A 72,089-nucleotide genomic window follows, 5' to 3' on the forward strand; every position below is an offset into this window, starting at 1 on the left:
TCTCCCTTTTCTCTTAAGATATATAAACCTAAGCCTGTTTGCAATAAAATGAGTCTTCTCCCTGCAAAGGATCCCAGAGCGCGTGTCTTGTCTTTTCATACAGTTCCACATACTCACCTTCCCTCCAGGAGCTGTCTTCCTTCCTCACACAGTTCTCAATGGGAGGGGTTGGGTCAACTGCCACGGCCAGCTCTTCTGCCAGTCCCATGGACCCAATATGTCAGAATGATACTTACCTATATTGTTATTTCACAGATGGTCTTCACTTACCCAACTTTTCACATTTCAAAACAAAATTAAATTGATCTCTCTGTGAAAATATTTCCAAGCTCTCCCTGAAGAAATTTGTACTTTCCTTTACACCCTCATAGCCCTCTGCAAGAGCTTCATTTATAGCCTTCAAAATATTCAGTGATTGTTTTATATGCATTCCCTTATTTGTCCTGAAAGCTCCTATCAGCAGAGTTAAGCACCTATTAATCTCTGAAGCCACTGGAATACTAGCTTTATATTTGCAAAACTGATGAAATGCTGGCTTCGTATCTGCAAACTCTGATAGAACCCAGAATCCATAAAGATTGCGTTTTTTCCAAACTCAATAAAAATTAAGCAAGCATTTCAATATAAAATGCACAAAAGATTGTATACTCATCAAAGAAGATATAGAAATGGTAAGTAAGCAATAAAATATCCATAATATTGGGGCTAGAGAGCAAGAACAGCGCTGGTTAAGTGCTTGTTTTGCATGTGGTCAGCACAGGTTCATTCTTTGGGATCTCATAAAGTCCTCCAAGCACTGCAAGGAGTGATTTCTGACTCAGATCCAGGATAATTCCTGAGTTCTGCTAGGTGTGACCCAAAAACCAATGATGATCATGATGATGGTGATAATGTTTAATATCACTAGGCATTAAGAAAGTAGAACTTTGAATCAGGGACTGGGGGTGATGTGACTCAAGTAGTAGAATATATGCCTAACACGTGCATTTGTCTGCATAGCCTCTTGACCATCACTCAGGCACCAGTGGATCAGAGCAGTTTCTCTCTGCTCATACAGTCAGAAAGGTTGTTGAGTGAAAAGTATAATGTTCAAGAGTTTGAATTTCCTCCTTGCCCCTTTTTTTAGCTCTCTTTTTTAGCATGAATAAGAGGGACGTGTAATGAACGGTCCAACTTCTGGAAGTAGAGTATATAACATTGCTTAAATGATTAAAAAGCACATTTAGGGGAAAGAATAGACATAAAATTAACTTATTTGTTGATTATAGAAGCAGTGACCATAATATGTTATTTTCATAAACATTTGATCCTAAATTAAATGGTTCTAAGTTCTTGGGCTTTTGTAATTTTTGTGAATATTATTCCTGTTCCTTTCTTTGAAGCTGGCTGTCATTTATTATAGCCATTAAGATGTTTACTTATTTATTTTAAAATATAATATACATGCCTTCCATGTGTGAATTTTTCCCTTTCTTTACTCAAGTGTAAGAATAAGTGTGTATACATGTGCAATGCTTCTATGTGTATACATATTTAAGTATTTTTTATTTCCTAAAATTCACCATTATATCTATTAATTGGGCTATTAACTAAAATATAACTGTAGTGTGGAGGAAAGTAGGGAAATAATAGTTTTCAGAGTTTAAATTGAGGAAGAATACAGAGTTCTGATTAACTTGAAAAACCCAAGTGTGGTTTTCAACTTATATGCATTTGAGACAAAGGGCTATTCTCATTAAATAATTCTATTTCTTTTTATTTTAAAGTTACTATAGTTTAAGGTAATGTTTTTACAATGGTGTTGACACATTTGGTATATAGAGTTACCTCACCTCCTCCAGTACAGCTACTGTGGGTCTAGTCTCTTTAGATCGTCTATGCTAGGAGCTGGAAAGTACAGGTCTGTAGACTTAGGGTTTTCACAGTCTAAAAGAAATCTCTGCAAATGCAGAGTTTTGTTTCACAGATGCTAAAAAATAGTTGAATTAAGGTCAAATGAAACTCTATTGCCATTTCAATGAGACTTATTTGAGGGAATTTTGGCTTCAATGTGTGAATATTTTGTGACTAAGTAATAACTAATGTCTTATATTATTCTATACATTTATTTAGTTTGGGGACACACCCAGCAGTACTCAGGGCTTTCTTCTGGCTCTGTACTCATTTGGTGCCAGAAATTGAACTTGGGTCAGCTGTATATAAAGCAAGTGACTTAATCGCTATACTATCTTTAAATTTCAACTATTTCAGTCACATAAAAGTAAAGTAAGTAAAGGCCCTCCTGTTGATCATCGATTTGCTCGAGCGGGCCCAGTAACGTCTCCATTGGAGATTTTGTTGTTACTGTGTTTGGCATATTGAATACGTCACGGGGAGCTTGCCAGGCTCTGCCGTGCGGGCGAGATACTCTCGGTAGCTTGCCGGGCTCTCCGAGAGGGGCGGAGGAATCGAACTTGGGTCGGCCATGTTGGCTGCGTGCAAGGCAAACGCCCTACCGCTGTGCTATCGCTCCAGCCCAGTAGGCAGTGCGTCAGTCACATAAAAGTTATTAAAATTAGTTACAAAAAGAATTTATGCATCTTATTGAAACATCTTTGATCAAAATGTGTACCCTTTTCCAGCTAATTACAGTTCAGAACTTGGTAAATGTATTTGGTATTTGCTTATATATACCATTTTCCCTTCAGGGTTTGGAGAATATAGTGAATGGAGTGATTACCTTGCACAGGCAAGACTCAGATTTAATCCATCTTCTCTTTTATAGTCCAAAATACCAGAGATTCTATTGCTCAAACCATGCTCTCAACTGAAGTTCTCTCGGGGAAATCCCATAGTTCCATTCCCATTTTCACTTCCAGATATAACTTAGCCAATGAACTGGACATTGTTCTCTAGGTCCATCCAACCCATGTCTTAGTAGTGTCAGAATGACAGAAAAGTTCATCCTTCCAATGAAGCCAGTTAATAGTATTATAATTACAGAAGGGGCAATTTTCTGGGCCATGGAGCTGAAAGAAACATGTAAAAGTGCAAAGACAGACAATGATGGAGCTAGGATTCCAAGTAATTAGAAAACAAATTAAGACAAATGGATTATGGGGCCTGGCCACCTCATATTGGCCAGGAAGCACAACAGTGGTTATAATGAGTGTGCCATGAGCAACCATGGCCAGATTTAAATCCTAGGATGTATCACAGAAAATAGAGAAATGGGTGCTGGGAGCTTATAACAGTATTACTTGGTTAATGAGCATTCTCTTGAGTACACACAGACTAAGTCTAACTGCAACTCACATCCGAATTATTCTACCACAGAAATCTTCTCATGACAGGTGCTGTTACTTCCTAATTTGTGCCTGCACATGTGTGGCACAAAGCCAAAGTCAAATTCAGGTTCAAGGAATAAATGATTGAAAGCGTTCACCCAATTGGACTCAAGCTCCCTCTCCCAACAAGACCTCTACCCTACAAGGTGGAGATCCCTAGAGTCTTTGGAAATGCCTGGGGTGTTCCAGGAATTCTTCATTTGTCTTCCAGGATTGCAAAATGATACTCCCACACCCCAGATCATCCGCTTGCTACTTCATTATCCAAGAGAGGTTGACCTCTCAGTTGATACCACTCGGGTCTTTTTTGAATGTTAAGTGGCTCAAGATCCCAACCATTTCCACACCTGACCTCTGCCTTCTCTGTAGGCCCACATGCCAGCCCCAGACGGTGTAGCTGTCCATTTTTTCTCCGTCTATTCCATATATTTCAACCTCTTGCTGTATAAGGAAAGGGTCTCCCTGTAAACACAGCCTCCACCAACAAAATCCCACCAGGAGATTTTTCGGCCTGTCTCTACTCCCACCTCCTCTGCCAGAAATTCCTCACAAGCCAGCATCAAAAGTCAGAAATCATCAGAGGCATAAATAGTAGCCCTTTAGTGAGCAGTATATTAGATGACTACATAGACCATCTGAAATCTGAATTTCCATACCTAGCATTCACAAATTAGAAATAACAGAAAAACAAAAGAATACAGTGGCTTTAGCAGAAGGGGACAGCCGCCCAGCTAAGTCCTTCAGTTTATCAAAACACCTGACGCTGCCTAAAAATTAACTCGGAACAATAGGTTCCTTGGTGGTAACTTAAAGAAAGAAAGCATTAAATGATAGATTTTCTCAGCTCAAGAAAATTGATACAAACATTAAATAATTCATTCAATTAAAACTGAAAGAACTAAGGAACAGAGTAGTGAGTCACAGCAGTAGAACTGAGAAGCTAAAAACCAAATCAGTGGGATTGAAGACAACAGAATGTCAACAAAAAAGAAAATACAACAGAAATGAGAATTTTAGACATTCTACAAGCAAGAGGAACACTCTCATAATTACAGGGATACCTAAAGAAGAGGAAAAGAGAAAGGGAGAACTGCTAGGAAAGAAGATAATACAGCAAACTTCCTTAGTCACTGGAGGGAGACAAGTGCACAGATCTAGGATGTCCAAAAGAAAATAAACTCAAACATAAGAACACTAAGACACAATCTAATCAATATGACAGGAACAAGAGAGACAGATTTCTTAAAGTGGAAAGAGAGAAGCAAGCACAAATACAAGGGACAAAGCTACAGATTTCTTACAGATTTCTCACATGAAACCCTACAGGCAAAGCAAGAAAGGATGTGTGTGTGTGAGAGAGGGGAGAGAGAGAGAGAGAGAGAGAGAGAGAGAGAGAGAGAGACAGAGAGACAGAGAGACAGAGAGAGACAGAGAGAGACAAAGAGAGACAGAGAGAGAAACCTGGCAGTACTCAGGGATTACTCCTGGATCTTCTCAGATGTCATTTCTGGCAGTGCTTGGGGGACCATGTGCACTGGGGATCAAACGTCATTCAGTCATGTGCAAGGCAAGAACCCTACATACTTTCTCTCCAGTCCTTAAATGATATATTTTATTTACTAAATGAGCAAAACCTTCAACCTAGAGTCCTGTTAGATATCATTCAATTTTCAGGGATAAAAAACATTCTCAGACAAATAAGAATCGAAGATTATTTGCTTTATCAAAACCAACTAGGGGAATACTGAATGGCCACGTGAATAATTCTATCCTTTCATACCAAAGATATCCCAGGTATGAATGCACAGACTCTGCATGCAGGAGTCCAGGATTCAATTCCCCCCCCCCCCAAGAATCACTAGTACAGACACTTTACCATAGTAGTCCCTCACCATCAACAGGAGTGGTCCAAAAGCAGCAAAAATTTGCAGTTCTAGAGAAGGCTGTGTTCCAGGAATTGCTTCAGCCTTATCCCCTATATTATGATATTTGAGAAAATAGCAGTATTTTCTCAAATGATGGCTGCCATTTGGTTGTCTGGTGATGAATACTGAATATGAACATAACCTATTTCACCAACAGAATGACATTAACAGTCTGTTATAAATATTTATTTCATCTAAGCTAAAGAAATATTTTCTATCTAAAATTTTAAATAAAAATAACCATAATTTTGAAATTAATTACATATTAAATAACCTGCTCATACTTTTTTTGTACATTGTTAGTCTTCGAGTTTAGAATTACTTATGAATGGTGGCAATTTTCTACCTATGTTCCCTTTTTCATAAATTATTGCATTAAACATTATTTTTATTATAGTAGCTATGTTCATTCATAGCTTCTTTTTTATCATACTGAATATTATTAGCTCTTCCTAAATGTTATGTTTGCCATCTTAATTGGTTATCAATTTTGTATATAATCATGTGAACATATAATTGTTCTATAATTGATGGATTAAGTGGACACATACTTTACATTGCTATAAGAATCTTTGTCTTGATTTATATAGATGTATTTGAAATATAAGTTCAAAAGCAATATGATATAGTTTTCTTTCCTAGTATTATTCTATGATTCTTTAACTTATTTTTATACGGTATAAATTTGAGTTAAAATGTCAAAAAAAATCCCTGCTTGGGAATGTACCCTGTCAACACATTTCAGAATAAGGAAAAAAGTGATAGTCCCAGAGATTCAGGAAATTACACATAAAGAAATGGGATGAACTCAGGAGCCAGGGCTGTCACAGAGAATGAGATGTGTGACGAAAAGCTGTAAAAGATCAAAGGTGGGACAGTGGCAACTGATCAGAGCAGATTAATCATTGCACAAAGGGGAAGAGTCAGAGGACTGTTATCTGAGGGAAAAGGAAAAGAAAAAAGAGAGAAAAGCAGGAGATGAGATCAAGGAAAAGTTGCTCCTCTAATAGAGGAACACAGTGGAGAGAAAACAGGTGGGAAATTCTCTGGGTGAGGCACAGGTGCACTTCTAAGACTCACTCCTTCAGAGGTTGTGCTGAAGATTCAGAGATAAGAGGAAGAAAATCTTCACTCTCGGGGGATAGAGTAAACATAGTGACTGAGAACCTTCAGAAAATGCTGGCAATCTGACCAAGTCAACTAGTTACCCACAATCTCCGATTCTCCCATGAAGTAAAGGGAAAATAGGAAAGGGGGAAAGTAACTCATTGCCAATGGAGCTGTGAAAAGCTCTTTTTCTAGGGGTAGCCCCTGGCTGGCTTGCCACTTATATTGCCTGTGGAGATAGGGTGTCTCTCTAGATTTTAGTCACTGTCACTGTCCTCCCGTTGTTCATCTATTTGCTCGAGTGGGCCCAATAACGTCTCCATTGTGACACTTGTTACTGTGTTTGGCATATCGAATACATCATGGGTAGCTTCCCAGGCTTTGCCATGCGAGCGAGATACTCTCGGTAGCTTGCCAGGCTCTCCAAGAGGGACCGAGGAATTGAACGTGGGTCGGCCAGGTGGGCCACATGCAAAGCAAATGCCCTACCTCGTGTGCTATCGCTCCAGCCCCTAGATTTTAGTATCTCAGAGACTTGAATAAGACACAGGAGATGGCAGAAACTTATTAGGAAGTGACAGTGCACTCTGTAAAGCAGAGCAGGCTCCAAGGATGTATTTCAGGACCTTTTAAATATTGCCTGAGGGGGGTGTCCAGGGTGGTATAAGTTGGCATATTGAGAGACTGCTTATTAGATAATAAGCATAGGATGGTCATAGGTTCATATTTATAACGATGGCCACAAACTTATATCTATTACAGAAATTCCTTCCTGTCCTGTGTTTCCTGAAGTCAATTAGTCTTGGAAGGGGATCACTAATGGCATCTGGTTTTCTAGTAGCAGAAGGTCTCAAGTGGTAAGGAAAGTAAGACAGTGCCAGTTCAAAAGGCAAGATAGTCATGACAGGCCATGCTAGTTTGGGGGGCTCTACATAATTTATCCCTGCTTGGTGCTCTATCCATATCAGAAGTATGTATAAAGTAAGAGTAAGTAAGTGTTGAGGTTAGTCTGAGTAACTTTTCTATAAGCAAAAAGCAGAGGTCATTGGTGATTTGTTTACTGAGACATTTACTTAAAATTATTCTGGGTGGTTGGTTGTTCCTCACAGATGACAACCCAAACACTTAAATGTTTTCTTTTCTACCTTATGCCAGTAGATTCTTAACTTATTCTACAAAATGAGTATTAATATGGAAAATTACTGGTGACTTCTTTCCATCTCAATAAGAAAGGAATTATAAAAACTCAGAAACACATTATTAAATAAATATAAAATTTGTAAAAGAAGACAGACAAAGAGTTCAAAATAAATGCCTTTATATGAAATCCTTAAAAATACAAATACAAATTAATGGCTTAATGGAGGTAAAGAGTCACGAATAGATAAAATATGAGACTGGTTGGGGGCATAAAAAACTTTTTGGGATAATAGTATGTTTACAACCTTATTTGTGGCAATGGTATTATAGCTGTATACCCATACCAAAACAAATTTATACAATTTAAATACATTCAATATTTCTACTCTAATTTTTTACCAATACACTGAACATAGTATACAATTTAAACACATGCAGTTTGTTCAATTCCAATTATATACCAAGAGTTGTTAACAGGTTAAATGGTTCCATATAAAAATCTTGGCCTTCCATTTTTCTTGCAAAAGTAATCAAATTTATAGTGATTTCAGCTGCCTACTACTTCTCACATCTTGGTGGGGTCAATTCTCCTCAATGGAAGCAAAACTATAAACAATTAGGACTGTGTCTACTCTAACAAGGCAAAGTCATAAAAGACCCATTCAAAACTGCAGGATCTGTTTTTCTGCCCTGGGGCTCCTACCTTTTCCTGTACAAGGATGACCACAGCACAGAGAGGTACAGGAATCCAGGAAACCTTTAGATTATTTGTTCTGTTAATGAGTTCAGATAGGACCTTAAATACTAGAACCTGTGGGTCTTAAGAATCTTTGTACAACTTTATGCATGAACCAACAGATATGTGAACTTTGTATATGCCTTTCAGAATAGACCCATAGCCTCAAAATTGCTACTGCTTCTACCACCTTCTAATCTTCAATGTTTTTCCAATTCAAATGATAAACTTTATTAATTTAATTTTTTAAATATTAGTTTTTTTAATATAATAAAATATTTTAGGATTTCTAAGAAAACAGTTAACTTTTTCCCATTTAAAAAATCTTTGTATAATAAAAGCTAAGTAAATGTACTTAATTTATGATTTTACACTAAATAAAACTAGTAAGTTAAACTGTTACACTCAACATCTTAAACTTCTACTTTTACACATCACTTATATATAAAAGCTAAAAATAGGGGGAAAGCTTACATCTATTTTATAAAGTCATTCTTGCCTTTCCCCCTTTGATTTCCTGAGATGATTACTAAGTATTACTAAACTATTACAGTGTATTATTAAACAATAACAGTAAAAACATTAAACTTACACAATGACATTATATTTCAATAAAACTTAGAGAAAAAACTCAAACTTTCGGAAAGTTTTTACCTTGGTTTTACTGAGATGATGAACATACTGAAAAAAAGCATTCAACTATATATATATGAGATTATTATGCTAAAATATTAAACTTGTAAAATATATCTCTCAAATCATAAATAAGGGGTGAGAGATGTGATTTATTTGTAGGGCATATCCCTAGGTTCAATTCCAAACAATGTAAATAATTGGGGAAAAGGTTAAGGTTTTGGTAAGTAGAAAAATTAGAATTTGTATTATTACCTTTAGTCATTTGAATGTCTGGTAAAATGCCAATATCCTATGCTTTAGAAATTAATCTATCAATTATATTTTCCAGTGAGCCACTGTAGATCTGTCCCTGGCTACTAGGTTTTAGATTTTATAAGGAGCTATAACTTCCGGGTAGGTCTTGAGAGACCACTACATCTAAACAAGTGCTGGGAAATTTGAGATATCCTCTGTGGGGAAAAAATATGCTATTACTAGATGGTTTTATCAATTAATTATTTATGGCAATGAGCTTAGAGCTCATAATCAGTTCCAGAGATGAACTTTTTCTTTAGAGGGCTTAGTCAGCATTATCACTCAGGCAAAATTATACTGAGAGCTATTTTTTTGCCATCCAATTTTCTCTGACCCCTCAAAAGATATGCATGCCTGAAACTTATTGAATAGTTTAAGAGTGATATATATCACAGTAATTCGAATTTTTTTAAGGCATGCCTCCTTTCATTCTGACAAAGCCTTTCTTTTTTCCTCAATCACCCCACATAGTGCACAGAAGAGAATTAGCAATAAGACTTTCAATACACAAAGAGGATCAGTGTGGGGAAGGCAATTCCAAAGTTGGGTGATACGTAGGCTAGAGAAGCCCATTTCTGTTACCTCATGTAGAGTCAATACTGTCCATGGTAGATGTAAACCTGGGAAAATTGCAGCACAGTGCCGCTCAGATCTTTTCAACAGAAGTTGTAAAGTTATGCCAATACTGAAACCCTCAGGAATAAGGAAATAAGGATCACCAGTGAGTTCAAATCATTCAGTATTCCCTCCATGTAATAGGAGTGGAGGCCCTCCTTACCGGAATACACTGGAGTGGTTGACATACAATGTGGGACCCCCTACTGATGGTTGCTGTAGGATAGTATCTGCAACACAAACTGGCAGTGACATAACTAGGGCCAAGGCCCTAGAAAGATTAGAGACTGTAGAGTAGTTCCTGAAAGCTTCCCACAAACATGGCACATGGAGTTTTTGTCCCAGTGTAGAAATCTGTATTACAAAGTTCAACTTCTGGTTGTTTCCACTGAAAACAAGCTTTGAGTCTTACTAGGCTGAGCAAGGAGAAAGCACATTCACAGTACTCCTAAGTTCTGACTGTTTAGTATGATGGTTCTGCTGCAAAAAAAAAATGGCAAAAAACTGTCACATTTACAAGCCTTCCTTCAGTGTGAACTTTTATGTGCCAAGCTGTATGATAGTATCTTCTGCAGGTTCTTCCACATTCACAGGATCTTGCTCTACTGTTATTTATCTGGTATAGAATGAGGCTGGAGAAGCCCCTAAATAATTTTCCACATTTACATAGGCCTTGATGCTGTATGAAATTTCTTGTGAAGAAGACAGGAATTGCTGATATAAATTTCACACAAACATCACATATATAATTACTTGTTTCACAGAATTATCTTGTATATTTTCATGTAGAAACTGGATAGAGATTTCTAAGTGTTCCACATTCATAGAACACCTAAGGCCTTCTTCCAGTGTGCGTTTTCTGGCACTTAACAAGTACCTCCATATGGGCAAATGTTTTCCCACAACTACTGAAATTTTAAGGACTTATTTCTTTGTGGATCTTCAGGTGATGAATAAGCATGTCTTCATCACTGAAATTTTTCAGGTACTGTGTTTATCCTTGCTGGCTTTTGTGTGTTTCCTCTTGTGTGCTTTAAGCTGGGAACTGTGGTCAAAGACACTTCCACATTCATCACACACATATGACTTCTCTTCAGTGTGACTTTTCTGGTGCCTAGCAAGTGCATCTTTATTGGGAAATGTTTCCCAGCACATGGTACATGTATGGAGCTGCTGTTGTTGTTGTTGTTGTTGTGTGTGATTCTGCAGGTGCCGAGTAAGCAGGTCTTGGCGCCTAAAAGTTTTCTGACATTGTGTGCACTCGTAAAGGCCGGCTTCAGTGTGCTCTCTCTCGTGTGATTTTAGGAGGGACTTGTACGGAAAGCATTTTCCACATTTATCACATACATAAGACTTTTTTACAGTGTGACTTTCCTGGTGCCTAGTAAGTGCATCTTTACTGGAACAAGGCTCCTCGTAAGTGCTGTGTTTATCGGCCTCTTCTTTGTGAATCTTCTGGTGCTGCTTAAGCATGTTTTTACAGCTGAAAGCTTTCTGGCATTGCGTGCACTCATAAAGCTTAGCCTCAGCGTGACTCCTCTTGTGGTGTTTAAGTAGGGAATAGTCGTTAAAGAGTTTTCCACATTTCTTACAAATATAATCTTTTTTATCATGGCTTTTCTGGTGACGAATAAGTGCTTTTTTCCTGGAAAATCTTTTCCCACAATCGTGGCACCGGTGAGACTTGCCCTTTTTGTGAGTATCAGAGTGCTTATGATGCTTTTTTTTGTGGCTGGAAGCTCTTCTACACTTTTTACATTCATAAACTTTAGGTCTGTGCCCACTATGTTGGATAGCAAGGGGACTTTCACTATAGAGTTTTCCACATTTCTCACATGCATACCAGCTTTCTCCAGTGTGGATTTTCTGGTGAATACGAAGTGCATCTTTACAGAAATAGGTTTTCCCACAAGTGTCACATTCAAAAGGCTTTATTCCCCTGTGAATCTTCTGGTGCTGAATAAATGTGTCTCTGCTGTGGAATATTTTCCCACATACCCCACATTCAACAGGTGTAATATCAATGTGAGTGCTCAGGTGTCGAATAAGGACGGATTTTCTGTTAAAGTACTTCTCACAGTCAGTACATTTAAAAGGCCTTGATTTTAAGTGAATTATGCGATGTCGTATGAGGCTGTAATGGCTGTCAAAAAAATTCCCACACTCATTGCATTCATGAGGTCTCTCTCTGCTGAGAGCTCTCTGAGCTAATAGACCATAGTCACTTGGAGTAAGGAATGAGCTATATTCACTGTAGTCAGGAAGCTCTTCTCCTACATGTATTTTACAGTGCTGCACGAATTTGTTACTGTCATGGAAAATCTCCCCACATTCAGTGCATGTGTAATCTTTTTGTTCAGCCTGCGCAATCACCTTACATTCAGCACTACTGTCTGCCTGCTGCTGGCAAACTCCAGAGCTGGTCACGAATTCCTCTCTACCCTCCCTGGAAGTAGAGGCTCTCTCTGATATGTGGCATATTGCACGTGTCACAAAGGAGGCCCGGCCCTGTTCCATTCCAGAGAATGTCTCTTCATTTGGCTCTTTTGCAATTTGGTCACAGTTTTCAGGGGCTTGGGTGGCTCTCTCACATGACTGATTTGGATTCGGTTGCTGTTTTGGAGGTGATCTCTGATTCCACAGCGGACAAGAAATATCACTTAACATTCGGCTATAGCTGTCGCATGACTGGTTATCTTGGATGGTGGGACCACTTGTGGGATTTCTTGCCTCTGTAACTCCCGCAGAAACACCCTGCTCAGAAGATGCTGCTTCATCCATTGGTGTGTGAGAAGAACTGAGGTCACACTCTGTCCAGAGCAGTCGATTCTCAACTAGAGATCTGTTTATTTCATCAAGAAACCTGGATTCTATCTCAGGCCCTAGATGTGAAAAAGATCTGGAAACTGGCAGTCCAAGCGAGAGTGCTAGCTGAAAGCTCTGCAGCATAACATTCGAGTACAGACGTTTCTGAGAGTCATCAAGTAATTCCCACTCCTCTGCGGTGAAGTTAATGAACGCATCGTCAAAATTCAGAAATTCAGGGTTGGGGTCCAGCTCTGTTGTTGGCTGCATTCCCTCCATCACTCTGCAGTTAGCCAAATCCATAGCCATCGGAGCAATCTCAACCTCAGCCACAGGCCCAGTCGCAGGCCCAGGTCCTGCTGGCAAGTCAGATACTGCTGGCAAACAAAGGGCTGTAGGTGAACCATGCTCTAAGAGTGAGTGAGGCCTCATGGGCGAGTCAGACACAGCTGGTGAGCCAAGCACCACAGGCCAGTCAGATGCCACTGGCAAGTCAGGCACCACGAGCAAGTTTGGAACAGCTGGTGAGTCAGACACCACAGGCAAGCCAGGCACAGCTGGTGAGCCCAGCATCAGGGGCGAGGCAAGCACCCTGGGCAAGTCAGTCACAACTGAGGAGTCAGAAGATACTGGCGAGTCAGACACCACTGTCGAGTCAGACACCAAGGGCAAGCCACACACAGCTGGCAAAGCAGGTGCGAATGGGGAGTTAGACACTGCTGGTGGTTCAGATGCCATGGGAAAGTGAGGCACAGCTGGCAAGTCAGACTTCAAGGGTGAGATGAGCACCACAGGCAAGTTAGGCACAGCTGGTGAGTGTGGCAGCAAGGGTGAGACAAGTGCTATGGATGAGTTAGGCAGAGTTGGCAAGTCAGGCTTCACGGGCGAGTTAGGTACAGCTAGTGAGTCAGATGCCTTGTGCAACTCAGACACTACTGTCGAATCAGATGCCATAGGTGAACTAGACACCGCTGGTGAGTCAGACGCCATGGAAGAGTCGAACATAGGTGGTGAGTCCAGCAGCAAGGGCGAAACAAGCACCACAGGTGAGTTAGGCACAGCTGGCGAGTTAGGCTTCACAGGCGACTTAGGTGCAGCTAGCGAGTCAGGTTTCGCAGGTGAGGCAGGCACAGCTGATAAGTCAGACGTTGTGGGCAAGTTAGGTACAGCTGGCAAGTCAGAAGCTACAGGCAAGTCAGGTACCACTGTTGAGTCAGACACCAAGGGCAAGCCAGGCGCATCTGGTGAGGAAGGCTTCACAGGGTAGTTAGGCACAGCTGGTGAGTCAGATGCCACAGGAGATTCAGGCACAGATGGTGAGTCCAGCAGCAAGGGTGAGACAAGCACCATTGGTGGGTCATGCGCCTCAGGTGAGTCACGCACCCCTGGCAAATCAGACTCCATGGGCAAGTTAGGCCCCATGAGTGAGTTAGGCACAACTGGTGAGTCAGATGACACTACTGAGTCAGTCACAGTGGATGAGTCAGGAACCCTGGGTGAGTTAGGTGCCACGGAAGAGTTAGGCACAGTTTGTGAGTGAGATGCCTCTGCCAAGTCAGGTGCCCCAGGCAAGTCAGGCGCCATGGGTGAGTTGGAAACAACTGGTGCATCAGACACCATGGGCCAGTCAGATGGCTCAGATGAGTTAGATGACATGGACGAGTCCAGCAACTCTGGCGAATTAAGAAAAGCTTGCAAGTTAGATGCCACGGGTGAATCAGGCTCCATGGGCAAGTTAGATGCCACAGGGGAGCTAGATGCCTCAGGTGAGTCAGATATCAGAAGCCAGTCAGGTGAGCCATGCACTGCTGGCAAGTTAGGCATCATGGGCAAGTTAGAAGCCACAGGCAAGTTAGGCACCACAGGCAGGTTAGGTGCCATGGGAAAGTTAGGCACACCTGGCGAATCAGATGCCATGGGCGGCCCAGGTATGGCTGGTGAGTCAGACACCACCAGCGAGTCAGTCAAGTATGCTGCTGGGATGTCAGGAACCAAGGACGTTTCATGCACGGGTAGCAAATTAGGCGCCACTCTCCGGCTAAGCACCTTGGGCCAGATAGGCACAATGGATGATTCAGGCATCTCAGGTGACTCAGGCCCCATGGATGACTCAGGCACCTTGGGTAACTCAGGTACCATAGCCAACTCAGGCATCCCTGGCCGACTGGCAACTGCCGGCAAGTCAGGGGAGAGGGGCGAGTCAGTCACCAAAGGCGAACCCAGGTCCTCAGGTGCTATAGGAGCCAAGAACAAACCAGGAAAGGCAGGCAAATCTGGTGCCGCCACCATCGGCAAATCTGGTGCCGCCGCCACTGCCAGCAAATCTGGTGCTGCCACTACCACTGGCAAATCTGGTGCAGCCGGCAAATCTGGTGCCGCCGCCACCAGCAAATCTGGTGCCGCTGCCACCACCGCTGGCAAATCTGGTGCCGCCGCCGGCAAATCTGGTGCCGCCGCCACCACCGCTGGCAAATCTGGTGCCGCCGCCCGCAAATCTGGTGCCGCTGCCCTCAAATCTGGTGCCGCGGGCAAATCTGGTACTGCGGAAGAACCTAGTGCCTCGGGTGAATCTGGCACCGCCTGTAATTCACGCTCTGCCTGTGATTCACGCTCTGCCTGTGATTCACGCTCTGCCTGTGATTCACGCTCTACACGTGCAGATGCTGCCGCCGCCGCCGCCGCCGACACCGCCATAGTTACTACCACAGCCATAGTCGCAACCGAAGCCACAGTTTCAACATCAACCTCTAACACAGGCACTAAATCATTGTTGGCCTCAGCCGCCACAATAGCTCCAGTACCAGCCTCAGCTGCCACCACAGCCAGATTTTCGGCCTCATCCTCCAACTCCACCACAGCCCCGGCCTCACTCACAGGCTCACCCTCCTCCATCTTGCCAAGGCCCTGTGAGCGTCTTCTACCCTTTGAGGGTCGTCCCTGTGGCAGGGCCGCCCGAAGGCGGCCCGCACCCAACACTAGGGATTAAGTGGTCTTTACCAGTCAGGGATAATGTCACTTACAGGGCTGAAGCCTCAGTATCACAGCTCCCTGAAGGAACGTAGGGACGATCGAAAGGAAAAGCCTCCTGCTGGATGGAACGACTCGAGGGAAGGCGGCAAATCTCGGGAGACTATAGAAACCCCACGAGAAAAGGACGCAAATCCCCACGAGAGTACACAGAAACCACGCGAGAGGATGAAAAACCACGCGAGAATATGGGAGACCCACACGAGAAGATGAAAAAAATCACGTGAGAGGATATACTACAAGAGAAGATATAAGAAGATATAAGTCCATGCGAGAAGACGAAAAATCACGTGAGGAGATATAAAACCCGTGGTGCAATATGCTTTCTAGTAGGACGTACATTCTCATATCCAATGTGCAACTCTAAAATATATTTAAAAGGCAACAAAGTAATATAGCTAATGTTCAAATATATTATAGTATAAACTATAATTTAGCTAAAACATAATATTAATAGTATAAGCTTGGTTACTGGATTAGTTCACCTGTTATGGAAAAAACATTTCCCATATATGTTAGTACATTCTTCATTATTCTTATGTTTCCTTTTCTCCTTTCAAGAATATCTGTGCTTATACATTGACCCCAGTGCTCTTTTTTTTTTCTCATTTGTGAATCTCTGAGATATTTTATGAAACTCAGATCTTAAAGCAGCTGGAATGACTAGTTCACACTGACATAAAAAAGATTTTTTTGTTCTATATCATGCCAGGCCTAGTGGTGCTCCCTGGGTCTGTGTTCATAGTCATTCCCATTAATGCTCAGGGGACCATATGTGGTACACAGAATAGAACCTGGGCCTCTTGCTTGCAAAGCATGTACTAAGCCTATTCAGCTCACTCACTGCCTGACAATGATTTCTTGATATTTAGAAAGGAATTTGAATTCTTAAATTATAGTCTTGATAAGCTAATTGAAACTTTACCTTGAGAGTTTTGGGTACAATAACAAAAACAAAAAAAAAACATGTGGTTAATATTTTGTGATATATTTAATAAAGGGATAATAATTAGAACTCATTACTGCCTTGATAATAAATTTTGTAACCCTCTCCTAGTAATAGAGACTTAAAAAATTCTCTAGTTATAAGAAAATTTCATAACTTTATTTTTCCTAACAGATGCATAGTATTCCATTTTATATATGTACCATAGTTTCTTTAATTAGTCACCTGTTCTTGGACACTCAGGTTGTTTGCAGATTCTGGTCACTGTGAATAGTGCTGCAATGAACATAGAAGTGCAGATAGCATTTCTACTGTGTATTTTTGGGTCCCCAGGTATTATTCCCAGAATTGGTATTGCCAGGTCATATGGAAGCTCAATTTCTATGGAGCTAGAAGTTCTAGCTCTAGGAGGGTGTGATATGTGGTGCTATGAATTGCACAGTGTTGAGCACATGCACCCTAAGCCCCTGTACTGTCTTTTTGACCCCTTTCTAAATATATATATGTATATATATATATATACATATATATGTATATATATATTTTAGATATAACTCCAGAGCACTTTGGAGGAAATTTGCTTTGGGGGCCACTCCACCCTCTGTGTCAGGAGCTCCTTCTGGGGTGCTGGGGAATGATATACTATTAGGTCCAACCTGGATTGGCTTTACTAAAGACTTGTCCCTTAACCCCAGTACCGTTTCTCCTAACTTAGAAAAAATGTTCTGATGAAGTTTATGAGAAAAGATGATGTAGATCAGAAGATGCTAAAAAGAAAATACATTTAAAAATGTGTCCACTCATTCTGCCTCCACCAATAAATGAATTAATGTCCAAGGAAATGGAATAAACGAAGCAATCATAATCTACAAATCATAAGTGGATCATGCATCCTGAATCTTGAAATATAAAGCTTTAAAAGGAGATTTGCCTATGCTATAAAAATGAATAGTAGCATAAATGAATGTTATCTATAACCGCATTGAAAAAATAACCTTAAAGTTAAAAAATAGAATTAAGTTCTGTGTGGTCATAAACTATATTAAAATAATTGCAAATTATTTTATTTTAGTCAGTGAATATTTAATTCTTGGAGTAAATGTATGAAAGGAATATCTTATAGGAATATCTTGACATAATTGTTATGAAATCTAATTTGTGTCATTTAGTCATAGTCTAGTGATTTCTTACTTACTTTCTAGTTGGTATATGGATGACCAGCTCTTTGAAAATATGGTGGTTCGTGGATTGTGCTTTTCCTTATTTTTTCTAGTGGTCAGTGGTCTAAAAGAAATAGAAACTTTTTCCTGCTCACTGTGTAAAAATTCTTTTATCTGATCCTAGAATTCCTGTTGAAACTCCTTGCTATGCCACACTGATATATTTTGAACCATGCCAGTATTTCTCTCCCTCTGTCTTGTTCAGCTCAGTACCTTCTTTGCTCAAAATTAAATTGAAAGTGAATTTGGGTTTCTGCATCACTCAAGTCTTCTCTTAAGAAGAGAAGAGAATCAGCAAGAGATTAGAATTCTCCCAGCACCACATTTATTTTTAAAAGGATAAACTTTCATAAAGTGTTGTTCCCATCTTAAAACTGATAGTGGCAATTTGATGTTAAGAACAGCTTAGTCAGAGTTCTCCATTCACAAATAGAGTGCTTCATTTGATCATTTGTTTGTTCACAAAGATTGATTAAGCCTCTACTATATGCCAAGTACTAGATTCATTGCAAGAGTAAAAGAAGCAAACAAGATAGACAGTTTCACTTTTTTAGGAAGCTTAACACTGAGACAGAAAGTCAGACCTTGAAGGATAATTACAGGATTGAGGATGCTATAAAGTGGGATGTGCATGTGTTTTCAGAGTGTACTTAGTGAAGACCTTTGGAAAAATATGTCATTTAAGCAGAAACCAGAAGGATAAGAATTGAAAATGCTGAAAGTGGGGAGATATTCTGAAGAAAGAGCAGTTTATGTGAATGCTTTGAGATGAAAGAGAGCATGATTCATTTGGAGAAAACAGGTCTTCATCAGCACAAAACCTGAGGTCACGAGTGCTGTCAGTGAAATTTTAGAGCTGGGTGTAATTCATGCTGTGGGAATCCTTTTAGTGTTGCCAAAGAGTTCACCATTTTTCTTGGGACCATGAGAAATGTTTAGGTTTCAGAGTAACATTTGCATTTCAAAATTATCTCTCTAGCTGTGACTGTAAAAAAATATATCTGAGAGTTACTAGATTGAATGCAAAAAATTCAGTTTTGAAGTTTTTACAAACCTCTGCTTCCAACTTCATGATAACCTAAATCAAAAGATAAAGATTTCTTGCTCAAGTTATCTACACATTTTTTATTTTTTTTATCTACACATTTTGGACTGGGGATATGAGCTTAAACGTAGAGCACATACTTTGCCTCTGTCAGGCCTAAGTTTGATTCCCAGCATGGCATACTCACTCAGCGCAACACTTCTGGGTTCTACAACATTGCAACAGCAAAAAATAATCTCTACATGTTCTGAAAAGGAAATAATAATTTTAAACAAATATGGCAAGTCTTAAATAAAATAATTTTGTTCAATACTTCATTTTGACATTGATGAAACAAAGATTCCTGTGCAGGGGAGGCCAGTACTCTGTGGAATTTACATGTCTGCATGGATGTCCTCACGGTACTCCAGTTTGCTCCCACATTCCAAAGATGGGCATGTTAGGTTTCTGGAGGTGTCTATTGGCTCACTTCAAGTGTGGCTATAAATGTACCCCATGAAGAAAGGGTGCCTTATCCAAGGTTTTATCCCACCTTATTCCTTGAGTTGCTGGGTCAGGATTTAGCCATCCATGATCATAAATTGGAATAAGTGGATTAGAAAGAAATGAATGAATGCATTGATATACAACATTGTTGAAGATTATAAATGTCATGGTTCTTTGGGAATGCTATTTTTATGGCCAGAAATTTGCTATAGGAACTTACCTCTTGCTTATGTCAATTGGCCTTTGGCAAATTGGAATTTTATTCTACAGCATTTCACATAACGTTGTAGTTTCCAAGAACCTGTGTCTATGGCATTAAAGGAGAAATTACAGTATATATGAGCAGAAGAAATCCAAAGAAACAAAGAAGCTGAAATCCTAGAAGTGTGTAGGTAAGCTAGCAGTGTGACTGGTTGGGAGAATTTATATAGCTTTATCATTGACAGGCTTAGACTTTAATGCCTAGGAAAGAAAAAGACATTATCCAGCCCTTAACCTGAATGAATTTAAAAATTGAACTTAATCGTGGAGGGGTATAGCCTCAAAAAATGGGTGACACAGATGAATGTTTGTATAAGCCACACCTCAAGAAATATTCCTCTAAAGACAAAATAATACAAATGTCTGGTTAAAATAGGATTTCAAGAGCAAAATTTGAAGAAAATATTCTAGTATAGATGAGAATCACTGGGCATAACAATCCATGAAATTAAACTAGAGAGAATTCAGAGAAATGAAGTAACTGACTATAGGAAATAGACAGTAATGGAATCTGATAGAGGAAAGAACCGTGTAAGGGCTGGAGAGAAAGATCAGTGGTCTGGATTGTATGCTTGGCATGCAAGAGGCCCAGGGTTCATTTCCTGATATCACATTGTCTCCTGAGCAGTAAGCCAGGAGCAAATCCTGAGCTTGCTCTGGGGTGGCCAAACACTGGGCAAAAGCAGCCTTTAGAAATGAAAGACATAATCACTAAAATTTAGTTAGTATACATGTTAAAATTTTGTTAGCTGGGCCAGGGAGATGTCTCCAAGGCTGGAGCATGTGCTCTGCATGCAGGAACTCTGGGTTCAATCCCCAGCATCACATGTTCCTTTCAAGCACCACTGGGTTTACCACCTTCCCCTCAAAGACATTAGAAATACAATCAATTTTCAAGAAATATCAATAGTCGAAGAAAACTAACTAGAATTTTGAGCTGAAAATTTGTCCAGAATGTGTAATAAAAAGTCTAAAAATAAATAAGACTAATGTTAAGAAACATAGCAAATAGACAATATCAGCATAATCCATAGGAATTTTCCTCCCTTCCCCTCCCTCCCTCCCTTCTTCCCTCCCTCCCTCCCTCCCCCCTCCCTCCCCCCTCCCTCCCTTCTTCCTTACCTCTCTTCCTCCCTTTCTCCCTTCCTCCCTTCCTTCCTTCCATCCTTCCATGCTCGGGAATTGCTTCCAGTGCTGTTTGGGGACATGCAGAGTCATGGATTGAATCCAAACGTCCTGCATGTAAAGTCCTGCCCTTTGAGTTATTTGCTCTGTCCTCTATAGAAATTTATTAAATTATACATAGAAAATGAAGGGCAAATGCTATTAAAAATGAAAATTAAAGAAGGTATTTTATGCATTTCATGAGTACTCAGATTCAGTGCTGTATCTCTCTAGGTTCCTAGGTTCCAAGCAGGATAAGTAAAGTTAAAATTCATCAAGATATAATTTTGAAACTGTAGAAAATCAGATATTGGTAATATCTTGAAATCAAATAAAACATGAAATCAAAAGCAGTGATAATCTGTAGATATTCACCTGTACCAGTGAAAAGTTAGACAGCTGCTGAGAGAAATTTAAAAGACAGTTTATCTTTTCTGGGCTTTTACTAAGAGAAGGAAAACTTTTATTTTTTTAAAATTTTTATTTAATTTTTATTTTTCTTCTTATATTTATTTATTGAATCACCGTGGGAAAAGTTACAAAGCTTTCAGGTCCAAATCTCAGTCATACAATGATCAAACACCTTTCACTTCACCAGCACTCACCTTTCACCACCAAGAACCCCAATATACCCCCCACCCCTCCCAACTCCTGCGAGGCAGATGATTTCCACCCAACTCTTCTCTACATTGATTACATTCATTATTTCAACAAAAAATGCACCATCATTGTTCAGAATTTTCCCCACAACAATCAGAATTGCTGAAAAGGCATTGTGTAATACTCTGTTTTCCATAGCTGGCTATGAGAACCATGCAATGTCACACGGCCGCGTGACTTTGGACTTCTGCAAAGAGCCAGATAATTATGAGATTGGTTTCTGTACATCTGGTGTTATGGCCGTGCCGGAGAGCCGCTCGTGGGGGGGGGGGGGGGGACAACTCGTGATGTTGGTAGGGCGTTTAGGACGAGCCGGTACCGCCCCCCTTCCCATGAAACTGCAGTTGCCCCATCACCGCCGGCTCATACCTGGCCTTCCTATAAGCTCTGAGGCGGCAGCCACCTTGCTGCGGGGGGGGGGGGGGCGTGTAGGTGGGGGGGAGGCGGAAGAGAGCAACACCCTTTCCCTCCCAGGGAGGCATCGTGCCATAGTTTAACGCATGGTCCATTCACTTTTCTGCCGCAAGCTGCTGGGCTCTGGATTAAGTCCTTTTGCCTCTAGAGCCATGACCGTGCCAGAGAGCTGCTCGTGGGGGGGCAAGTCGTGACCTTGGTAGGGCGTGAAGAATGAGCTGGTACTGTCCCCCTTCCCATGGGACTGCGGTTGTCCCGTCACCACCGGCTCATACCCGGCTTTCCAGTAAGCTCTGAGGTGGCGGCCACCTTGCTGCCCGTTGCGGGAAAAGGCGGAAGGGAGCAACACCCTTTCCCTCCCAGAGAGACATGGTGCTGTAGTTTAATGCATGGTCCATTCACTTTTCTGCTGCAAGTTGCCGGGCTCTGGATTAAGTTCTTTTGCCTCTGGAGCCATGGCCGTGCCGGAGAGCCGCTCGTGGGGGCAACTCATGATCTTGGTAGGGCATGAAGGATGAGCCGGTACCACCCCCACCTTCCCATGAGAGTGCAGTTGTCCCATCACCACCAGAACATAACTGGCTTTCCAATAAGCTCTGAGGCGGTGGTCACCTTGTATGTGGTCCAGATTCATTTCTGCCAAAAGCCGCTGGGTTTTGAGATTTGTTTCTGAGTCTCTGGGATCATGGCCGTTAATCAGCTTGATTAGGAGCCAGAGAGGCTATTTATAGGCAGCGACTCGGGATCTTGTTGGTATGGAGAGGAAAGGGCCAGTTCCACCCCCATCTGTTGAGGCCCCGCGTGCCTTGTCACTGCAGGCCCAAACCTGACTGTCCAGTGGCCTCTGGAGGATGGTGGTTACTGGGCCACCAGGGGGAACAGGCCAAGGCACGAAACCTATTCTCACCTGGAGTGGTCCATCGCCAGTAACCTACTGCAGGAACAGGACGCATTTCTGCCAAAAGCCTTTGGGTTCCAAGATTCGTTTCCGAGTCTCTGGGATCATGGCCATTAAGCAGTTCGAACAGGAACCAGAGAGGCCATGCCTCTAATTATATAGCTGAGCCGGAGGTGTGTCTCCTACATACCTAACTTTTGGCCATTTACTTTCTTGGTAAACTTTGCCCCAAGTTTTTGGGGTCTGGGCAAAGGCACCGCAGCAATTTTGGAGTATCTGAAAGTCTGACGGTGCCATCAGGCTGCTGATGCACTCACCTCACAGGTACAGATTGACTTTCTGGCGGCACTATACCCCCAAGAAAAGGAAAACTTTTAAATATGAGTTTCTGCTATGGATGGAGAGATAGCGCCAGGGTTAAAGTGCAAACCTTACACGTGGTCAGCCCCAATTGTTTCCTAGCATATCTCCTAATACATCATGTCCTCTGAGCACCACTGGCTACAACCCTTGAGGCCCCCACATACCACTGGTTGACTAGGTTATCCCTGGCACTGCAGGGAAGAGCAGCACGATGCCCTCTCATGGAAAACATCATTTTTTTGGGGGGGGGGCACACCCAGTGATGCACAGGGGTTACTCCTGGCTCATGCACTCAGAAATTACTCCTGGTGGTGCTCGGGGGACCATATGGGATGCTGGTAATTGAACCTTGGTCGGCAGTGTTCAAGGCAAACACCCTACCTGCTGTGCTGTCACTCGAGCCCCGGTAATTTTTTTTGAAGAAGGAAAAAGTGAGCTACAAAAATCCATGTGATAGCAAAAGACATTTTTACTAAAATATAAAGATTGATTAACAAGCTAATAATCCCAATTGAATAATTTGGGAAATAATAAAAGCAATTAATATTTTAAAGCCTTGGACTTGATGTGAAAAATGATATATAAAATGGAAATTTGGGAATGAAGCTAAATATGATTTAAGCACTCTTAATACCATGCCTTATTTAGTGGGAAGATAAAAGTACTAAGTAAAATAATATCAGTTTAATATATACATGTTAAAATTTATAAAGATAACAACTGTTAGAGAGTGGAGATACTTTCAAAATAATAGGAGATAATTTATATAATAATAATAAAGAGGAGGTAGTAAGGGGGAAAAGTTATTTGCCTTGCTTGTAGCAAACCCCAGTTTGATTCCAGACACTCCTTATAGTCTCCTGAGGACAACTGGGAATGAACTCTGACAAAGGCCAGGAGTAAGCCCTGAGCACTGCCAGATGTGGTCCAAAACAGTAAAAAAAGGAAGGGAGGGGGGAGGGGGGACAGAGGGATGGAAGGAGGGAGGGAAGGAGGCCTAACAATATAATATAAACAAAAACAAGAAAAATGCATAGAAAACAAAATATAAAGCACATAATAACTTTTTAAATTGAATTATTATTCACAAAAGACTACATTTACTACTTAAAGGCAGAGATTATCAAATTTAATTTTTAAGTCCACATTCACAGACAAAAAGAATAAAAATATGCCAGATAAATATGATCCAACAGGAAAAATATAGCTATAATTATTCATAAAAATGGAAGATGAAGGCCTAGGGAATAGCTGAGTTTCTTAAAGTGGCTGCCTTACAGGTGTAAGGCCCTGAGTTCAATCCCTGGTGCTACCGTATATGCTGAGAAGATGCAGTGGCTCTGCTTTTGGTGCTTGACAGCTCTGCTCTCTGTGATCCCTGGTGCCATAAGTGAGTTCTATCCACACCATAGCCATAAGTGAGTTCTAACCAAACCATAGGTGTTTGAACATCACAGCTAAAAAGATTGCAACCTCCAGTGAGCTCTGTAACTGAAAATAATGTGTGGGTATCACCTCCAGTAAGTCCAGCCCTTGTTAAGATTGGTATTGTGAGCACTGCAGTGACTCCAGAACATGCAGTGCCAGAACATATATTCACTGTCACTGTAATCCCGTTGTTCATCGATTTTCTTGAGCGGGCCCAGTAACATTGTGAGACTTGATGTTACTGTGTTTGGCATATCGAATATGTCACGGGGTAGGTTGCCAGGCTTTGCCATGCCAGGCTCTCCAAGAGGGGCGGAGGAATCAAAGGTGGAGGAATCGAACTTGGGTCGGCCTGGTCGGCCGTGTGCAGGGCAAACGCCCTACCTGCTGTACTATTGCTCCAGCCCATATATTCACAAGCACTACAAATGAAGGGAGTGTGATCCCAGCAAGCATGGTATGCTAGCACCACCATCAACTTCAGTAGTTGATCTAAACTATACTGTAGCACTGTAGCACTGTCCTACCATTCCCAGGACAGCTGCAAGCAAGGCAAATGCCCTACCATTGTGCTATAAATCAATAAAATACAGTGAGAAAGAAAGAATTAGGGCTGGAGCCGGTAGGGTGCTTTCCTTGCATGTCAGCCTACCCGGGTTCCATTCCTGGCATCCCATATGGTGTCCTGAGTTCACCAGGAGTGATTCCTGAGGGCAGAGTTAGGAGTAAGTCCTGAGCATCAGCAGTGTGGCCTAAACAAAACGAACAACGAACAAGAATTATAAGATGGGCTTTTAATTTAACATCATAATGAAATAGTTTATTATCTTTTAACTAGTACTTAGTATATAAAGCAGATTATAATATAGAAGTTTTCAGCAACACTGCTTAAAATATGTCATCTTGGGAACATGCAGCTTTTTCTAACACATATGAAACAGTAACAAAAATCTAACATGCAGTGCCACAAATGAGAACTCAAAAAACATCAAGCCTCAATTTCATATAAATAGATTCTTGGATAATAATAAAATAAATTAAATAAATAAATAAATAAATATCGGCTGGAAGGATAGCACAGCGGTAGGGCGTTTGCCTTGCACGCAGCCAATATGGCTAACCCGAGTTCGATTCCTCCACCCCTCTCGGAGAGCCCTGTAAGCTACCGAGAGTATCTCGCCGCACGGCAGAGCCTGGCAAGCTCCCCGTGACGTATTCGATATGCCAGACACAGTAATAACAAGTCTCATGATGGAGACGTTACTGGGCCCGCTCGAGCAAATCGACGAACAATGGGAGGGCCTTTACCTTTTACCTTTAACATTAGTAATGAATAAAATTTTCCTTTCTTTACATTCTGGAAAATTTTAAAATATGTTTTTAAATAAATCTTCATCCATAGATTTCAGATTTGAATGAGAACAAAACAAAAACTTGTCATTTCATTAACACGTGGTGAGAGTAAGGAACAGAGGTTATGGAAACACACAGGATGATGTGGGAAAAAACTTTCTGAAAAAGTTGGTGCATATGTAAACTGCCAATTTACAGAACAGTAACCTGCAAATTGGTGTTAGCCAAGGGAGACATTTGTTGCTTTATAAAAATTGTTATGTAACTTACATACTATCAAATTTAATGACTGGCATTGTATATTTATCAAGCTCTAGTATGTTAATGTTTATTATTTATGAAACTATTATTGTCTAGCTCTAGAACATTTTCATGCTCAAAATAAGAGCTTTGAACTTTCCAATTCCTTCCTCTCAATACGTGCCCCATGCAACCACTAGTTGACTTTCCATCTCTATGGACTTAATAATTTTCCACAATTGTTTCTAAGCTGAATCATATAGAGCCTAGCTTTATATTTTTTCCTTCAAACAGAAATTTGTGTGCTAGAAAGATAGTATCAGGGTTAAGGCACTTACCTTGCATGTGGCTGACTCTGGTTCTATCACTGGCATTGCATATGGTCCCCTGAGTACCTCCACAAATGTTCACTGTGTTCAGAGCCAGAAGTAAACCCTTAACACTGCCAAGTCTGACTAACCCCCACGCCCGTCCCCAAGCCCCCAAACACAAAGGAAATGGTGTGTGTACAGCATAAGGAAGGAAGAAATGGAGGGCAAAAAAATACTTATGTCAGGGAAGTGACAGCGGACAAAAGGAAAAGCAATGGCATTGGAGTCAGAATAGCATGAATAAATACCCAAAGATGAACAATTATATATTACATTAAAATAAATAGAAAAAGATTTGGGATTGTAGTATAACAAAATTATAAGGCATGCCGTTAGAGGATTCAGAGACTTGAGCCAAGCAAGATTGTTACCACCTGGTATGTCACCTTAGCAATTCTGGTAGTATCACTTAGCACTGGTTTATTCATCTGAAAAGTGGGATTAACATTGCTTATCTTGTCAGCCTCCCAGGATTATGGGAATCAAATGAAAAGGAGGCTCAAAAGTGCACATAGGATTTAGAATGCAGTATAGCAGGAAGCTTCTTACAAGGCCTAAGGACACTTGCCTAGAACCAGCCTCAGTAGAGTTCATATACTTTTTTTTTCTTTTTGGGTCACACCCAGCGATGCTCAGGGGTTACTCCTGGCTCTGCACTCAGAAATTACTCCTGGCAGTGCTCAGGGGACCATATGGGATGCTGGAAATTGAACCCAGGTCGGCCGCGTGCAAGGCAAACACCCTACCTGCTGTGCTATTGCTCCAGCCCCAAACTCCTATACTTTTGATCTTCATCAAGACCCTTAATTTATCCTGTTTTTCACTTCTCACATGAGAAAGAAACATAGGTGCACACGAACTGTGCTTCAAAGAGCAACTCATGCAGCATGGTGTTGTGATAGTTCAAAAAGAATCATTGTTTTGCCATCAACTTTCCCATCTGGTTAGGCATTCTATTAGAGAAAAATTTATGTATACTTTTTTTCACTGTAATTTTAGTGTAATTTATTCCAGAGTACCTTATTTAGAATTCAATGTTCAAGTAAAGCCTAAACCTCAGAGGTTTCACACAATAACATTTACTGTTTGTTCACAAAACAGCCCGAGTGGCCAAACAGAGACAACGGGAATGAAAGGGTACGTGGGGAGGATATGCTTTAGTCAGTCATCTTGGGGACCCAGGATGTTTTCATCTCAACAAGGTTTTTGCAGGTGTGCCGTGGATGAAGAATTCATACTAGAGAATATTTTTACAGACCAGGACTGATAAGCATTCATTTGCTCACATTCCTTTAACCACAACTTAGTTGTGTGGCACCATCCAAAGGTCAAACAGTTGGAGAAATAGTGTTTTAGCTGTGTGCCCAGTAAGTACTGTGTACATACTAGTAAGTACTAGTGTCTTCTGCTTTAAGTATTTGATTCCTCAATAAAAAATAATGCCATCGGAAATATGGAAGTCTTTAAATTTTTCTATTTGTGTTTTGGTTCATTTTTAAGCTGGGGAGTTGCACACCCAATGAAGTGCTCTGGGCTTACTCCTGGTTGTACACCCAGGGATCTCTCCTCATGGGTTTTGGGGGCCATTTGATGTGCTGGCTATTGAACCTGGGCCAGTTGCATGCAAAGCAAGTGCCTTATCTGCATCTCTGGTCCCTTGTTTTTATTTCTTTGTTCCTCCTGTTTTATTCAGTTTATTTTACTGTTTATTATTTTTTTTGATAAGTGCTTCGGTGAGTCAACAGGGTGAAAAGGGCAAAATGGAGATTTGGGGGTTAGAGAGATAGTAACAGGTCAAGGTCTTTACCCTGGTTCTATCCCGGCTCCACATAAAGTCCCGTGAGTACCGCTGGGAGTAAGCCCTGAACACAAAATCAAAAATAAACTCTGAGTGCTGCCAGGTATAACTCACTTCTAGCCCCCCCTCCCCAAAGTGGAGATTTTGATATTATTTGTATCAAATCGTATTCCCTGACTCCTACAGGCTTCTTAGCAAGATATTCCATCTGTCTTAGCCTCAGTTTTGACATCTATGAATCTTGGTAATAAGATCCATTTCAAAGATCTGTACTGAGGATGAAATGGGGAGAAATGAAACCTTCACCAGACAAGGACGAGACAACCACTATAAGTCATTTCTTCATCTTTCTCTCTAGGTTTTATCCAAAGTTCCATGTCTAAAACTCTTTGGAAAGTTGAACAATAGCCCTGTATGTGAAAGTATTCATGATTTAGCAGGAAAAACAGACATGTAGTAATAAGGTAGATGATGACAAGTGTGACAGAACAGGAGAGGAAATATTAGGTTGGGTTAAGTAGATTATCTCTTATAAATACATGAATAGCCTTGATGAAATTAATGGTATGTTGGTCTTTTAAGACCATACAGCATTCACTTTGCTTATTTTTCAGGAAGGGAAATAAGTGGTAAAGTGTCTTTCCTAAATTAAAGGTAACATTTCTTGGATGATTCTATGGAACTAATAAGACACTTTGCATACATTGTTATTTACCTAAATTATAATACTTATGAGAATATTTCAGGAAGATTACTATTTTGTTTTTGGGCCAAACCTTGCAATGCTTTTACTCCTACAGGGTCTTACTCTAGGCTATGCAGTACCAAGGATCAAAACAAAGTGGGTTGTGTGAAATACAAAACCCTTAACCCCTGTACTATCTCTCCAAGCTGTGATATTAATTTTAGCCATATTGCATAGATAAGCACACAGACTTTGAGAGTTTAGACGAGACTAAAAGATAGAGAATACCAATTAGCAAAGGTAAGGATGAAGCAAAAAACAAACTGAGTTGAGGATCTAGCATAGGAGCTGTGTTAGATATAGTATACTTCCAGTGTATTTGGATAGCCTCAAGTCACCTGGGGAACTTAATAAAAATAAAAATCACAGAGTTTGCAGCAACTTATTGGAACTGGAGGATATCATGCTGAGTGAAATAAGCCAGAAGCAAAAGAACAAATACAGCATGATCTCACTCAACTGTGGTATATAAAGAAACAAATCAAGGGTATGGAAAATACCAGAAAATAATAAACCTTAGAATCTAGAATACAGACCTGAGAGTTTTAAGTTTTGGTCAAGATATGACTACTGGGAAGTAACCTGGGAACATATGTGGAAGGTCTTGAGTACATGGGTAGTACTAATGGGGGTAACAGCCTGCAGCAAAACCATAAATGTCAGTTAACAAATGATGGGATAGGGACTGGAGGAAGGAATATTGGATCAGAGTGGACAAAGGAGTGGGTGGAGCATCCAATTTAGGGTGTGGTGGCCTGCATCTTTACACATCTATACCAGAAACTTGAACAATACTATAGCCCTGTCACCTAAACTGTATATATATATATATATATATATATATATATATATATATATGCTATAGCACAGCGGTAGGGCGTTCGCCTTACAAGCGGCCAACATGGCTGACCCGAGTTCGATTCCTCCACCCCTCTTGGAGAGCCCGGCAAGCTACCGAGAGTATTCGATATGCCAGACACAGTAACAACAAAGTCTCCAATGGAGACGTTACTGGGCCCGCTCGAGCAAATCGACAATCAACGGGAGGGCCTTTACTTTTACTTTACTATATATATATATATATATATATATATCACGACCATCCTGTTGTTCGTCGATTGCTTCGAGCTGGTCCCAGTAACCTCTCCTTCATCCTAGCAATGAGACTTTTTTTTTAAAAAAGTGCCATATTCAAGGCTTTTTCAGGGTTAGGAGAATGAGACCCATCATAGTTATTGGTATTTGGCATATTGGGTACACCACGGGGAGTTTGCCAGACTCTGTGTGGGCAGGTTACGTTCAGTAGCCTGCCAGATATATATAGTCACTGTCCTCCCATTGTTCATCGATTTGCTCGAGCGGGCCCAGTAATGTCTCCATTGGAGACTTTGTTGTTACTGTGTTTAGCATATCGAATACATCATGGGTAGCTTGCCAGGCTCTGCCATGTGGGCGAGATACTCTCGGTAGCTTGCCGGGCTCTCCGAGAGGGGCGAAGGAATCGAACTCGAATCAGCCATGTTGGCTACGTGTAAGGCAAACACCCTACCGCTGTGCTATTGCTTCAGCCCCATATATATACATATATATGTATGTAAAAGGTAAAGGTAAAGGTAAAGGCCCTCCCGTTGATCGTCGATTTGCTCGAGCAGGCCCAGTAACGTCTCCATTGGAGACTTTGTTGTTACTGTGTTTGGCATATCGAATACTCTCGGTAGCTTGCCGGGCTCTCCAAGAGGGGCGGAGGAATCGAACTCGGGTCGGCCATGTTGGCGGCTTGTAAGGCAAAGGCCCTACCCACTGTGCTATCGCTCCAGCCCTGTATGTATATATATATAATCACTTAATCCCCGTTATTCATCGATTTATTCGAGCGGGTGCCAGTAACGTCTCCATTCATCCCGGTTGCGTGCTAGCGTAGCCCAATGGTATCTGTTCGTTTTAGGAACATGTAGAGCCTCAAACCGATCATTTAGGGTCTTGACGAAGAAGTCTGACCATCTTATAGGTGGGCGTCCACGTGATCTTTTGATGTCTCGTGGAATCCAATCAGTAATGGCTCTAGTCCAGCGGTTGTCTGTAAACCTCATTACATGTCCAGCCCATCTGATTTTTGATGTCTTGGCAAATGAGACAGCGTCTCTGATTCTTGAGCGTTGACGAAGATCAGAACTCCGGATTCTATCTCTCATTTGAGTGAATCGTGATATTCCAAGCATAGTTCTTTCGATTCCTCTTTGAGAGACCCGAATAGTGTTCTCATCCTGTTTTCGTAGGGTCCAGGTCTCTGAGGCATATGTTAATGCAGGAAGAATAGTGGAATCAAAGAGATGTGCTCGTAGTTGGAGGTTCTTTGTCCTTTTAGTTATTTCTTCAATGCTCTTGAAGGCATTCCAAGCCGCTCTCTTCCTCCTGCGTAACTCAGGTGCCAGGTCATTCATCATGTTGATTTCTCGACCTAAGTATATATAACTGTTGCATTCGGAGATGGTGGTTCCGTTGAGAGCAAATGGAGCGTCAGGAACAAGGCTGTTTCTCATAAACATTGTCTTCGTAAGATTCAGCTGTAGTCCAACCTTTCCACACTCACGGTCAAAGTCCGCAAGCATTTGTGCCGCTTGGCTGATGTTTGGTGTTATTAGAACGATGTCATCAGCAAAGCGGAGGTGGTGTAGTTGCCGACCATCTATCTTCACTCCCATGTTTTCCCATTCTAGTCGTCGCATGATGTTCTCGAGGGTGGCACTGAAGAGTTTTGGTGAAATGGTATCACCCTGCCGAACCCCTCTCTTGATATGGATGATTACTTCTTTGTAGAATGGTGAGATCTTGGTAGTGAATCCGCAATAGAGCTCACGAAGGATCCTGATGTATTGAGTTTGTATGCCCTGATTGACTAGGGCTTCCATGACCGCTTCCGTCTCAACAGAATCAAAGGCCTTCTTTAAATCAATGAACGTTAGACAGAGCGGCATCTTGAACTCCCGAGATACCTCAATGAGCTTGGTTATTGTGTGGATATGGTCGATGGTACTGAATCCTTTTCGGAATCCAGCTTGTTCACATGGTTGTCCTTCATCTAGTGTTCTGCTAATCCTATTCAGGATGACTCGAGTGAATAGTTTGTAGATGACAGACAATAGGCAGATTGGGCGATAGTTGCCAATGTCGTGGATGTCTCCTTTCTTGTATAGTAGTACAGTCTTGCTGGTTTTCCATTGGGATGGAACCTTGCATTCAGACAGGTAGCGTGTGAAGAGTCGAGCTAATGTATTGATGAGTACTGATGGTAAGTTCTTCAGGTGTTCAGGTCTGATCTTGTCTGGGCCAGGTGCTTTTTGTTTCTTTACCGACGAGATGGCATGTTGGATTTCGGAAGGGAGAACATTGGGAACGACATATCCATCATGTGGTATGTGGTATGTGGGCAAGTGGATGTGGCTATTAAAGAGATCTGAGTAGAATTCATGAATAATCTTCTCCATTGCCCTTCTGGAAGATGTGATAGATCCATCATGATGTCGGAGGGCAGTCATCTTGGTTTTGTAGTTGGTGAAGGACAGGCGGGCATTACGAATGTTTTTCCCAGCTTCTGCTGCATCTACCAGTACTGCTGCTCTCCTGTTTTTGAGGTCATCCTTGATGGCTTTTCTGCACTGTTTTGCCAGTTCGGACGTTTGCTTGTGGTTGCCTGAGGCACGTGCCACGCCACGTTGGCGAATAAGTTCAAGAGTGTTCGAAGAAAGACGGTTTTTTGTGGTTATCTCTCTCTTGGCATTCCTTGCACAATCATGGAGGTGCTGAATCATTCGATCGTATTCCTCATCAATGTTGTCAATGACGGCATCTTCCCATGTTGCTGCAACAGAGCCAAAGAGTTCCCAGTTGGTGGTTGTTCTGGGAGTCTTCTTCTTAAACCTTGCATTCTTTTCTCCTCGTTCTGTGAGGTAGAATTTTGCACGAAGAAGATGGTGGTCTGATCCCGTTTGGAATTTTGGGACAACAGCAACATCGGTTAGGCAAAACCGCCGATTGAATATGATGTGGTCTATTTCATTGTGGAACCGTCCATCGGGAGACTCCCATGTCCAACGTTTAGATTCAGCCTTTTGGAATTGTGAGTTACCATGGAAGGTTTTGGTTGACATGATGAACTCAGACAGTCTGTCACCTTGTTCGTTCCATTCCAGGCCATGGGTTCTGATGTGGAGTTCATCGACTGATCTTCTTGGTCCTATCTTGGCATTAAAATCACCGACAATGATCTTGTAGAAGGTGTGATCTTCTTTATAGAATTTCTCCAGCTCCATGTAGAATTTCTCAGTTTCTTTTTCACCATAACTGGATGTTGGTGCGTAGACAACAAAGATAGAAACTGCCGGTAGTGAGCCACATTTATTCAAGTGTAATCGTCCGATTCGGGTTGTTAGGCATTCAAATGAATCAATGCTTGTGACTAAGTTTGTGTTGACAAGGATACCGACACCACCGACGCCTCTTTTATCACATGTTCCAAGGAACAGTTCTTCTCCAGTGTCGAAAACAGCATGATGGGATTGATGTCTTCTCGTTTCGGTCAGACCAATGATGTCGTACTTGATCTTTCGTGCTTGTACCATAAGGTCTTCAATGGATGCAGCAGATGCCAGCGTACGAGCATTAAAAGTACAGACAATCATTTTTGTTTTTCTGCGTTTTGGCAGCCCATGTCTGCCTTGGTGTTTTATCAGCTTCTCCTTCCATATCCTTCTCGACTCTGCATAATCAGGGCTAGGGGAATGAGATCCATTTATTACTGTATGTATATATATATATATATATATATATATATATATATATATATAGCGGGTAAGGCGTTTGGCTTGTGTGTGGTCGACCCGGTCAACCCGGGTTCGATTCCTCCGCCCCTCTTGGAGAACCCGGCAAGCTACCGAGAGTATCTCGCCCACATGGCAAAGCCTGGCAAGCTACCCGTGATGTGTTCGCTATGCCAAACACAGTAACAAGTCTCACAATGGAGACATTACTGGGCCCGCTCTAGCAAATCGATGAACAATGGGAGGACAGTGCTACAGTGCTACAGATATAATATTACATAATATATAATGTGTATATATTATGTAATATATTATATTACATAATAGATATGTGGGGCTGGAGTGATAGCACAGCAGGTAGGCATTTGCCTTGCATGTGGCCAACCTGGGTTCGATTCCTCCATCCATCTTGGAGACCCCGGCAAGCTACTGAAAGTATCCCGCCCACACGGCAGAGCCTGGTAAACTCCCTGTGGCGTATTCAGTATGCCAAAAACAGTAACAACAAGCCTCATAATGAAGATGTTACTGGTGCCTGCTCAAGCAAATAGATGAATAACGGGAGGACAGTGCTACAGTGCTACACACACACACACACACACACACGTACATATATATGCATATATATGGTAAATAAATTAAACATATAGACCCTGGTTCACTAGGTCCAGAATGAGGCACAGATTTTTGTATTTCAGGTAATTTATATGTGTATAACATTTTTGAATTATTACACTATCATGCACAGTCTTTTCTTGCTAGAAACTTTCTATACCTAGGAAATGTGAGGCATAACAGTAAATAATGTTAAATAAATATAGGAGTTAACACATGATGTGAGGTTTGGGAGATTGTTATGGAAGAAGCAGGTCCAAGGCCTGAACTGGTCTGTGTTTGACTTCCTGTGCATAGTTAAAAGGTCTCACACAAAGCAGTTATGAAATTACATGTTTTGGTGGAAGAAGAACATGGTTCTTTCAAATGAATTAAGCATTTCTTAAATTTTGATAAATATACAATGGTTGTATATAATTTAACATCAGGGCCAGCTGGACAGGAACACTTTGTACTATCTAATAATTCTTGCATAGAAAAAAGTATGTATTAAAAAGATTTTAAATGACAATGCTATGTTTAATGTGTGACAGAATGTGTGTATGAAAGAGTTTGTGTGCATGTGATGAAAGATGTAACTGTGAAGAAGAAAGTGTGAGCACTTTCCCTGCTAGAATTTATGCACCTGATACAGAAAAACAAGATTGTTCCAAAGTCACAGTTAGTTAGAAGGAGAAATGGTGACTATCATACTCTACCATTGCTTTTTGTGTAGAATAAAATAAGTTATTTGAGCTTAACATGTTGAATAGATTTGTGTGGAGAGTATTTGGGACTGGGTAAATTGTTGGTAAATTCATAGTTGTCATGGTTTCAGCTGTACAAGGTAAGTCACAGAAAGCAAACTCCTAAAAAAGATTGATGTCAAATTTAGCAAGAGTTAAAATGTGCCTTTCCCCATAAATACCTACAGATGATTCATTTTACCATATGTGAATGATGTTCTGGTTTTTATCAGCAGCATATTGCATAGCAAATGCTTACCTGTGACCTGGTCCATTAAAATTAATTGGTAAACATGGCCATACTTTTAGAATGTAATTGCAACATTTATTAATGAAGGCATGAAATGGCCTTTCATGGTCTGTGTCTACCAATGGGAATTTCATAACACCATTAAATATTATTATAGTGTCCAGGGTTGAGCCCTGATATTGCATTTTTAAATTTTTATAGCTTCTAAACTAGAGATAGGGCATGGACTGCGTAAGAAAGAGTCATTATAAATATGCAGTTGGAAAATGTTTATGGGTTTATGTATCTCTATAGATATACAAAGTATGTATATGCATATATTTATAATTGACATAATTAATGCTCCTTTACTTGAATATATACTGAAAATAGAAACACTATTTAAAAATTTTATGTACATGTAAAATAGCCTATCACATATACAATGTTTTATGTGCCAGATATAAATGTAAACCTTTCCAGTACATCAACTTGTAAAGTATAGAAAATACCTGATTTATTAGTGATTAAGTTTTAGACAATAGCCTCATTCTCTGTGCATAAAACCCTACGCAAAACCACTAGGTTAAATGGAGAGAATGCCACTGAGGGCAGGTAACAACTTTTCTTGAGTTCAGATGTAGAATAATAAAAGATGTAGGCAGAGAAATTTAGGATGCCTGATTAAGAAGACGCTCATAGGCTCTCTTGCTCTTTGATGTCCTTTCTGATATCTCTGTAACTACACCTGCCTACCCATAGTAATCTTGCCTCCACAGCTCCCTAAATTTTTCACCAAAACTAATAATCTCTGAAAATTCACCAATAAGCAATGTATCTGTAATAACAAGGATTTTCTTTCAAACACTCTTCTTTCTCAATCTAGGTCCAAAGTGTTCCCTCAAATGGACAATATCATTTTAAAAAACACCAGAAGAGCAGTGGAAGCCTTGCATGTAATTGCAGGGTACTTTCAGTTTAGTCTCATAAAAAAGATAGATTTCTAGAGTGATCAGAGTCATTGTTGTTTTGCCATCACACCTAGGGAGCTTCATATAAGACTTACTCCTGGCTCTACTCAGGAATCACTCCTGGTGGTGTTCAGAGGACCGTAAGTAGTGCTTAGACTATATGCAGTGCTGGAGATTGAATGGGTGTAGGGTCAGATGTGTGCAAGGCAAACATCTTAACCCCTGTACCATTTCTCTAGTCTTTATGGAGTGATTTTTTTTCTGAAAAAAGGGACATAGGAAAATAAGTATGGGAAAATCTGATTGAGGATATTCACAGTCACGGTCCTCCTGTTGTTCATCGATTTTCTCGAGCGGGCCCAGTAACGTCTCCATCGTGAGTCTAGTTGTTACCATGTTACTGAAAATCTGATTGAGGATATTAAAGTATTAAATATTGCTGTGGATTCATTCAAGGGGAAGTATTCCTTCTGAGTGAAAAATCCTTGTGAGAATGGGATATGTCCTATGGAGACAAGGAAGGCAGTCAAAATGAGGGCAATGCGGAGTAAAATGTGCTCTTGGGAGGGTGAAACCTTTGTGAATCCTGGAGGAAAAGAGAGTAAGACAGGAGCTTTCCTGATGTGTGTTGATAACGTTGATCTCTAACGGGGACACCGTGGAGAAGAGAAAGAGAACAGGTGATTTACAGTGGAGGGAAACCAGGAGATCTAGTAAGATGTAAGGACTTTCATACTTTGTCCATAAGATGGCAAAACTTCAGAGACTTTCGAGCACATTAGTGATATGAACTGACCTGGCTTATATTTTTACAGGATTACCGGGCAGTTCTTTTGGAAATCACTCTATAGAGGCAAAGATGGAAATAAAGAAGTTTAGTTACACTACTATACGTCATCTGGTAAGATCTGTCTTTTTTAAAAAAAAATTATTTTATTTGAAGCACTGCAATTTACAACACTGTGTGTTAATGGTAGGGTTTTATGTGTACAACATTCCAGAACCACACCCTTTACCACGTGTCTGATTTCCTCCACGCTTGTAGGATTTGACTTTAAACAGTTGTGGACTCCTAAAAGCTTCTAGAACAATCTCCCTACCATTAATATCCCTCAGAAAGCATATGTCAAAAAGAGCAGTGATTCTTAACATTTTCAAGGCTTTATGCTTTATGCTGGGAGAAATGATAGTGGACTGGAAAGACAAGCAATATACCAGATTATAGGTGCCAGAGTGATAGTACAGCAGGGAGGGCATTTGTCTTGCACATGGCAGACCTGGGTTCGTTCCCCGGCATCTCATATGGTCCCTCGAGCACCACCAGGAGTAATTTCTAAGAGTGGAACCAGGAGTAACCCCTGAGCATCATTGGGTGTGACCCCAAAAGAAAAGGAAACAGATAATATGGGCTGGAGCGATAGCACAGCGGTAGGGCGTTCGCCTTACAAGCGGCCAACATGGCCGACCCGAGTTCGATTCCTCCGCCCCTCTCGGAGAGCCCGGCAAGCTACCGAGAGTATTCGATATGCCAGACACAGTAACAACAAAGTCTCCAATGGAGACGTTACTGGGCCCGCTCGAGCAAATCGACAATCAATGGGAGGGCCTTTACCTTTACCTCGAGCATACCAAATAAGTGTGCTCTTGTCTTTTAGGCTCCTGTCCACACGACTACTGTGGCCAGTTATTCAATCAAAAACGGAACTAAAGGGGATCGAGGAACTGAAGTGTTGGGAGAGTATGAGGGGGGAGGCATGGTTTGGGCCTCACCTGGCAGTGCTCAGGGGTTAGTCCTGCCAGTGCTAAGAGGACCATATGTGGTACTAGAAATTGAACTGAGGTGGTCTGTATGCAAGGCAAGTGCTTTAACCATCCCCCACCCCCAGGTAAATGATTTTTTATGTGAATTCATATACATAGTAAAAGTAAAGTAAAGGCCCTCCCGTTGATCATCGATCATCGATCATCATTTATATACATAAATGAATACATAAACTCGTACGTATATGGTAAAATATACCAATTGTGTTTATAATGCCTTTATGTAGGAGAATGTATATTTTATGTCTACTTTAAAAGTATAAGCCACTCATTACTGAAAAATTTTTGTTACAGAATTATCAGCTTAAACTAAACATTTTTATAAAATAAAAATAATAATAATAGGGCCAAGAGCAATAGCAAGGGTTTAAGGCGTTCGCTCATAACCCACCAGGAGTGATCTTTATGCATTGACTCAGGAGTAGGTCCTGAGCACTGCTGGGTGTGGCTCCCAAACTAGTAATGATGATGATGATAATAATAATTAATAATAATAATAATAATAATGAATAAAGAATCTTATAGGAAATGCTGCTGGTTCTACAAGACTAGTAGTTCACAGGGTGAAGTAGTTAGATTTATTTAATTACCAGATTTGAGTTATGAGAGACAGAAGAATTAAGGATAACAGTGATGCATTCACCTTAGAAACTGGAAACTTTAATTTGCTATTGCCTGAGATGAGGTTAGTATAAGGTATTTGGAGGGAAGATTGGGAGACTGATTTTGTAACAGTAGAGTTTGAGATGCCAGATACCCAAGTGGAAATTTCAAGAAGTTGGTTGAAAATAAGAACAATACTAAAATTATGTGCAATCTTGCAGGATGGCCAGAAAATTCTTGGAAAAGGCTTTTATATCTTATGTATTATCAAAGTATTGGAACATGGAGGCTTTAGCAACATGAAAAACTTGAATATGTTCTAAAGAACAATGTCAGCTGCACCATGACACTGGGACCCAGAAAGAATGGCAAGGAAGTAAAAAAAGAACATTAAAAACAGCCTTCAACTATTTAAAATAAAATAATCTCTTGGTATACATGGAGGCCCAGGACTCAGAAAATACCCAAATCCTAAGATGCTTAAGTTCCTTATATAAAATGATGTGGTATTTCCATCTAACCTGTATACATCCCCTTTGTATGCTTTACATTATTTCTAATTTACTTATAACGCTTAAGACGTTGTAAATGTTATTCAAGTTTTATGCTGTACGGTAAGAGAATACTGATGAGAAAAGAAGTCTATATGTGTTTGGTAGAGATATTACCATCACCGGCCTGATCACAGGCTATGGTTTTCCCATCCATGGACGAGTGAATCTGGGGATTCTGAACTGTGGATGTGGAAGATCAACAAATTACTCTGAAAGGGAAAAAAAATTCCTGACTTGCATTTCACCTCTGCCTGCCATGAACCCTCCTTCCCAACACAGACTTCCAGAACTCACACAGATACCATTAGGTCCTTCCCAACATAGACTTGCAGAACTCACACAGATACCATTAGGTTAGCTCTGGGTATCCTTGGAGATACCAATCGTTATGTGTAAATTATATGAATAATTCCAAACAAGTGCCAACTGAATTTTAAAAAGTTAACTTATTCTCAATTATGCAGTTTACTTTAAATCTCAAATTGCCTGGGTTCCCTTTGTATCATTGGCAGTGCTTTGCTCACACAAGAGGTCACTGGTGATAAAAGGGCATGGTTCTCTGCAAACAGGGAGGTCAGGGGACTTTACCACGGGGCTTTAGAGGTAGGACTGTCATTCACACCAGCTTCCAACCTTCTAGGAATAGAATGTTCAGTCATTGCTAGATTTTGCCATAACTCAGAGTCCTGCTTCCCCCGCCGCCACCCCCACTGTCTCCCAAACTCCTGTTTTCCATTAATGAATTAATTAGAACTTGGTTGGGGGAGAATGTTGTGACACCTCTTGAGATAATTGGAGGCATCCTGGGGAGTTGTAGTGCAGAGCCTGGAATCACTTCTCTGAGATATTTGCATCTGCAAACAGAAAATTGACATAAGAAAAATAAATGACAGAGTCTCAGACAAATCGACAAGAAAAAGTTCTCATTTGAGAAGCTGGGTGAGAGCACAGGTAGTTAATGATACAGAATGATCAACACAATTCTGATGGCCAGATGAACAAGGAGGTATAGGTCTCAAGCTTGTATTGGGGCCGACCTTGTTCCAGAAAGAACACACCGAGACAGGACCTAGGAGATATTATGCACGCACCTTACCCTGATTATGTAAGTGCTGGGGAGGCACAGTAGGGAAGGTCCCCAATTTTCCAACAGACATGAAATGATGGAAGGATTGTTATTATCAACCAAATGCTGCTTAACTTCTCAAATGTAAATACGGCCCTCCATTATTCATGGCACTCTATTAGGGCTTACATTTCATTCTCAACACCTCCTCCATGGCAACGGCCAGAACCCCATGCAGAATGAATAATTGCTAAACTGAACATGATTTGCAAAGCTGTAAACTTTTATTGTGAGGGCTTCCTGTAAGTGTGATAAAAAAAAATTAACATCTTAAACTCGTTTTGCAGGTTTTCTCTTGTTTTTACCTAAATCTTGTACTTGGCTCACCAGATTTTCGGCCCAGCTCAAAAGTCAAATAACAGAAGACAGAAAATGAGGCTAACTTTGATTCTTAGGGAAAAAGGAAAGGTCATTTGTTGGGGTAGTTGAGGGGGATGGAGACTGTAGACTGTAGAATTTGGGCAGCTGCTGGATCTCTTACTCATTGTATCCCTACAAGCAGGCAATCTGTTTTTTTTCTTGCCCCTTCATCACTACCTCTTCATGACAGGATTTCCCATGGTGCCCCTTAATGAGGAAATATCTGATGCATAACCATGGTCCAGGTCAAGACACTAAACTTTTCTTTCATTTTAATTTTTATTATTTTTCATTGAATTACAGTGAAATACACAGTTACAAAGTTGTTTATGATTGGGGATTCAGTCATGTAATGTTCCAACACCCCTCCCTTCACTGGTAACATTTCCCACCACCAATGTCCCAGTTTCCCTCCTGCGACCCTCCCCCCTCCCCTCCTGGCAGGTACTTCTCTCTCTCTTTCCTTTGGGGCATTATGGTTTGCAATACAGATACTGAACAGTTATTAAGTATATCCCTTTTCCTACTTTCAGCACTCAGTTCTTGTCCAGAGTGATCATTTCTATTAGAGACTAAATTTTCATTGCACAGACTGAAAGTACATTTCAGGGTAAAACATGACATGGGGCTGGAGCGATAGCACAGTGGGTAGGGCATTTGCCTTGCACGCGGCCAACCCGGGTTCGATTCCCAGCATCCCATATGGTCCCCTGAGCACTGCCAGGACTAATTCCTGAGAGCAGATCCAGGAGTAACCCCTGTGCATCGCTGAGTATGACCCTCCCCCCCAAAAAAAAAACATGATCCATGGTCAGTGAAGCTAACACATAATGAACCGGAGAGAGAGTTAAAGGATTAAGGTAGTTGCCTTATGTGTGGGCTGGAATGATAGCATAGCGGGTAGGGCGTTTGCCTTGCACGTGGCTGAACCGGGTTCGATTCTTCCGACCCTCTCAGCCTGGCAAGCTACCGGTAGTATTCCACTTACATGACAGAGCCTGGCAAGCTCCTCATGGCATATTTAATATGCCAAAAACAGTAACAACAAGTCTCACAATGGAGACGTTACTGGTGCCCACTCAAGCAAATCGATGAACAATTGGAGGACATTGCTACAGTGCTACAGTGCCTTTTGTGTGGCAAGCCCCAGTTTGATTCTCTGCACAGCATATGGTTTCCTCAGCACCACCAGGGGTGACCCCTAAGCACAGAACCAGGAATAAGCCCTGAGCACTGCTAGGTATGTTAAAATAACAATAAAATATCTGGCATATAAAACCAAAGGTAAAGGTAAAGGCCCTCCCGTTGATCGTCAATTTGCTCGAGCGGGCCCAGTAACGTCTCCATTGGAGACTTTGTTGTTACTGTGTCTGGCATATCGAATACTCTCGGTAGCTTGCTGGGCTCTCCGAGAGGGGCGGAGGAATCGAACTCGGGTCGGCCATGTTGGCTGCTTGTAAGGCGAACGCCCTACCCGCTGTGCTATTGCTCCAGATCTCACCTCAATTAACTTATAAATAAAACCAAATACAACTAGAAGACCAGCCATGTCAAATCAGGGCATTTTCTTCTTATAGGTAAATTTCATGCAAAATCAAAGAGAAATGAACATGGAACCAGAAGATGTATGAACTTTGTGATCTATGACAGAGTACACAGGACTAGAGATTAAAGTGAAAGTGTCTGGGGTGTATACAGAGATGCAATATTTCACACAGACCAACTGAAAGAAATATTTCTCTAAGCATCATCACCCTCACAACACGTGAAACTCTCAGATATTTTTCAGGTCACCTCTATTCTTTTTTATACTTAGCTATTTGTTATTTTAATTTTACTTAAAACTATGGTGGTTATCAGAGGAAAAAGGGAAGTGGTAGTATGAATGAACAGAGGAAACATTTGGTAATGGCAATGGTGACAACTACATACTTGACACAGAACTATGAAAACAAAGTTCTGAAATTTCTCCAAAATGTAAACCAATGATAAAACAATGAAAAATATTCAGTGATAAATTTAAATACCGGTTATGTTAAAAAAAGGTTGAGAGGTATCAAGATCAAACCTGATAATTATATAAATTCAAAGACTTGTTTCAAAGAGGTTAAATTAGCATTAGCTTCAGTCTCCTACTTTTCCTCCCTGGCACCTGTGTCCTGGAGATTGAAGTTGTACATTGAATTTGGCAATCTGACATTCAGATGCAAGCTTACCCTCTTCTTTTGCTCCTGCATATCCTCTGTGTTTGCATTATTAGAATAGTGCTCACAGAAGTACATTCTTTCCAAATTCTTGGGAGCACAACACTCATAACCCCAATGAACATTTTATTTTTTTTCCTTGATGCAGATTTCTTTTTTCTTTCTTTTTGTTTGTTTTTGTTTTATTAGAGCCCGGCAAGCTACCGAGAGTATTCGATATGCCAGACACAGTAACAACAAAGTCTCCAATGGAGACGTTACTGGGCCCGCTCGAGCAAATCAACGATCAACGGGAGGGCCTTTACCTTTACCCTTTTACCATGAGGTACAGTTGTAGACTTACAAGTTGTTGTGCTTGGGTTTCAGTTATACAATGATCGAGTATCCGTCCCACCACCAGTGCCCATTCTCCACCCCCACCAATCCCAATATCCCTCCCACCCCCCAATGAACATTTTATAATAATTAACTAATAATTCACTTCCTATAACTGAACAAATTAGCCTTTGTCAGTATTATTTATTTAAAGAAATATAAAATAGATCAAACAAGTATGATTGTTTTCAAATTTTACCAGTGGGGCGTCTGGGTGGAGAAGGCCCTGTCCCAATCCGAGTAGGCTTGGAGACCTCAGCCCCGGGACCCACCTGAGACTTTTCCAGATATCACACCCAGTATGAATGATAGACTCTATTCCCTGATAGGATCAGCACCCGGCTTGGTGGAAGGAAGCTTATAGTTTGTATTATTTTACCTTTAAGTACCCGTCTTGTCAACCTCTCTGATATAGCTTCTTCCAACTTTCTCCAAAATTACTCCTTTGTACCTTAGGACCTTGTTCTGCATTGACACAAGGGTAGAAAATTGGCATGTCTTCATGATCTGACCTCTATTCCCACATCAACCGTACTCTTTGTTGACTTAATTTTGACTTCATCTACTTTATATTTTATCTCCCATTTCATCTCACAAAACCCTACCTATTTCCATCTCATCAATCTCCCATTTTCTTCTTTTAAAGAAGTCTGTTCTCAGGGCTGGGTAGGATGTTTGCCTTGCATGCACAGTGGGTAGGATGTTTGCCTTGCATGCAGCCGACCTGGGTTCGATTCCCAGCATCCCATATGATCCCCCGAGCACCGCCTGGAGTAATTCCTGAGTGCATGAGCCAGGAATAACCCCTGTGCATTGCCGGATGTGACCCAAAAAGCAAAAAAAAAAAAAAGTCTGTTCTCATCACTCTATAATCATCAAGGACAGCACCTTTTGGTAACAGAGATTGTTCAAACTCACTGTTATCAGTGACTTATAATTTATATGTCCAGGGGTCACATTGAGTATTTCATATGGTTCCCAAACAAGAATTGCCATGTGAATTGCCAGGCTACTTTAATAAAGGCCAATAAAGTGGCAGGTGGTTCATGTAGTGAATTCTTTTGACCCACATGTTTCTTCAACTCCCTATTCCAGTCTTGACTGATAGCAGCTCATGCTTAGTATTTTCTAAGTTTGGCTCTGGCTCTACAAGTGTCTAATTTTCTTCACCACATGGATCTTCCTTTGGAAGAATTTGTTCCTGCCCATTCCACCACTCCTTCAGGAGGTAAGACAGACCACATGCTCAACTCCATGTTCCTCTTGCTAATTGAATGCATTCTAGAATTTAATTTTTGCAGCCTTTTTCAGTGCTCTCCACCCTGACTTAGGATCACAAAATGTCAGTGATTATTGTAAAGAGAAGTAAGAATTCCACAAAATAATGTTAGTATTAATAAATAAATTCCTAAGGTATTTTTCAGGAGGGAAATGATATCAAATTTTTTTCCTACTTTATGATTTCAAATTGCTAGTAACCACTCTTTTAGAGGACTATGGCTATCATACTTGCAGACTAGGAATTATTGTATGGCGTATTATTGTATAATAATTGTATAATATATAATATATAGTCTCTGCGTCTTGGCCGTTGATGGGACCAACCTGGCGCTGGCAGCAGCTGGTGGGTATGATGTGTGGAGAGTGGTCCCAGCATGGCCGTGGCTGGCTCCAGATGTCCTCAACTGCTGGGGTTCTGCTTGGGGCTGAGGGGGGAGAGAAACTCAACCCTCCCCCCTCCAAGGGGCCCCGGTGAGGACAGCCAGGTGCGGGGGCAGGAGACTCTCCACATGTCCGGACGGGCCTCATGCATGAAAGAACTGGCAGAGGAACCCAGGCATGCGGGTCCCGGGGATGATGTCTCCAAGCCTACTCGGATTGGGACTGGGCCTTCTCCACCCAGACCCCCTATCTTCCAGTAGGTAGGCGTCACACCCACCAGCTGCCTCCAGCACCAGGTTGGTCCCATCAACGGCCAAGACGTAAAGACTATAAAACCCAGCTCCCGGAAGACATCTTATTATCTTATTTTTTCTTTGGAGAACCTGGCAGGCTACCAAAAGTATCCTGCCTGCACGGCAGAGTCTGGCAAACTTCCCGTGTCATACTCAATATGCCAAATACCAGTAATAATGATGGGGTCTCATTCTCCTAATCCTGAAAGAGCATTGAAATCGCTCTTTTAAAATCTCAGGGCTAGGAAGAAGGAGACGTTACTGGCGCCTGCTCGAGGAAATCGACGAACAACAGGATGATCATGATCATGATATAACTATATATTCCCAAAAATAAAATAAAAATGTATATTCATGGAAAACACATACCCTGATAACAAATACTTTCCTGGGGGGTCTCCTGATGTTCTGAAAAATTTATCCTGCAAACTTTAACAGTATAATATGCATTTACATTATTAGATAACTAATAAATAACATTTTAATGCCTGAAGCAGAGAAAATATTGTTCCCCATGTTTTGGTTTCAAATAGTAGAGCTCTCTAAAATGCAAACATTCTGTGCTCTCTGCTCAATAAACAGAAGACCAAATCCAGGCAAGAGGAAACTGGGTCTCCAGGGATGTATGAAATGCAAAACATTGAGGTACATGATCTTAAACTGTTTTATAAACACCATCTAGTCTAGCCACATAAACACAGCTATAATTAAAAATTCCAAGCCTAGCTCTGGTCTGAGCATATCTAACCAACCACAATATTTTTTAGTGGAAACTCATACATTTCAAAAAACAACAAGCTAAATGACAAGCATAGAAGTGACTGAACCTTACATCCTGGTTCCTGCATCTACTTTATTTCTCTACCATTTTCCTGCATCTGTCTTTATTTCTCTACCATTTTCTCTCCCCTTCCTGACATACAAAAGATGTTTGATAAATGGAATTTATGATTATTTTTCTCTGTGGAAGTCGAAAAAGATGTATAAAAAGAATCTTCATTCACCCCTTCAAATGTAGGTGATAATACAGTAATCGTGTATCCTTTAGGTTTTACCAGTCTTTTTGGTTCTTTTCTCTTAAAAAAAAATAGCTTTGACGCCTTTAAATTTTCACATTCAATTCATATCCATATTGCCACTTTGCCATTAGTTACTTCTGGTCCTGGCATAGTGGAAATGAGTAGTTTATGAAGATTCCTAGTGGACTCCCCACTAGAATACTAACTTTATGTGCATCATTAACTCTTTAGCCGTCTTGTCTATTTTAAAAACTGGATAGAGTGGAAAGAGAAAGTGGACTGAACAGGCTTTTCATGCAGGAGGTCCAGGTTTAATTCCCCAGCACTTCGTGGTCCCCTGAGCACCACTGGAAGCCACCCCCAAGTCTAGGACCAAGAATAGCACTGATAACTGCTGGGGGTGGACCCCAAACCAAAACCTATATGAATAAAGTTGTTTGAAGTTTCCCTCCTTAAAAGCATGTGTAAAGAGCAACTGAATTTTATTTTTTGAGTAGATAATTGTTGAGTATGGTATAATGAAAAAGGAGGCAGAAATGATCTGTTTGCCAAAAATTGCTCTATAACTATTAATTAATATTATATAATTCCTTTAATATAATTTTCATCCTAGTTATATATTCATAAATATGGTAATGCTTTTCTGAAATATTATTTGCAAATCTTACTTGATTTGTGGTTCTCTTTTATGAAAATATATAATAATTCTTAAACCTCCTTAGGACATATTTTAATCACAGGCACTTTTGCCTGGTAAGAAGTAAAGCAATAATTTCAAAGAAAAACATGCACATATGCCTTATTTAAGATCATTGTACTATTTAATAATTTATTATACAAGTTAATTAAAATATACTAAAGATTATAGTTCATAATTTGTTTTAATTTTTTCATTGAAGCATGATACAGGTATTTAATTTATTTTAAATGAACTCTTAAAGGAATTAATTTATTAAAAATTTTTAATTCAAAAGTTACATATTGGATTTGGTAATTGGACACATAAGCCATAGATTGATGCTAAATAATTTGCTTGAATATTTTTAATTGGCAATAATCATTTTGTTGTTGTGATATTTTGGATTCTCACCACTTTCTTATATGTCTAATTTGGAGGTTTGTTGCTAAGTGATAACTAGAGATAACCACTGTTCTTTGCAATTCCAAGTGTGCAAAGAATACCTGGCAGGTGAGAATGGTCTTTCTTTTCAATGAATGGAAAGTCACAGTAGAGTTTTAGCCACTTAATTATTCACACCATCTCTGAGAGTCCTGAAGTAATCTTGATGCGCAATTTAAGAAGTTGAACCAAATGGATGCAACTCATGTCTCTGATGGAGATCATCATTAGGCTTACTCACACAATTATTATAAGTATATGGAAATACCATCGTGAACTCAGAGAATCTCAAATCTCAAGTGTTTATCATTCAGAGGAAAATAGTCACATAAAAATTCATCTTTCAGTCCTCAAGAAAGCAATAGAAATCAACACTCTTATCAGGAAAGATTGGTTTATGCTGGTAGCATAGGAGGAAGGAACCTGACCTCACCCATCATGGGCATGAAAAATGTACATGTACAAAGCGAAAAATTTACTAGCAGTGAGACCTGAAAAACAAACTAGAATCTAAATCCTACAGCAGAGGAATAGAGTATAGCACTGAGAAAGGTAGAAACGACAAGGATAAGCTTTCAGTAAGGTAGATAGCCCACTCGTGGTGTGAGATTTATTTTGGAGGCATATAGGAGTGGGTGGCGCTCTAAATTAGAAGTCTCCAGTCTTTCTAATCTGCACAGCTGAGACAAGTCTTTAGACTCTCATCATTGAGGACTTGTGGAATTAATACCCTGGAGACTCTAACTAAGAACTGTGAGAAATGTGAATTTGATCACCAGGTCACCCCTCATGTGCCTAGGGGAATCTCAGCTCTGCATAACTGCCCTGTGATATCTCTAGTCCCACTATGACAGGTACCAGCTCTGGCACACCACAGCTAAATTTGTGTGAGCAATGCAACGAAGTGCATAAATTCTGTCATCACAACAACAGAAATAAAAGGAAAGGAAGGGGAAGATAATAAGTCTGTCTCTACTTTTTTTGTGTGTGGCGGGGGGAGAGACGGGGTACCTGGAAGTAGTCAAGAGCTTCTCCCAGCTCTGTTCTCCAGGTGGTGCTCAGGATACGATGTGCTGGCCTTCTGCATGCAAAACCAGTACTCGGCCCTTTGACCCATCTCTGGCTGTGTCTCTACTTTTAAAATTTTTGACTTACTTCTGGCTCTACATTCAAGAATCACTCCTGGTGGGCTTGGGGGACAGTGTGGGGTGCCACAGATCAAACCTGAGTCCTCCATGTCAATTATTATTTATGAAATTGATAATTGGATACAAGTGGCTTGACATGGCCTGAATAGAATGTTTTGCTTTGTTTTTCCCAAGTCTTTTTATTTGCAGCATTTTGTCTGATATGTTCTTCACATGTGTTTACTGCTTTGGAATCTATTTTATAGACAGAAACTTCCCCTTTTTTAGGCACCGTGATTTATGATGCTGTTCATGACAGGTTTTCGTACAATGTTCCAGCACCACAGCTTCTACCAGATTGTCAGCATTTCTCTACTGATGTCCAAAGATCCCCTTCCAATCACTGCAGCCCCAACCCTCACCCCTTGGTAGGGTCAGTTCTGTAGGCCAACTCTAAGCTACTGTTGCCATTGGTCACTTGCTATTTCCTTACTGCGTCCTTGTATCTCACATATAAAAGATCATTATGTATTTGTCCCTCAGCTTCTGGCTGACTCGACACCACACCCTAAAATTCTGTCGAATTGCAAGCCATGCTTATTTTGAATACTAATCTATTTAGATCTCTCATTACACTGTCACTATCACTGTCACTGTCCTGTTGTTCATCGATTTGCTCGAGCGGGCCCAGTAACATCTCCATTGTGAGACTTGTTGTTACTGTGTTTGGCATATCGAATATGGGGAGCTTGCCAGGCTTTGGCATGCAGGTGAGATACTCTCGGTAGCTTGCTGGGCTCTCCAAGAGGGATGGAGGAATCGAACCTGGGTCAACCGGGTCGGCTGCGTGCAAGGCAAATGCCTTACCCGCTGTGCTATTGCTCCAGCCCTCATTACACTGTAGCCATCATTTTTTTTTTATCTCTTTTAACTATAGCTACTCATTTTACTTTCTGGCTCTCAGCTACTTTTTGGATTTGCCCCACTCTGAACAAAACTAAATCAGTGCTTTTCTTTGAATAGAACAAAAGGACCAACATGCTCAGATTTACCTTCTCTCTTTGTCATCCTTTTGGATGAGAGGTATGCTAGAGAATGTTTTTCAAATGCGTAATTAATGTTGATTTTGACTTAGCAAAATTGCCTACTTATTCTAGTAGGCAATTAATTTCCCTTTCAGCATTGCTTCTTGAACCCCACTCTCACCGCATATAATCAATTTCCTTCTTGCTTGGATACAGTCTTCCTTTCTATCGACCTTTGTTGTCATTGGTGAGATTATCTAAACATCACATTTAGGCTTAATTGTTAAAAGGTCACACACTTTTGATTGTCATGCTCATATATGCTCCTGCACATTTCAGTGGGGTGCTCACTTGGAGGAATGGTCTTACATTTTAGTTGCCACGCCGGGGATTCTAGCCAGCAAAACCTCCAGGAATTCACTCAGTGCATGCTGGGTGACAGTGAGAATTAATCTCACACTTGCAAGGCAGGCACTTTTGCCACTGAACCATCTGTCCCCTGACCCTCTTGGGTACATTTTCTATTGTTTCAAGAGCCAGATTAGTTGCCAGGAGCACTTCTTAGTTGCAGCATTGTTCGTATTGTGACATGTGATTGATATTTTAATTTGATGAACATTTCGAAGTTCAAGGTGACTTATTCCTTTGTACTGTCAAGTTACTCCTCAACTTTCATGAATACGTAGTTTCTAATATTTCTTATGGCATAAACATGATATTTGATCCACTTAATCATCTAAGATTTTCCCTTCAGTGCTGATGTCCTGACAAGTCATTTTAGTCTGTCTAAATATGAATGTGTGTGCACACAGTCATGTCTTTGCGGGGTTGGGTGGGGGTTAATTTATTTGCCCTGAGATTATTTAATCAGCATTTGGTTGGGCCATTTAATTTGTAGAGAATTATTTCCCATAAGAAAATCTTCACATATTGAGCCATACTTCTATTATCTCTAATATCTCTTTCCATAACTATCTAAAGATACAGTATTTTTAAGCCTGTCATGCAATTTCTTTGCTGTTTTTAATTTGGAATTATTTTTAATATATAAGATTGAAATTCATTTTTATAACACTTTTTCTTCATAAGCACAAGTCCTTTCTGCTCTCGATGGGTACAAATTAAGCTCTACTTAAAAATCGTCTCATTAGCTCTTTTTATTCTGCTTCCTTGGGTATAAATTTTTCTCTTGGTGGGTTTTTTGTCTTTCCTTCATAATTGACTTTCATTCAATGTATATAAAATCTGTGTTGGTATAATCAACTTTTTGTAATCAAGAACACTTGAGTGACAAGAAATATTCTAAATGCGTTTCAAGACGTAGAGGATGGACAGATGAACAGCTGGGCACAGAACCTCAGCTGCTTGCCTCTTGTGAATGCTTTCCCTGTTTTCCTTGGGCACTGCTTTAATTTGTGTGTTAAGTTGCAATGCTCTTTGCTCCCACAGAGTGACTGACAGTTTTGGGGTTTTTGTTAATGTATGTTTTAGGTCATCCAAGAATATCCCTGACTAATCTCATTTGTTGTACTTCACTAATCAGCATAGAGCCCCTAAGCTCTTGGAATCAAGGACACCAGGAATGAAAAATTTAAGTATTGCTGTAATATTGCCCCCAATTCAAGGATTCAAGGGTTTGGATATCTTGTTTCCTTTCTCTTTGGTTTTCACTCTTTCCAATTGTAGTTTCTGGGATTCCTCTCTCTCTTCCTCTCTCTCTCTCTCTCTCTCTCTCTCTCTCTCTCTCTCTCTCTCTCTCTCTCTCCACTCCCTCCACATACACACTGGCAGTGCTCAGGGCTTACTTGTGCCTCTATTTTCAGGGATCACTCCTGGCACAGCTCAGGGCACCCTATGAGGGGATGTGGGGCCAGAGTTCAAACCCAGGTTGGCCACGTGTAAGACTAGCACCCTACTCACTGTACTATCTCTCCGGCCCCTCCTTTTTATTTTTGGGAGCAATAGCACAGCGGTAGGGCATTTGCCTTACAAGCGGCCATCATGGCTGACCCGAGTTCAATTCCTCCACCCCTCTCCGAGAGCCCGGCAAGCTACCGAGAGTATCTCACCCGCACGGCAGAGCCTGGCAAGCTACCTGTGACGTATTCAATATGCCAAACACAGTAACAACAAGTCTCATGATGGAGATGTTACTGGGCCCGCTCGAGCAAATCGATGAACAACGGGAGGACTGAACAACGGGAGGACTGTGATAGTATGGACTGTGATAATTTTCCTTTAGTATTTATATCACTTTAAAGGATTTTAGTATGGAAAGAGAGACTACGTAAATAGTACAAAAATTTGAAACAATTTGTCATATTAATATATCTTTCAGGTAAATATGTTTCCTATTATGTTAGAATATAAGGAACTTAGGTTTATCAGGTTACACCCATTACAGTGCTCCCGAGTCACTTCCATTCCTTTGTTTGTCTGTAACCACTTCTTTGTGCTCTCTTCCCCAACCAGTTAATCAGCTTTCCCCCATCAGAATCTGTTAATTTGTAAGGTCAGATCCTTCTAGGACACTGAACTTGTATTGTAAGTTAATATTGCCTATCTCCTCTCCTTATGTCTTTTGAATAGTTTACTTTAATGCAATGTCCTTTTTGGATAGATACAGGAAGACAATTAATATTATGCTTTGTAACTTAGGATTTGATTGGCTTTGAATATTATTCACTCCCGGGCATCTGCTTTCTCAACTTAAGCCTCAGTTGCCCTCATTTCCTAGCACCTCAAGGGCAGGGTCCCGACAAGGGACTGGATGGAACCAGGGCAAGCCGTTAAGATATGTGCTACCCTGGCATTGAGATGGGCCAGGCCAAGGTGCCACAATTCTTAACTATAGGTTGAGAATTTGATCATAGGCAAAGGCTGTCATGATCCAAAAATAATGACGAGACTAGGACCCTGCTAGTGATAGAAAAGACTATCTGGCCTGAGCGCTATATTCTGAGGTAGAGATGGCCCTAGGACAGCAATTCTATAAGCTCAAGGTATTTCTTACTGTGTCCATACAAAATGATTTATATTATGTATGCTTATATGTTTGTTGGACAAGGAGAGGAGAAACACACCCAGGGGATTCCATTCTAGGGTGGGTTGATCTGCTGAATGAGAATCTGTCCTAGAAGCGGCTTTCCCGTGTGTCCTGACTAGTTTGGATGAGACTGAACATTTCTCCCCTTCAAAATGCCTTCAGTAAATAATTCCAGTATATTGTAAGAGGCAGTTTTTCTTTTCTCACAGATTTTGCTAGGCAGGCCTGATCTTTGGGATGTAGATTCCAGGCTCTAGGCAAGCTAGTCTTTGGAATGCAAAGCTCAGATTCTTGTCTTTGGAATGTAGATTCCAAACTCTAGCAGACTAGTCCTTGGGATGCAAATCCAAGAGCTTGTATCTTGTGAAAGTGCTTGTGAAAGGTTTCGGTCTTGGTTTTGTATCTTCTTTCTCTGAGGCCAAAATTACATGTAAAGAAACAATGTATGTTTTTTCTTATTCTTTCTGTTCTGTTCTATTCTGAACATTTCTCAATGTTCTTTCTGTAACTCCTTTTGATGACATCACTGTATTGCGCCCTTTAGAGGTACCATGATCTATATAGGGAGATTTTCGGGCCTCTCTAGGGACACGTGCTTGAGAGAATCAGGGGGACACGTGCTGAGAGAACCGAAGAGACAGGTCTGAGAGAATGGGGACACAGGCTGAGAGAATTTAAGGAACACGTGTTTGAGAGAACTGAGAGAATGGGGAACACAGGCCTGAGAGAATCGGGAAAACACGTGCTTGACAGATCTTGGGCCCTCCATGACATAAGTTTCTTCCTTGTAATAAACTACTACTAAGACCAGCCAGCCTGACCCTCATTTCCTTCCTTCGCCTGCCCATCACCATCGACCTCCCTGGAGTGGAGAACCGGCCTGAGACTACCGAACGCGGGCGGCGGGAGAGATAGGCTGCTGCCGACCCTTTTTGTGTTTACACACTATTATGTTTAATATTATATAGTAGCACTGTAGCACTGTCCTCCCATTGTTCATCAAGTTGCTCAAGTGGGCACCAGTAACATCTCCATTGTGAGACTTGTTACTGTTTTTGACATATTGAATATGTCATGGGTAGCTTGCCAGGCTTTGCAGTGCCGGTGGGATACTCTCAGTAGCTTGCCTCGCTCTCCGAAAGGGGCAAAGGAATCGAACCCAGGTCAGCCGCATGCAAAGCAAACGCCCTACCAGCTGTGCTATCGCTCCAGCCCATATTGTATAGTAGTAACTGATATATATGTATGAATGACAATAGAAAATGTTTAAAAGAAAGGGTCTTGGCATCTGTCATTCCCTTCCAAGGGGGCATATTAATCTTGTTTCAAACACTAACATCACAAAAAAGTCAAATACTAGTATCACAAGAAAATCAGTTCCCTTTTAGGTCACAAGCTAATTTTTTTGCTAGTGAATTAATGTAATGAGTTAATGTTACCAGTACAATTAAGATCTACTTAATTGTCATAATTAGTTGAATAAACATAATCATTGCATAATCAGACAAAGTACATTATGAGATGTTCTTTCATCGATTTTTCATGGTGGTTTCTCATCCCTGAATTTTATGATAAAATTGAGCAATTCACAGGATACCTCTCAGCAATTAGTTCCAATTAGTCAGATTAAATTCTGTTATGAGTCATGTACCTTGTTTCTTTAGTTCTATTTTTCCAGTGTGCTCTAGGAGAACTTAAGAACATGTACCCATTAATTAACAAAATCATATTTGATTGTCAAATATACTTCTCAGTAACTTTATTCTTGTCGCATATTACAAAATATTTGATAAATAAAGTTTAGTACATCAGAAAATTGCTAGTTAAATAAGCTTATGTATGCCAATCATCAAACTCATAATTTTGCCTTTCTTTTTGTGGGGGAAGGTGCGACTTGGTCATGCCCAGTGGTGTTCAGAGGCTACACCAAGTCAGTGCTTGATGCTCATTCCTGGCAGTGCTGAAGATTGGACCAAGCCTCCCACAGGCAAAACATGCACTCCAACTTTCTGAGCAGAGATTTCCCCTCTGTCATATCCACATGGACTGAATGGTGCAAACAACCAAACTTTATTTTCTCACATTCAGGAAGTCTAAAGTCTAAGATCATGATACCTATATGGTTGGGTTCTGGTGAGATTTTGTTTGCAGTTGCCTAAGGTCTGGCTGTCTTTTGACATGGGGAGAGGAATATTTCTCTTCTTTAAAAGGATACTAATATCCACAGTGTTCCCATCTAACATTATATAAATCTTATTAGAAGATTTATAGTAAAGAGAAGGGTTATGAATAGGGTTACTAGAGAATTTTGAAACTTTCAAGCATTATCTTCTGACTGAGCTTACTTGCAGAAACAATGAAATTGTCATATGCAATGATCTACAAGAACATTCATTCCTTGCTCACATTATAGTTCACTGGTTCTAGGTTTGCTTGTGGCTGCCATGATGTTGATAAACCCCTGCATCTTTGGCAACCATAACTCATGTTAAAAATGTTCTAAAACACTACTTTTGAATTCAAGTTTTAGACATGAATTGCCAACAAAAATTAAAACTTTTTCTACATTATATTTGCTCTGCTTATAGATGCATTATGTGTTTCTGAAAGCATACTAGGAATCCATAAAAATATAAGTCAAATGGCCCATAAACCCAATAATAATAATTATTAATTTAATAATTAATATTAATGTTTTATATTTTCCTTTAATTTTCACCTTGTGTCGTTGTACATATATACATGTTTTAGTTAAGGTAAGGTAAAAGGTAAAGGCCCTCCCGTTGTTCATCGATTTGCTCGAGCGGGCCCAGTAACGTCTCCATTGGAGACTTTGTTGTTACTGTGTCTGGCATATCCAATACTCTCAGTAGCTTGCCAGGCTCTCCGATGAGGGGCGGAGGAATCAAACTTGGGTCGGCCATGTTGGCCGCTTGTAAGGCGAACGCCCTACCCGCTGTGCTATCGAGGATTATGTTGTATAAGTCATTCTGTAATCTTTTAGTAAAATCTAAAATGTACTCTAATCATAGATTTCTTTGTCATTTAATAGAACTTGAAAACAATTTTAAAAAAATTTTTTTGGTTTTTTTTCTCTTAAATTTTTATTAGTGAAACACCATGAGGTACAGTTGTAGACTTATAAATTTTGTGCTTGGGTTTCAATTATACAATGATCAGATACCCATCCCTCCACCAGTGCCCATTCTCCACCACCACTGATACCAGTATCCCTCCCACCCCCCATCCCCAAATGTTTATTTTTTAATTTAAGCACAGTGAGATACACAGTAACAAAGTACAAAGTTTGTTTGTGATTGGATTTCAGTCATTTCATGTTCCATCACCCTTCTCTTTATCAGTGTACATTCTTACCACCAATATACCCAGTCTCCCTCCCACCCCACCCCCACCTCTACGGCAGGCACTTTTCTTCTCTCTCTCTCTATATATATATATATTTCTCTCTCTCTCTTTCTCTCTGGCATTATGAGTTACAATACATATATTGAAAAGTTGTCACTTGTATATTGGAAAGTAGCACTGTAGCACTGTCCTCCCATTGTTCATCGATTTGCTCGAGCGGGCCCAGTAACGTCTCCATTGTGTGACTTGTTACTGTGTTTGGCATACCGAATACATCACGGGTAGCTTTTCAGGCTTTGCTGTGTGGGCGAGATACTCTCCATAGCTTGCCAGGCTCTCCAAGAGGGGTGGAGGAATCGAACCTGGGCTGACCGGGTCGGCCTTGTGCAAGGCAAACACCCTACCCACTGTGCTATCCCTTTACCTACTTTCAACACTCAGATATTGTCTGAGAAATTTAAATGGCTCCACAGTATCTCTGAATATTCATGAGCCATGGATTAAAACTGTCTTCGTTTTGTTTCTTCATCATGTCTCTGTTTTTATGTGACTATAAATAAAGCTTCAGTAAATGTGATTGTAGTAATAATACTGATCCTTTATTTACATCTTTTAAAAGATTTCTAGAAGACTCACATAAATTGAGGTGAATGCCAGGATGAATTAGTTTATGTCAAACTCCGTACATAAGCCTGGATATCTCAGTGTGATGGGAGACAATGGAGAACGTTTATGGTTAATAGCAGGCTATTAGTTACTAAGTTTGGGGAAGTCAAAGTTATTCATGTTTTGTTTTGTTTGTTTGTTTTTTACTGCATGTGGGTATTCTTGCCCAACTCCCAAGTGACTGTACTACTGGAGGAGTAATTTGCTTCAGCTGTCTAGCATGATACATTAATTTAAGGGGTTTTTTTGAGGGGGTGTGGCCACACCTTACTCCTTGCTCTGCACTCAGGGATCACTCCTTGTTATAGTTCTCACAGTGCTGTTTCACTGGGAACTGTACGGATGCTATAAAGTTTACTTATATTTAATATATATCTTCTCTTCTTTGAAACTTGTGCTAATATTGGTTTATAATGCTGTTTGTTTTAGTACAGCTTCATAGTTCTTCAAATGTAGATGTCATACCATGTCACTGACTAAATTTCTACCAATAATAAAAAACATCAAATTAATCCCCTCTATCTTGTCCTTCCAGTCCCACCCTTCTGATGTCATTTTGTTTTCAAACTCTAAAGTTGCTTTATTATTTTTTTAAACATTTTCCGTGAGAAAAATCTTACTGTCTGTAACTTTCTCATTTATTTCACCTATCATCATGAACTGAAGTTCCAGCCATATTGTTGCAATGGAAATATTTCATATTTTATTGTAGTTTAATAATATTTTGATGTGCCTATATGTCTTTTTAATTTTTTATTTTTTATAAAGTTGTTCACAATAATTTATTACATTCAATATTTCAACATCAATCCCACCACTCAAATATATATATAGCACACAAAACTCAACCTGTAACATGTTAGTGATCTCTTATACAGGGGTTTAATGGCTCCAAGGTGAGATACTACAATATCTATTTCTATTTCAGTATATAGACAGACAGTTAGGCTCCCCAGACTTGTCTCTTGTAAAAAATGATGTGTGATTCCTGGGGAGGACTGCAGGCTGGTCAGTCATTTTGCCCATTGCTGGAGGACACATTCCAGCCCTCTGGAAAGGTGGCTGTGGCAACAAAATGGAGATGTTGGTGGGTAACGCTGCTGGGGTGGATCGGCTGACTGTGGGTACCCAATGGCACCGTACTGAGTTGTGCGGCTGTGAAATACTTGGTGTTCCTGCACTGGCAGTGGAGATGTCACACCTATGGCCTCTTAGTGCTGGGAAGACTGTGGTGGGCAAAGTGTTGGTGGCATGTATGAACAGGGAGCTGCACCACCTCTTCAAGCACTCCATTGCCTGTGCCACAGTGAAAGATGAAGCATTTGATGGCGTGTAAAAAGAAGCAGAGGCAAAGCCGCTGTTGCACAGCTCAACAGTAAGGAAGTAAGGGTGCATTAATGTGGAACTCTCAAACCCAGGGTCAGTCCAAGGGGGCTAGCCTAGCTATCCAGTCTGGGGACAAGACCCAGAAACCAGGGCCTGTGCATACAGCCTTCCCTGGAACTGGTGGCTTCTCTGCCAGCTGGCTTGCGGCAACAGCTCGGGTGGCTTTGACGGCAAGCCAGCCAGCTTTGTCCGCGCCCAAAGCCCTCAGTGCTGTTCACCTCCCCGAGCCTCCTATGTGGCGCCAGCTACCTCTTGGGCCTAGTTCTCAGTGTCACTGGGAGCTGCCTCGCTTGGGCCCAGCCTTATGCCTCTTTGGGAGTTGCACACAGGCAGCCTCTTCCTGTGCTCAGCTCTCTGCCTCCCAGGGAGCCCTGTACCCGGCTAAGCTGACCGACCCGAGCTCCCAGTCTGCGGCAGCATCCTCACTCAGTTCCTACAGTGCAGCATAGCCCTCGGCTTCCTCTGCCTCTGTGCTCTCCTCCCATGGGGGTCAGCAGTCCCCTCCCCTCTTCCCTGCTCAACTCCTATAGGGCTCAGGTCTCCTTCCTCACCTTGTAAGGCAACCAGCCATCCTCTTCCACTGTGCAGGCTGCCTCCTCCTATAGGCTAAGGTTCGTGCAGCTGCTGCTTCCTACAACACCCATGGAGCACTTCTTCCCTCGAGTGTTATGGGGCACAGGCAGCCTCTTACAGGTCTTGCCTGCAGCCTCCTCCCTAGCATATGGGGCCCAGGCAGCTTCCTACCATGCTCTGTCTCCCCTTATGCTGCGCAGAGGCAGCTTCCTACTCTTGCCAGCCTGCTGCCCCTGTGGCCCAGCCAGCTATAGCCGCTACTCCATGGCTGGCTGCTATGGGGCCCAGCCAGCTTTTCAGACCCATCTGAACAGTTCTGGGTGCAAACGTCCAACATGGTGGCTTCTGATCGCACTCAGCCATTGGCCTCGCTGGCCGCTTTTGACGCTGCTGGGCAGCACCCCCAGGCAGCTGCCTCCTACCATGGTCAGCCAGGCGATACCTGCGATGGGGCAGGTCAGCTGTCTGCTGCTTACCCGTCCACATCCGTGTCCCACAGGGCCATTGCCAAGGCCAACAGCACCCTGTCACCCTATGAGCACTCCGGGCCAGCTACCACGATCTCTACAAAAAGGCTGCTGCCATGTTGAAAAGGTACAGTTCTGACGGGCATTTTGCCGAGCTCTAAGACCTCTTTCTCTCTCTTTTCATTCCTCCACTCGCCAACAAAGGCCTCACTGGATTCCCGTCTCCTGCTCGATGCTTATTCGGTCTTCTAGAGTGGTTACCTGCGGGCAGCTCAGATGCCCTCTGGCTACCAGCGCCACCTGTAGGGCCATCCTGGAATGGGGCACCACAGAGAGGGAAAGAGGAGAGGTGTAGGAGGGTCTGGGTGGCCTGAAGTCCCAGGTTATGACTACACTGACCCAGACTCTCCCGTTTTCAGTTTTTCTTCCCTCCACCATGTGGGCTTTCCCCCAGGAGACGATCCCTTTAAGTGTTCGGCAGTAATGTACTTTGTTCCTTCCGCTCTGCAGAAAATCTTGCTACTGACTATAGATGTGCAGTTTCCCCCCTCCAGTGGTCTCCCGTCACTCAAGGATAGGAATTTCTTTTATTTCATTTTTTTGCCTGGCTCTCTTTTATTTTTGTGTGCAATATTTAAGGTAGTCTGGTAGGAAGGAACCTGACAAAGTTCGCAGCGACTTTTTCTTTTCAGATGTGAGGGAGTCTGGGAAGGGTTAGCTTTTAACTGTTTCCTGTGCTCCAAGCTGTACCAGCGTCTCAAGGGCTCTGACTTTGACTCTCTGCTGACTGCACTGAACCTGATTTCCTATTGGGACAGTCAGTTGGCGTAACTCCAGTCCCAATCGAACATTCATGTTCCAACTAATGCTGAGTGGTGCAGCCCAACATCCCCATCTCCCCGACTCCCCGACTAAGTGGTGTTAGAGAACCTTGGTCCCCCCTCCCTTTTATATGGACAACAAATAAAACATGGGTCAATTTGTAGTTTGGAAAAAAATTGATGTGATGAGCATATGGGTACATTATATATATGTATATATATTTTTGAATTACTATTTTTTTATTCTTTGCACATATATATTTAGAAGTGAATTTGGAATTATATAGTAATTCCTTTTTTAATTTTTCTCAAAAATCTCAGTACTGTTTTACATAATGGCTGTACCAATTTATATTTTCACTAACAGTGTATGAGGGTTCCTTGACAGCACATGTTTCTTGTCTTTTTTAAAAAAAATAAAGGTCATTCTCATTGTTGTGACATACCTTATTTTTGGTTTTTATTTAAGGTAAAGGTAAAGGCCCTCCCGTTGATCATCGATTTGCTCGAGCGGGCCCAGTAACGTCTCCATTGGAGACTTTGTTGTTACTGTGTCTGGCATATCAAATACTCTCGGTAGCTTGCCGGGCTCTCCGAGAGGGGCGGAGGAATCGAACTCGGGTCGGCCATGTTGGCTGCATGCAAGGCAGACGCCCTACCCGTGTAACATTGTTTTTATTTAAATTACCAAAATAATAAATGATTAAATATTTTTGTCTTTAAATATTGTTGGTCTTTAAGCACCTCTGGTCATCTTGTGACTGGATTATTTTTGGGGTATTGAATTGTATGAGTTCTTTTATATTTTGGATATTAATCATGCATCAGATAGCACTGTAGCACTGTCCTCCCATTGTTCATCGATTTGATCGAGCGGGCCCAGTAACGTCTCCATTGTGAGACTTGTTGTTACTGTGTTTGGCATTTTGAATACGTCACGTGTAGCTTGCCAGGCTTTGCCGTGCGGACGAGATACTCTCAGTGGCTTGCTGGGCTCTCCAAGAGGGGTGGAGGAATCGATAGCAAATAGCTTCTTTAAACCCAGTAGTTGCTTTTCTGTGACATAAGTTGCTTTTTAATTTTTGTGCTGATTTTTTTTTGCTGTGTAGAAGCTTTTCAGTTTGGTATAGTTACCTTTATTTTTGTTTTTGTTCCCCCTTTCCACTCATCCAATCCCTAAAGGTATCTCTAAACCCCGTGTCAAGGTGCATACCATCTGTGTTTTTGTGGTAAGTATTTTTTAAAAATTTTTATTAGTGAAACACCGGCTTACAAATTTTTGTGCTTGGGTTTCAGTTATATGGTTTGGGGTCATATATTAAATTCAGTCCATTCTGAATTAAATTTTGTGTTATGGTATAAGATAGTGATTTGATTTTATTCTTTGGCATGTCTGTCCAGTATTTCCAGGATCATTTGTTCAAGAAACTTTCTCCATTATATCTCTTTATTTTCATAGAGCACTAATGTAATTCTTACTATACTTAGGTTATTCTAAGGACTTTACAGATCCCATTTGATATTGCAACTCTACGGTAGATATTATATTTACTATCTACATTTTATAGTTAAGGAAACTGATGCAAAAGAATACACACAACTTTCATAAGAATGATCAGCAACTCAGCCAAAAAGAGTGGTTCCAAGTTCAAACTTTGTGTGAGGCAGATGTTAGGATTGGGACAGATAAAACATTTGAAAACAATCATTATTTGTATAAATTCTCCGGGGATGGCCAGTGGGAGGAACCGACGGCTCTTGCCCTAGCTGCCAGGATTCTGGGGGGACCCGGGCCTCTCACCCAGCCAGGGTGGCGTGAGTCATGGGGCAGACAGTATACAAAATGAGGGCCAAGCCGGTTGATTGTTCAGATGCCATTTATTCCATTCTGCCCCACGTGCCTGCCCCAGTTGCTCTGAGCCTCCCATTCTAGTCTCACACTGCCCCTCATTCCTGTCTCCTCCTGTCTCTTCTGCTCATCTCTCCATGCTCCATCTCAAAGCCTGGGCTCGCTCTCTCCACGAGCCTGCTTCTGTATTCTTTTACATCCTTCTCTCTCTGTCCCCCTTGTTAGTCTCTGGACACTCCATCTTGCGACCCTGCTCTCTGTCCTCTCTCTAACTCCCTCACACTCTGAACTGACACTGAAAGCAGTCTGGTAGCAAATATACATAAAAAAGCCCTTCCTGACTGCCAGGCTCAAGGGCAGAAACATCACCTAGGGGTATCCCAAAGCCCTTCCTCACTGCCCAAGGGCAAAATGCCTCTTAAGGTGTTTTTCTCCTTTCTCAGTCCAATAACTATATCAACATCTTAATACTATTTATATTTGTATGGACACAGTAAGAGATACATTGAGACTTGAAGGGCAGCTCTCCTGGGAACATCTTGCCACAGATGTTCAGACTATAGAGCTCAGGCCAGATGAATCATTCCTAACCCTAGCAGGGTCTGAATCTAGTTACTTTTTGGATCATGACAGCATTTGTCCATGACCAAGCTCTTAACTTCTAGTTCAGCATTATGGCACTTTGGCCAGGCCCATCTCAATGCCAGGGTAGCACTTAGCATACCACTTGTCCTGGTTCTATCCAGTCCCTCGTCAGGACCCTGCCTTTGGGGGTGCTAGGAATAAGGGCAGCTGAGGCTTAGGTGGAGAGAACAGATACCCAGGAGGAAAATAACACTGAGAGTCACATTACAAAAGCATAACATATACTGTCTTCTTGTGTCCATACAAAAAGAACATTGCTCTGAATAAACTATGCAAAGGACGTAAGGAGAAGAGAAAATCAATATTTACAAGTCAACAGAGCACAAAGAAAGAAGTTACAAATAAACACAGAGGAATGGGAGCACTGTGATGGGAGAAACCCAATAATCCTAAGCTACCTGAGGCTAGTTTAGGACGGACAAAATAATGTTATCCTACAATTATCCTTGACCTCATAAAATTTACATATTAGCACGGATCTTGACATGCAGATTAAGCAAAAATGTTCAAAATGTTTTGAACAGTTATAAAATATACACTTACATAGTTTCTTGAACTAAAAAATTTAGAACCTTTTAATATTGCAGGAATTTAATACAACTATAAATTCTGCAGGGCATATGGGAAGACTACAAAGAAGAGATGATATTTGAGTTTAATCTTAATAATGAACTGGTATCCGAGGTACATGGATTGAGGGTGAATGCTTTGCCTGCGCCTCCAAATGATTCAATCTCTGAAACCACTGAATGTAGCCCGGAAAGTCCCCAGTTATTCCTAGAACTGCTCCACAATCCCAGTTGACCAGTTATTGTTGGCAGTGGTCCCTGGTCCCTTTGAGCACCACTTTGGAGGCCCCCTGGAAAAATGAGTGAAATAGACGTGAAGGACTAACTTGGCAAGATGGGATTCCAGCATTCAAATCATTCCTCAAATCAGAAGAGATATTTATTCTCCAGCCCTCTACAGAAAATATTTGCTGCAGGGACTAGGACTGTAACTCATTGATAGATTGCATGCTTCATATTTATGAGGCCTTAGGTTCAGTCCCACCCACACGACAGAACCTGGCAAGCTACCGGTGGTGTATTTGATATGCCAAAAACAGTAACAACAAGTCTTACAATGGAGATGTTACTGGTGCCCGCTCGAGAAAATTGATGACCAATGGGAGGACAGTGCTACAGTGCTAGGTGGTTCAGTCAAGTTTGCTGAACCATTGCTTACAAAAAATCATCTGCATATTCACATTCATGAAACTGTATAAAATTGTATCTGCATATATATATATATATATATATATATATATATACATATCTAAAAGTTAGGGTAGCTTTTTTCTTTCCATTGTCAATAATAGTGAGCTTAAACATTAGACATTATCTTGGCAATTGCATCCATGTGAATAGCTGACTTTTCTGAGGCAAAATTTGCTCATTTCTCCAGTGCTTTTCTTTCTCTGTGAATCTCAGTCTCCCTGTTGTCTTGGCATGATATTTGACCTGCTATTATTAGCCCCTGCCATCCCTTTATTCATCTTCCTCTTTCTTGCTCCTTATATTTTTGCACTGCTAATTAGCTTCAAAAACCAATTTAGGTGATCAGAATTTTTCCCTATTTAAGAAACTCTTCTCAGTAAATACTTTCCAAAGACACCATGCAAGGTAATTCTCTTCAGTCATTTTTCTCCGAATATTCTTTCTTGTTTCATTTTGTTTTGTTTTGTTTTTGCCTTTAGGCTATCTTGGGAGCTGAGAATTTGGTAGTTCTCAGGGCTTACTCCTAGCTCTGTGCTCAGGGATAAGTCACTCCTAACAGGAGGATCAGATGGGGTACTGAGAACTGAAGCTAGTCAGCCTTGTGCAATATAAGCGGTTTACCTACTGTACTATGTCTCTGGTCACTCTCCTGATATTCTTTATACAGGTAATTCCAAGAGGAGTGATATCCTGATAGAAAAAGGAACCTAAGAAAAGGCTCGTTTTTTAAAGCTCTATAACTTTCAAAGTTGGAATAATGTATATATTAACCCAAGAATCTCTGTCTCATCCCAATGGTACAGGTGTCCAAAAGGTCCCTCATGCAGGACAAATATGTTATCGCTCCGTGAGTCCAAAGGAGGAATCCTAACTAATTATGGTTTCATAAGTCAAAATACTGATTCCAAACATTGAAATATAAGTTCCATAGGATCATCTGCTCTGCTAGATGTGGAAAATTAGAGAAGGAGGAAAAGAAAAAGAGAGGATATAGAGGTGGAGACAGTTTGTCTTTGAACAAAGCAGGGTCTGTCTCGTATCTCCTATTCCTTCTACCAGTCCCTTCTAATGCGTATGTCTACTCTTTTTACATAAAGGGAGAAGACAGATCTAAGATGTTCAACTCCCTCCCCCCCCACACACAATTTTGAACATTCTCTGCTTCACTGTCTTCCATCAATCCCTTAAATCATCTGTTTTCACCTTCAGTCACATGCTAAATTTAGCTACCAAGGACAAAGAATTTTATTCCTTAGCTAGAGAATGTTCAAGGTTTAGAAAAGGAAAACCTTCTACAGACTTTTAGTGTAACTTAAAATATTTTTATCATAACATCAGATAATATAGCATGATATATTATATAATGCTATATATTATATATAACAGATAATATATATAATAATAACGTAATAGATGAATAAGTATCATGTGTTGAAAATTTCTAAGAGCCAGGACCTTAGTGATAAAGCTTGTGTTCTCAGCACAAATTCCTTAAAACAAGATTTTGAACAACAGGAGGACAGTGCTACAGTGTCCTGGAAAAAACAGGGCCTGGAGAGATAGTACAGTGGGTAAGGCTCTTGTGCCAATCCCAGGCACCCCCTATGGTCCCCTGAGTATCACAAGGAGTGATCCCTGAGCGCAGAGCCAGGAATAACCCCTGAGCATTACCAGATGTGGCCCAAAACCAAAAATTTTTAAAATATATAAAAATTTTAAAAAACTTAAGATGTAGAAACTGTTATATCCTTATTTTATAGGAGCCAGTTTTCAAACATATGCAAAACCATTATGGATCCATGATCATAACTAGAATTCTCATAATTGTTTCTTTAAAGCAAAACAATTGCATATAAAAAAAGAATAAACAATAAACAAAACAGCACACATCACAAACACAGTCACAATATATTTGTGTGTATGGATGTATGTGTAAGTAAAAGGGGAAAAAAGGAGGAAAGCATTGTGGCAACATGACATTTCTGTATACTTTAATTTTGTTCTAATCAGTTTTGCTTGGAGCTACAAACAATTCACAAAACTAAATAGTTTCCAGACATCAGCATTTATTTCTCACTTATGTTGGAAGTCACAGGTTACCTGTAGGTTGTTGCATGTCCCGTGGCCTGGATCTAACCCTGTTTAGCCTTGTTCTGCCTTACTTTCATTCCAGCACATGGAGTTAAGGAACACTGAAGGTAGAATCTATCCATTTGGAAGGGGGGGCAGAAAGTAAGAGTACAGGGCTAAGACAAACCACACAACTATATTCAAGCTTTTAAAGTTGTTGACCCCACATTATTTTATATTCCATTGACCAAAGTAAGTAATGTGACAAATTACAGAATAAATAGGACAGAAAGGTATAATCCTTTTACAAGGAGCTAAGGGAAAGAATAATTGTGAGCAGTAATATAACAGTACTCACTTTTATGTGTTTAATGATTTCAAAGCCAACTCTTGTTATTAGCTACTCCCTCATCTAATTATTTTACGGTATTATCACACCCCATGCCTTTTGACTAAAAAAGCCATTTTACACAGGAAAAGCGACTCCAAAATAAGAATGCATGCATTGCTTTTTATAATTCCACTTAATTACTAAGGTCTATAAAATATTATGTGCTATTTGTGAGAGCATATTAGAAGACGGAAATATTTTATTAACAAAACTCAAACCTATTCATTGTGTTCTGCTTCTGTTTCAGCAGAATTTACTATGGTGCAAGCTTCAGCTAGGAAGGATCTTCAAAGAGTTTTGAAGATGCATTTAGAAAATCATACACTTTTACATCCTCTTTTGTTACCTTAATTACTTTCATGTTTGCATTTCAAATGTTACCGTATTGAAATCCAGTTTAAATTCAAATTATGGTTTCTGAATGAGAAGGCAACGCTAACCTCTGCTTATTGTCATAAATGGCCCTTGAAGAAATATGAAACTTCCAATGTACCAAGTACAAGTTGGACTAAATGCTTATAACAGCAGGAATCCAGCATTCTAAAGAAGAATATGATTTATGTAATACTCATTTATTTTAGCATTACATCACCAGCAGCAGATCAATTTGATCTTAATGTTTAATTCAGAATGTCCATTTTGCTAGGCACGCTAGAAGTTTCTCTGTTAACTTTTTGGGTAATTCGACTTTCTAGAGTGTATTTTCCTTTTACTATAACTTTTAAATACTTGACCTCAATCTATCCCACCTGCACCCTATTTCTTTTTTTTTTCTTTTTTATTAGTGAAAAAACATGAGGTACAGTTATAGGCTTACAAATTTTGTGCTTGGGTTTCAGTTATACAATGATCAAGTGCCCATCCCTCCACCAGTGCCCGTCATCCATCCCCACAGGTCCCAGCATCCCCCCCCAACCCTCATCCCCCACCCTCCCCGTCCCATCCTGCCTCTGTGGCAGGATATTCCCCCTTGTTCTCTCTCTCTTCTTTTGGGTACTGTGTTTTGCAAGAGAGGCTTTGAGTGGCAATCATGTTTGGTCTATCGACTACTTTTAGCATGCTTCTATTGTGTGCATCTTTTGTTCCAGAAGGGTAAATGGCAACAACCTTCTATAAGAGATTCTTTTTTAAAAAAATGGTTGCATTCTTTGCTATTCTTTCTCAACTTCAAAACTTCAGTTTCAGTATATTTGAATATCCCATAACACCATATTACTAGATTGGAAAAGTTAAGGGTGAAGTATAGCTTAGATAGTACAAATGGAACTGGAAATGTCATTGTGGATGGACCAATCTGATTAGATAATGAGGTGCTACTTCAAAATACACGATCTTGACATAATAAATACTTAAGCTGACTTAGTTTGAGAAATGGAAGGTTCTGGAGGAACTCTGACTTTCCCATCAAGCAGGTCATAAGATCACCAACTGAGAGGTATTCTCTATACATGTAAGAAAAGAGGATGCTTGTTTCCACAGATAGACCAACCAAGACATCACTGAAAAATAGACTTTGTGAAGTTTCCACTTTATTACCCGCTAGCTCATATACTTTGTCATACATTTTCCCCTATAACATCCATTCTTCATCAAATGTAGCATAAACAAAAATACTTGGGTTTAACTGTTTTGTTGAGTCTTTGTTTCCTTATTACGGTTCCCAGATCACATCAAACTTTTATTAAATAAAAGTACACATTTTTCTCATTAATCTCCCTGTTGTTACAGAGTACCAACTGAGAATTCATGATGGGTAGAGGAAAGGTATTTTTCCTCCATTACAAAGAAAATGTGTCACCTGCTCAGTTTCAATCTTTACTAGCAGGAAACTTACTAAATTTAATCTTGTTTGGTTTTTAAGTCAATAGAAGAAATTAGGTTTGTGCCCTATGACAAGAAAAATAAACATCCCATCTACTCAGATATTAACTGAAAAACAGAAATAGCATAACTTTAGTGATTGTTAGAGTAGATTTGAAGGACTTAGTCTTGTTCCACTGAACCAGACTTAAATTTTTATAAGGTCTTCAAGGATTTGTAGAACATTATAGGTTGAGAGGAACATACCAGAGAATTCAATTTACCATCTAATTAGAGAAAGACCATGAACAGACTGAGGCTGAATAGTGAAAATGAAGTTTTTGTTCTTTTTGTACAAATTGTTTCTGGCATCCTACCACTGAGCCTTCCTTTGATATGGTCCCATCCTCACCCCACACTACCCCACCAACTCCACTGTCTGGCTTCCAAAGCCTGCCAGTTGATTCACCCAATCAGTGACTCCTACAAGACCTCATCAAGTCCATGTCTCCATCTAAACGGAAAGTCACCAAGAGAACTGTAAAAGATTGATTCCAGGGTTTCATTTTCAGATAGTCTGATTTAATTAACTTGGTGGAAATTCTATTGTCAGCAAAAGTTGAGAAATAGTTTTCTATCCTCCTTTTTAATTCTCTTAGGAGACACCTGGATTGATTTTCTCTCTGATCCCCAGTTAACACTAAAATGTTTCTAGATTTTAATGATCTGCTTGATAAATTGAAAGAATATTTGCATTTTGACTACAGGCTATCTCAACCAAAAAAACTAGTCTAGTGGTTTTGAATTTCATACATCTAAGGGAGCTACTCAAAGAAAACAAGAAAAGTAGCCGCAATCTGCTGAGAATGGGATATTGCTGAGGACATTTAGAGGACAACTTGACATTTTTGCAATGGGGTAAAAGATCGGGCACTGCTTTTAAAATGACGAAGTAGAGTCTGCTCTTTTGAGACCACAGATGAGCAGTACATTCTGGCTGACTTCGCGGGAAAGCAACTGATTGTTCCCTTCTTCCTATTATAGACAAGAAAGCAAGAAATCCAAAACTCTTAAGATGGCCAGACTTTGGTGATGTGAATCACCTGTCCCTATGACCTATAACTTGAAAAGAGAAAATGAACATGGGTCTCCACATCTTGGAGTAAATAGAATTCAATTCCTTTACCAGTGAGGAAACAAAGATTCTTCTAAAGTATCTTCTGCTTTGCCTCTACTCTTGGTGGATATTTATTTATTGCCTAACCAACAGCTAATCTTTAATTACATTCCAGTCCTATCAGGGCGGCCATGCATGCTTTCTGGGTAAAATTATCTTCCCTGTCACCTCTGGGTAAAATGATCCCCCTTGTCCTGCCTGATTGACCTAAACAAACACTTGCTCCAGTAAATGGTTCAGGGATGATTTGTAACCTAGCTCTAATCTTATCATTACAAGAGACTCACCTGACCAGTTAGTGAGTATTATTAGTTAAATATTTATGTCACCCCCTTCCTCCACCAGCTCACCAATTCCTAAGTTAGAAGCTCAAGCCCCCAAAGTGATTTCATTTTGAGGTGGGGCTTTGAAGAGCTAATTATATTTATATTTATAAATGAGGCGGATGTCTTCATAATTAATAATCTTATAAGAAAAGGAAGAGATGTAAGAGTTTTCTCTGACTTTCTTTCTCTAAGGGGCTGGAGAGATAGCACAGCGGTAGGGCTTTTGCCTTGCATGCAGCCAACATGGCCGACCCGAGTTCGATTCCTCCGCCCCTCTCGGAGAGCCTGGCAAGCTGCTGAGAGTATCTCGCCCGCACGGCAGAGCCTGGCAAGCCACCCGTGACGTATTCGATATGCCAAACACAGTAACAACAAAATCTCCAATGGAGATGTTACTGGGCCTGCTCGAGCAAATCGATGAACAATGGGAGGGCCTTTACCTTTTTACCTTCTTTCTCTAAACACACACACACACATCTGAGGCCACAGTGAGAAAGTAGACATCTGTAGTGCAGGATTGGGTCCTCTTCAGATACTGATACTGTTGACACATTGATCTTGGACTTTCTCACTTCCAAAAGTAAATTTCTGTTGTTTTTGTTACCTAGTCTATGGTATCTTGTTATAGCAACCTGAGGTAATTAAGGCAGGTAGTGGTTATTTAATCTGTGGATTTATGTGGGGATCATGGAACACACCCAAGTTGATTGATCAAAGGAAAGACAGAACATTGTCCACTAATTGAGAGTAGACTTTCTTGGACTTTGCCTTAGGTGCTTCTAAGATTCTCCTTTACAGTCACATGCAAGTGAACTAGCATGGAGGGCAGAAAGAATCTTGCTCTTGAACCTTCCATTTTAATGAAACTATAAATGATCTTTTCATGTGGACTAATGTGTCAGGTTTTATATTGCTTTGCAAGTTTTTTGGTGGATGATGTTCTGCACCCAGTGGTTCTCAAACTGAAAAGATCTTAACGATTACAGACCAGTATTTCTCATCCAGAAACCATATGACCCTATGACCCCATATGACCCCAGGATATGCTAGGGGAGGCACAGGCAACAATCAAACAGGGGGTAATGGCATAATAGGAGGGGCCAAATGATAGGATTAGGGGGGCATGCACAGGAAGGAAATAAGATCAAAAGAGGCATGGTAGGAAAATGATGGAGAAACAATGGTCTAGACTCAGTGTCCCCAACTCTTGCAACGGCAGGAAATTTTTGCCCCTTTGTGCTTCTGTGATGGGCAGAATGCTATTTTATCATGAACAAAGCTTAGAACACTTGTTAACTTGTCTGCACATTGAAATCACCCAGGAATTTCAAAAGATATTGCTGTCTGTGTCTCATCCCACAGAGACTGTGATTTAATTGCTTTGGGTATTATTGGGACTTAGTGTATCTTGCCTGTCTCATTTGCTTAATTTTGGTGGAGAGAGGGCAGGTAGTAAATGGAAGGAGGAAGTGGGAATCTTCAGTTTAGCAACTAATTAAGCAAATTTCATTGCCTAGATTTTAATGTTGCCATGAGTAGGAAGTTTCTCCTTACCATGATCCCTAGGGACTCTGAGATAAGAGAAAGAGAAAATAATCCAAGTTTATAGAATCTGGGGGGATTTCATGAACCTTGTGATACCCAAGAAACCACATTAGTGAAGGGTGCAGTTTCCTGAGTTAATTTCCAAGAAGCAAATGTTCACAAAGGTTTTATAGGTCCCAATATGATATCTTTTCCAATCTCCTCTCTGTTCTTCATCTCTTCCACAGTCACTGTGATAACCCACAGAGCTATTAGCCAAGAAACCTGAAAGGGATGCTTGGTGTTTTACGTCATCCCCTTTCTTAGACATGTCATATAATGATTCAGTTTCCAAACTATCCTAGGTAAGAGAAATTAGAAATTCTTAAGTTCCAAAATTCTAAAGATAATATTTTTGAAAGGGGAACATCTCTGTTGGAGAACCACCAAAGACAGAGCATTGCATACCAAGACAAATACCAGCTGCAATAAAAGGAAAGAAAATTATCTATGCAAACACAGGCGTGTCCAGAAGCCTTCTTTAGATCTCACGAAAAAAGAGCCAACAGTTTTCTGCTTAAATTCAATCTAATTTTTCTTTCGTACCAGACTTCTAAGTGATTAATTAGCACTAAGCCTGAGAAAACTTAATTTGTTAACATTCTTTCACATTTGGTTATGCAGAAATAGGTCTAGGCTTGCACCTAGTAGTTTTCTTCCCACAGCAAATCTATGATATGTCCATCAGCTATTGTTGCTTCACAATTTCAAAGCTTGTTGGCATATTACACTAACTATTTATTAATACTCTAATGATCTGAAAATCAGCCAGGATGGCTTTGCTTCAGATTTCTGGTCTAAGACTTAGTTCGAGAGGTTCTGCTCCACATTCCCTTCAGTTTTGTGTTTTAAGGAACAGGTTCTTCTGATCACCATACAAGAAGGAAAAGCCAAAACATATGCTTTATATTATTGTCAAGATCTAGCTCACATACACTATTACAGTGTCCCATGTTTCATTCATCTAAGCAAGTCATTTAGCTAAGCTCAGTATCCAAGAAGCACAAAAATATA

The 72,089-nt window shown here is 40.7% G+C and overlaps 1 pseudogene; it reads left to right on the forward strand.

Annotated features, from left to right (window-relative positions):
- Positions 1–15,593: 15,593 nt before the first annotated feature.
- On the forward strand, positions 15,594–58,996 carry LOC130039298 (RNA-binding protein 14-like; annotated as a pseudogene).
- The last annotated feature ends 13,093 nt before the right edge of the window (positions 58,997–72,089 follow it).

The sequence above is a fragment of the Sorex fumeus genome, unplaced genomic scaffold (genome assembly GCF_029834395.1).
Source record: "Sorex fumeus unplaced genomic scaffold, SorFum_2.1 ptg000086l, whole genome shotgun sequence".
Lineage (NCBI taxonomy): Eukaryota > Metazoa > Chordata > Mammalia > Eulipotyphla > Soricidae > Sorex > Sorex fumeus.